A 72,089-nucleotide genomic window follows, 5' to 3' on the forward strand; every position below is an offset into this window, starting at 1 on the left:
TTTTTGTTTTCTGCTGGCAAATGCTAATTGGTTCCACCTGGAGTCAAACACTCCACACATTCGAGTTTTCTAGGAAGAAAGCTTCAGAAACCTGAGAAAACATGATATTTCTTTCTGTAACATGACATTGGATACATTTGCCGAACAGGAAGATTGTGCTTTTCTCCAAAACCACTTTCACGGTCATTTTTGGTTAAATTTCACCCGAAATCTACAACAATTCGTCCAGATACTCCTGGATGAAAACAAAACTATCTGGTGATTTGTAGCTATCTCAATCCCAGATCTTGCTACAGCCTGTGTGTGTTTGTGTTTTCTGGATATTCTCTATGGACTTTAAGGTTTTGAATGCATTTTAGGAGGACGCTTTTTGTTTTCTTCTGGCAAATGCTAATTGGTTCCACCTGGAGTCAAACACTCCACACATTCGTGTTTTCTAGGAAGAAAGCTTCAGAACCCTGAGAAAACATATTTCTTTCTGTAAACATGACATTGGATACATTTGCTGAACAGGAAGATTGTGCTTTTCTTCAAAACCACTTTCATGGTCCTTTTTTGGTTAAATTTCACCCGAAATCCACAACAATTTGTCCAGATACTCCTGGATGAAAACAAAACTATCTGGTGATTTGTAGCTATCTCAATCCCACATCTTGCTACAGCCTCTGTGTGTGTTTGTGTTTTCTGGATATTCTCTATGGGCTTTATGGTTTTCAATGCATTTTAGCAGGACCCTTTTTGTTTTCTGCTGGCAAACGCTAATTAGTTCCACTTGGAGTCCAATCCTCAACACATTCGAGTTTTCTAGGAAGAAAGCTTCAGAAACCTGAGAAAACATGATATTTCTTTCTGTGAACATGACATTGGATACATTTGCCGAACAGGAAGATTGTGCTTTTCTCCAAAACCACTTTCACGGTGATTTTTGGTTAAATTTCACCTGAAATCCACAACAATTCTTCCAGATAATCCTGGATGAAAACAAATCTATCTGGTGATTTGTAGCTATCTCAATCCCAGATCTTGCTACAGCCTCTGTGTGTGTTTGTGTTTTCTGGATATTCTCTATGGGCTTTATGGTTTTGAATGCATTTTAGTAGGACCCTTTTTGTTTTCTGCTGGCAAATGCTAATTGGTTCCACCTGGAGTCCAATCCTCCACACATTCGAGTTTTCTAGGATGAAAGCTTCAGAAACCTGAGAAAACATGATGTTTGTATTTGTAAACATGACATTGGATACATTTGCCGAACAGGAAGATTGTGCTTTTCTCCAAAACCACTTTCACGGTGATTTTTGGTTAAATTTCACCCGAAATGCACAACAATTCGTCCAGATACTCCTGGATGAAAACAAAACTATCTGGTGATTTGTAGCTATCTCAATCCCAGATCTTGCTACAGCCTCTGTGTGTGTTTTTGTTTTCTGGATATTCTCTATGGACGTTAAGGTTTTGAATGCATTTTAGCAGGACCCTTTTTGTTTTCTGCTGGCAAATGCTAATTGGTTCCACCTGGAGTCAAACACTCCACACATTCGAGTTTTCTAGGGAGAAAGCTTCAGAAACCTGAGAAAACATGATATTTCTTTCTGTAACATGACATTGGATACATTTGCCGAACAGGAAGATTGTGCTTTTCTCCAAAACCCCTTTCACGATGATTTTTGGTTAAATTTCACCCGAAATCTACAACAATTCGTCCAGATACTCCTGGATGAAAACAAAACTATCTGGTGATTTGTAGCTATCTCAATCCCAGATCATGCTACAGCCTCTGTGTGTGTTTGTGTTTTCTGGATATTCTCTATGGACTTTAAGGTTTGGAATGCATTTTAGCAGGACCCTTTTTGTTTTCTGCTGGCAAACGCTAACTGGTTCCACCTGGAGTCAAACACTCCACACATTCGAGTTTTCTAGGAAGAAAGCTTCAGAAACCTGAGAAAACATGATATTTCTTTCTGTTAACATGACATTGGATACATTTGCCGAACAGGAAGATTGTGCTTTTCTCCAAAACCACTTTCACGGTGATTTTTTGGTTAAATTTCACTTCAAAACTACAACAATTTGTCCAGATACTCCTGGATGAAAACAAAACTATCTGGTGATTTGTAGCTATCTCAATCCCAGATCTTGCTACTGCCTCTGTGTATGTTTGTGTTTTCTGGATATTCTCTATGCACTTTAAGGTTTTGAATGCATTTTAGCAGGACCCTTTTTGTTTTCTGCTGGCAAACGCTAATTGGTTCCACCTGGAGTCAAATACTCCACACATTCGAGTTTTCTAGGAAGAAAGCTTCAGAAACCTGAGAAAACATGATGTTTGTATTTGTTAACATGACATTGGATACATTTGCCGAACAGGAAGATTGTGCTTTTCTCCAAAACCACTTTCATGGTGATTTTTGGGTTAAATTTCACCCGAAATCCACAACAATTTGTCCAGATACTCCTGGAGGAAATCAAAACTATCTGGTGATTTGTAGCTATCTCAATCCCAGATCTTGCTACAGCCTCTGTGTGTGTTTGTGTTTTCTGGATATTCTCTATGGACTTTAATGTTTTGAAGGCATTTGAGCAGGACCCTTTTTGTTTTCTGCTGGCCAACGCTAATTGGTTCCACCTGGAGTCAAACACTCCACACATTCGAGTTTTCTAGGAAGAAAGCTTCAGAAACCTGAGAAAACATGATATTTCTTTCTGTAAACATGACATTGGATACATTTGCCGAACAGGAAGATTGTGCTTTTCTCCAAAACCACTTTCACGGTGATTTTTGGTTAAATTTCACCCGAATTCCACAACAATTTGTCCAGATACTCCTGGATGAAAACAAAACTATCTGGTGATTTGTAGCTATCTCAATCCCAGATCTTGCTACAGCCTCTGTGTGTGTTTGTGTTTTCTGGATATTCTCTATGGACTTTAAAGTTTTGAATGCATTTTAGCAGGACCCTTTTGTTTTCTGCTGGCAAACGCTAATTGGTTCCACCTGGAGTCAAACACTCCACACATTCGAGTTTGCTAGGAAGAAAGCTTCAGAAACCTGAGAAAACATGATATTTCTTTCTGTGAACATGACATTGGATACATTTGCCGAACAGGAAAATTGTGCTTTTCTCCAAAACCACTTTCACAATGATTTTTGGTTAAATTTCACCCGAAATCCACAATAATTTGTCCAGATACTCCTGGATGAAAACAAAACTATCTGGTGATTTGTAGCTATCTCAATCCCAGATCTTGCTACTGCCTCTGTGTGTGTTTGTGTTTTCTGGATATTCTCTATGGACTTTAAGGTTTTGAATGCATTTTAGCAGGACCCTTTTTGTTTTCTGCTGGCAAATGCTAATTGGTTCCACCTGGAGTCAAATCCTCCACACATTCGAGTTTTCTAGGAAGAAAGCTTCAGAAACCTGAGAAAACATGATATTTCTTTCTGTAAACATGACATTGGATACATTTGCCGAACAGGAAGATTGTGCTTTTCTCCAAAACCACTTTCACGATGATTTTTGGTTAAATTTCACCCGAAATCCCCAACAATTTGTCCAGATACTCCTGGATGAAAACAAAACTATCTGGTGATTTGTAGCTATCTCAATCCCAGATCTTGCTACAGCCTCTGTGTGTGTTTTTGTTTTCTGGATATTCTCTATGGACTTTAAGGTTTTGAATGCATTTGAGCAGGACCCTTTTTGTTTTCTGCTGGCAAACGCTAATTGGTTCCACCTGGAGTCCAATCCTCCACACATTCGAGTTTTCTAGGAAGAAAGCTTCAGAAACCTGAGAAAACATGATATTTCTTTCTGGAAACATGACATTGGATACATTTGCCGAACAGGAAGATTGTGCTTTTCTCCAAAACCACTTTCACGGTGATTTTTGGTTAAATTTCACCCGAAATCCACAACAATTTGTCCAGATACTCCTGGATGAAAACAAAACTATCTGGTGATTTGTAGCTATCTCAATCCCAGATCTTGCTACAGCCTGTGTGTGTTTGTGTTTTCTGGATATTCTCTATGGACTTTAAGGTTTTGAATGCATTTTAGGAGGACGCTTTTTGTTTTCTGCTGGCAAATGCTAATTGGTTCCACCTGGAGTCAAACACTCCACACATTCGAGTTTTCTAGGAAGAAAGCTTCAGAAACCTGAGAAAACATGATATTTCTTTCTGTAACATGACATTGGATACATTTGCTGAACAGGAAGATTGTGCTTTTCTTCAAAACCACTTTCACTGTCCTTTTTTGGTTAAATTTCACCCGAAATCCACAACAATTTGTCCAGATACTCCTGGATGAAAACAAAACTATCTGGTGATTTGTAGCTATCTCAATCCCAGATCTTGCTACAGCCTCTGTGTGTGTTTGTGTTTTCTGGATATTCTCTATGGACTTTAAGGTTTTGAATGCATTTTAGCAGGACCCTTTTTGTTTTCTGCTGGCAAACCCTAACTAGTTCCACTTGGAGTCAAATACTCCACACATTCGAGTTTAATAGGAAGAGAGCTTCAGAAACCTGAGAAAACATGATATTTCTTTCTGTAAACATGACATTGGATACATTTGTCGAACAGGAAGATTGTGATTTTCTCCAAAACCACTTTCACGGTGATTTTTGGTTAAATTTCACCCGAAATCCACAACAATTCTTCCAGATAATCCTGGATGAAAACAAATCTATCTGGTGATTTGTAGCTATCTCAATCCCAGATCTTGCTACAGCCTCTGTGTGTGTTTGTGTTTTCTGGATATTCTCTATGGGCTTTATGGTTTTGAATGCATTTTACGAGGACCCATTTTGTTTTCTGCAGGCAAATGCTAATTGGTTCCACCTGGAGTCAAACACTCCACACATTCGAGTTTTCTAGGAAGAAAGCTTCAGAACCCTGAGAAAACATGGTATTTCTTTCTGTAACATGACATTGGATACATTTGCCGAACATTAAGATTGTGCTTTTCTCCAAAACCACTTTCACGGTTATTTTTTGTTAAATTTCACCCGAAATCCACAACAATTCGTCCAGATACTCCTGGATGAAAACAAAACTATCTGGTGATTTGTAGCTATCTCAATCCCAGATCTTGCTACAGCCTCTGTGTGTGTTTTTGTTTTCTGGATATTCTCTATGGACTTTAAGGTTTTGAATGCATTTTAGCAGGACCCTTTTTGTTTTCTGCTGGCAAACGCTAATTGGTTCCACCTGGAGTCAAATACTCCACACATCCGAGTTTTCTAGGAAGAAAGCTTCAGAAACCTGAGAAAACATGATGTTTGTATTTGTAAACATGACATTGGATACATTTGCCGAACAGGAAGATTGTGCTTTTCTCTAAAAACTCTTCCACGGTGATTTTTGGTTAAATTTCACCCGAAATCCACAACAATTCATCCAGATACTCCTGGATGAAAACAAAACTATCTGGTGATTTGTAGCTATCTCAATCCCAGATCTTGCTACAGCCTCTGTGTGTGTTTGTGTTTTCTGGATATTCTCTATGGGCTTTATGGTTTTGAATGCATTTGAGCAGGACCCTTTTTGTTTTCTGCTGGCAAACGCTAATTCGTTCCACCTGGAGTCAAATCCTCCACACATTCGAGTTTTCTAGGAAGAAAGCTTCAGAACCCTGAGAAAACATGATATTTCTTTCTGTAAACATGACATTGGATACATTGGCCGAACAGGAAGATTGTGCTTTTCTCCAAAACCACTTTCACGGTGATTTTTTGATTAAATTTCACTTCAAAACTACAACAATTTGTCCAGATACTCCTGGATGAAAACAAAACTATCTGGTGATTTGTAGCTATCTCAATCCCAGATCTTGCTACTGCCTCTGTGTGTGTTTGTGTTTTCTGGATATTCTCTATGCACTTTAAGGTTTTGAATGCATTTTAGCAGGACCCTTTTTGTTTTCTGCTGGCAAACGCTAATTGGTTCCACCTGGAGTCAAATACTCCACACATTCGAGTTTTCTAGGAAGAAAGCTTCAGAAACCTGAGAAAACATGATATTTCTTTCTGTAAACATGACATTGGATACATTTGCCAAACAGGAAGATTGTGCTTTTCTCCAAAACCACTTTCACGGTGATTTTTGGGTAAATTTCACCCGAAATCCACAACAATTTGTGCAGATACTCCTGGATGAAAACAAAACTATCTGGTGATTTGTAGCTATCTCAATCCCAGATCTTGCTACAGCCTCTGTGTGTGTTTGTGTTTTCTGGATATTCTCTATGGACTTTAAGGTTTTGAATGCATTTTAGCAGGACCCTTTTTGTTTTCTGCTTGCAAACGCTAATTGGTTCCACCTGGAGTCAAACACTCCACACATTCGAGTTTTCTAGGAAGAAAGCTTCAGAACCCTGAGAAAACATGGTATTTCTTTCTGTAACATGACATTGGATACATTTGCCGAACATTAAGATTGTGCTTTTCTCCAAAACCACTTTCACGGTTATTTTTTGTTAAATTTCACCCGAAATCCACAACAATTCGTCCAGATACTCCTGGATGAAAACAAAACTATCTGGTGATTTGTAGCTATCTCAATCCCAGATCTTGCTACAGCCTCTGTGTGTGTTTGTGTTTTCTGGATATTCTCTATGGACTTTAAGGTTTTGAATGCATTTGAGCAGGACCCTTTTTGTTTTCTGCTGGCAAACGCTAATTGGTTCCACCTGGAGTCAAATACTCCACACATCCGAGTTTTCTAGGAAGAAAGCTTCAGAAACCTGAGAAAACATGAGGTTTGTATTTGTAAACATGACATTGGATACATTTGCCGAACAGGAAGATTGTGCTTTTCTCCAAAACCACTTTCATGGTGATTTTTGGGTTAAATTTCACCCGAAATCCACAACAATTTGTCCAGATACTCCTGGAGGAAAGCAAAACTATCTGGTGATTTGTAGCTATCTCAATCCCAGATCTTGCTACAGCCTCTGTGTGTGTTTTTGTTTTCTGGATATTCTCTATTGACTTTAAGGTTTTGAATTCATTTGAGCAGGACCCTTTGTGTTTTCTGCTGGCAAACGCTAATTGTTTCCACCTGGAGTCAAATGCTCCACACATTCGAGTTTTCTAGGAAGAAAGCTTCAGAAACCTGAGAAAACATGATATTTCTTTCTGTAAACATGACATTGGATACATTTGTCGAACAGGAAGATTGTGATTTTCTCCAAAACCACTTTCACGGTGATTTTTGGGTAAATTTCACCCGAAATCCACAACAATTCATCCAGATACTCCTGGATGAAAACAAAACTATCTGGTGATTTGTAGCTATCTCAATCCCAGATCTTGCTACAGCCTCTGTGTGTGTTTGTGTTTTCTGGATATTCTCTATGGGCTTTATGGTTTTGAATGCATTTGAGCAGGACCCTTTTTGTTTTCTGCTGGCAAACGCTAATTCGTTCCACCTGGAGTCAAATCCTCCACACATTCGAGTTTTCTAGGAAGAAAGCTTCAGAACCCTGAGAAAACATGATATTTCTTTCTGTAAACATGACATTGGATACATTGGCCGAACAGGAAGATTGTGCTTTTCTCCAAAACCACTTTCACGGTGATTTTTGGTTAAATTTCACCCGAAATCCACAACAATTTGTCCAGATACTCCTGGATGAAAACTAAACTATCTGGTGATTTGTAGCTATCTCAATCCCAGATCTTGCTACAGCCTCTGTGTGTGTTTGTGTTTTCTGGATATTCTCTATGGACTTTAAGGTTTTGAATGCATTTGAGCAGGACCCTTTTTGTTTTCTGCTGGCAAACGCTAATTGGTTCCACCTGGAGTCAAATACTCCACACATTCGACTTTTCTAGGAAGAAAGCTTCAGAAACCTGAGAAAAGATGATATTTCTTTCTGTAAACATGATATTGGATACATTTGCCGAACAGGAAGATTGTGCTTTTCTCCAAAACCACTTTCACGGTGATTTTTTGGTTAAATTTCACTTCAAAACTACAACAATTTGTCCAGATACTCCTGGATGAAAACAAAACTATCTGGTGATTTGTAGCTATCTCAATCCCAGATCTTGCTACTGCCTCTGTGTGTGTTTGTGTTTTCTGGATATTCTCTATGGACTTTAAGGTTTTGAATGCATTTTAGCAGGACCCTTTTTGTTTTCTGCTGGCAAACGCTAATTGGTTCCACCTGGAGTCAAATACTCCACACATTCGAGTTTTCTAGGAAGAAAGCTTCAGAAACCTGAGAAAACATGATGTTTGTTTTTGTAAACATGACATTGGATACATTTGCCGAACAGGAAGATTGTGCTTTTCTCCAAAACCACTTTCATGGTGATTTTTGGGTTAAATTTCACCCGAAATCCACAACAATTTGTCCAGATACTCCTGGAGGAAAGCAAAACTATCTGGTGATTTGTAGCTATCTCAATCCCAGATCTTGCTACAGCCTCTGTGTGTGTTTGTGTTTTCTGGATATTCTCTATGGACTTTAAGGTTTTGAATGCATTTGAGCAGGACCCTTTTTGTTTTCTGCTGGCAAACGCTAATTGGTTCCACCTGGAGTCAAACACTCCACACATTCGAGTTTTCTAGGAAGAAAGCTTCAGAAACCTGAGAAAACATGATATTTCTTTCTGTAAGCATAGACATTGGATACATTTGCCGAACAGGAAGATTGTGATTTTCTCCAAAACCACTTTCACGGTGATATTTGGTTAAATTTCACCCGAAATCCACAACAATTTGTCCAGATACTCCTGGATGAAAACAAAACTATCTGGTGATTTGTAGCTATCTCAATCCCAGATCTTGCTACAGCCTCTGTGTGTGTTTGTGTTTTCTGGATATTCTCTATGGGCTTTATGCTTTTGAATGCATTTTAGCAGGACCCTTTTTGTTTTCTGCTGGCAAACGCTAATTGGTTCCACCTGGAGTCAAACACTCCACACATTCGAGTTTTCTAGGAAGAGAGCTTCAGAACCCTGAGAAAACATGATATTTCTTTCTGTGAACATGACATTGGATACATTTGCCGAACAGGAAGATTGTGCTTTTCTCCAAAACCACTTTCACGGTGATTTTTGGTTAAATTTCACCTGAAATCCACAACAATTTGTCCAGATATTCCTGGATGAAAACAAAACTATCTGGTGATTTGTAGCTATCTCAATCCCAGATCTTGCTACAGCCTCTGTGTGTGTTTGAGTTTTCTGGATATTCTCTATGGACTTTAAGGTTTGGAATGCATTTTAGCAGGACCCTTTTGTTTTCTGCTGGCAAACGCTAATTGGTTCCACCTGGAGTCAAACACTCCACACATTCGAGTTTGCTAGGAAGAAAGCTTCAGAAACCTGAGAAAACATGATATTTCTTTCTGTGAACATGACATTGGATACATTTGCCGAACAGGAAGATTGTGCTTTTCTCCAAAACCACTTTCACAATGATTTTTGGTTAAATTTCACCCGAAATCCACAATAATTTGTCCAGATACTCCTGGATGAAAACAAAACTATCTGGTGATTTGTAGCTATCTCAATCCCAGATCTTGCTACTGCCTCTGTGTGTGTTTGTGTTTTCTGGATATTCTCTATGGACTTTAAGGTTTTGAATGCATTTTAGCAGGACCCTTTTTGTTTTCTGCTGGCAAATGCTAATTGGTTCCACCTGGAGTCAAATCCTCCACACATTCGAGTTTTCTAGGAAGAAAGCTTCAGAAACCTGAGAAAACATGATATTTCTTTCTGTAAACATGACATTGGATACATTTGACGAACAGGAAGATTGTGCTTTTCTCCAAAACCACTTTCACGGTGATTTTTGGTTAAATTTCACCCGAAATCCCCAACAATTTGTCCAGATACTCCTGGATGAAAACAAAACTATCTGGTGATTTGTAGCTATCTCAATCCCAGATCTTGCTACAGCCTCTGTGTGTGTTTTTGTTTTCTGGATATTCTCTATGGACTTTAAGGTTTTGAATGCATTTGAGCAGGACCCTTTTTGTTTTCTGCTGGCAAACGCTAATTGGTTCCACCTGGAGTCCAATCCTCCACACATTCGAGTTTTCTAGGAAGAAAGCTTCAGAAACCTGAGAAAACATGATATTTCTTTCTGGAAACATGACATTGGATACATTTGCCGAACAGGAAGATTGTGCTTTTCTCCAAAACCACTTTCACGGTGATTTTTGGTTAAATTTCACCCGAAATCCACAACAATTTGTCCAGATACTCCTGGATGAAAACAAAACTATCTGGTGATTTGTAGCTATCTCAATCCCAGATCTTGCTACAGCCTGTGTGTGTTTGTGTTTTCTGGATATTCTCTATGGACTTTAAGGTTTTGAATGCATTTTAGGAGGACGCTTTTTGTTTTCTGCTGGCAAATGCTAATTGGTTCCACCTGGAGTCAAACACTCCACACATTCGAGTTTTCTAGGAAGAAAGCTTCAGAAACCTGAGAAAACATGATATTTCTTTCTGTAACATGACATTGGATACATTTGCTGAACAGGAAGATTGTGCTTTTCTTCAAAACCACTTTCACTGTCCTTTTTTGGTTAAATTTCACCCGAAATCCACAACAATTTGTCCAGATACTCCTGGATGAAAACAAAACTATCTGGTGATTTGTAGCTATCTCAATCCCAGATCTTCTTACAGCCTCTGTGTGTGTTTGTGTTTTCTGGATATTCTCTATGGACTTTAAGGTTTTGAATGCATTTTAGCAGGACCCTGTTTGTTTTCTGCTGGCAAACCCTAACTAGTTCCACTTGGAGTCAAATACTCCACACATTCGAGTTTGCTAGGAAGAAAGCTTCAGAAACCTGAGAAAACATGATATTTCTTTCTGTAAACATGACATTGGATACATTTGTCGAACAGGAAGATTGTGATTTTCTCCAAAACCACTTTCACGGTGATTTTTGGTTAAATTTCACCCGAAATCCACAACAATTCTTCCAGATAATCCTGGATGAAAACAAATCTATCTGGTGATTTGTAGCTATCTCAATCCCAGATCTTGCTACAGCCTCTGTGTGTGTTTGTGTTTTCTGGATATTCTCTATGGGCTTTATGGTTTTGAATGCATTTCAGCAGGACCCATTTTGTTTTCTGCAGGCAAATGCTAATTGGTTCCACCTGGAGTCAAACACTCCACACATTCGAGTTTTCTAGGAAGAAAGCTTCAGAACCCTGAGAAAACATGGTATTTCTTTCTGTAAACATGACATTGGATACATTTGCCGAACATTAAGATTGTGCTTTTCTCCAAAACCACTTTCACGGTTATTTTTTGTTAAATTTCACCCGAAATCCACAACAATTCGTCCAGATACTCCTGGATGAAAACAAAACTATCTGGTGATTTGTAGCTATCTCAATCCCAGATCTTGCTACAGCCTCTGTGTGTGTTTTTGTTTTCTGGATATTCTCTATGGACTTTAAGGTTTTGAATGCATTTGAGCAGGACCCTTTTTGTTTTCTGCTGGCAAACGCTAATTGGTTCCACCTGGAGTCAAATACTCCACACATCCGAGTTTTCTAGGAAGAAAGCTTCAGAAACCTGAGAAAACATGATGTTTGTATTTGTAAACATGACATTGGATACATTTGCCGAACAGGAAGATTGTGCTTTTCTCCAAAACCACTTTCACGGTGATTTTTGGTTAAATTTCACCCGAAATCCACAACAATTCATCCAGATACTCCTGGATGAAAACAAAACTATCTGGTGATTTGTAGCTATCTCAATCCCAGATCTTGCTACAGCCTCTGTGTGTGTTTGTGTTTTCTGGATATTCTCTATGGGCTTTATGGTTTTGAATGCATTTGAGCAGGACCCTTTTTGTTTTCTGCTGGCAAACGCTAATTCGTTCCACCTGGAGTCAAATCCTCCACACATTCGAGTTTTCTAGGAAGAAAGCTTCAGAACCCTGAGAAAACATGATATTTCTTTCTGTAAACATGACATTGGATACATTGGCCGAACAGGAAGATTGTGCTTTTCTCCAAAACCACTTTCACGGTGATTTTTGGTTAAATTTCACCCGAAATCCACAACAATTTGTCCAGATACTCCTGGATGAAAACAAAACTATCTGGTGATTTGTAGCTATCTCAATCCCAGATCTTGCTACAGCCTCTGTGTGTGTTTGTGTTTTCTGGATATTCTCTATGGACTTTAAGATTTTGAATGCATTTGAGCAGGACCCTTTTTGTTTTCTGCTGGCAAACGCTAATTGGTTCCACCTGGAGTCAAATACTCCACACATTCGACTTTTCTAGGAAGAAAGCTTCAGAAACCTGAGAAAACATGATATTTCTTTCTGTAAACATGACATTGGATACATTTGCCGAACAGGAAGATTGTGCTTTTCTCCAAAACCACTTTCACGGTGATTTTTTGATTAAATTTCACTTCAAAACTACAACAATTTGTCCAGATACTCCTGGATGAAAACAAAACTATCTGGTGATTTGTAGCTATCTCAATCCCAGATCTTGCTACTGCCTCTGTGTGTGTTTGTGTTTTCTGGATATTCTCTATGGACTTTAAGGTTTTGAATGCATTTTAGCAGGACCCTTTTTGTTTTCTGCTGGCAAACGCTAATTGGTTCCACCTGGAGTCAAATACTCCACACATTCGAGTTTTCTAGGAAGAAAGCTTCAGAAACCTGAGAAAACATGATATTTCTTTCTGTAAACATGACATTGGATACATTTGCCAAACAGGAAGATTGTGCTTTTCTCCAAAACCACTTTCACGGTGATTTTTGGGTAAATTTCACCCGAAATCCACAACAATTTGTGCAGATACTCCTGGATGAAAACAAAACTATCTGGTGATTTGTAGCTATCTCAATCCCAGATCTTGCTACAGCCTCTGTGTGTGTTTGTGTTTTCTGGATATTCTCTATGGACTTTAAGGTTTTGAATGCATTTTAGCAGGACCCTTTTTGTTTTCTGCTTGCAAACGCTAATTGGTTCCATTTGGAGTCAAACACTCCACACATTCGAGTTTTCTAGGAAGAAAGCTTCAGAACCCTGAGAAAACATGGTATTTCTTTCTGTAACATGACATTGGATACATTTGCCGAACATTAAGATTGTGCTTTTCTCCAAAACCACTTTCACGGTTATTTTTTGTTAAATTTCACCCGAAATCCACAACAATTCGTCCAGATACTCCTGGATGAAAACAAAACTATCTGGTGATTTGTAGCTATCTCAATCCCAGATCTTGCTACAGCCTCTGTGTGTGTTTGTGTTTTCTGGATATTCTCTATGGACTTTAAGGTTTTGAATGCATTTGAGCAGGACCCTTTTTGTTTTCTGCTGGCAAACGCTAATTGGTTCCACCTGGAGTCAAATACTCCACACATCCGAGTTTTCTAGGAAGAAAGCTTCAGAAACCTGAGAAAACATGATGTTTGTATTTGTAAAGATGACATTGGATACATTTGCCGAACAGGAAGATTGTGCTTTTCTGCAAAACCACTTTCATGGTGATTTTTGGTTAAATTTCACCCGAAATCCACAACAATTTGTCCAGATACTCCTGGAGGAAAGCAAAACTATCTGGTGATTTGTAGCTATCTCAATCCCAGATCTTGCTACAGCCTCTGTGTGTGTTTTTGTTTTCTGGATATTCTCTATGGACTTTAAGGTTTTGAATGCATTTGAGCAGGACCCTTTGTGTTTTCTGCTGGCAAACGCTAATTGTTTCCACCTGGAGTCAAATGCTCCACACATTCGAGTTTTCTAGGAAGAAAGCTTCAGAAACCTGAGAAAACATGATATTTCTTTCTGTAAACATGACATTGGATACATTTGCCGAACAGGAAGATTGTGCTTTTCTCCAAAACCACTTTCACGGTGATTTTTGGGTAAATTTCACCCGAAATCCACAACAATTCATCCAGATACTCCTGGATGAAAACAAAACTATCTGGTGATTTGTAGCTATCTCAATCCCAGATCTTGCTACAGCCTCTGTGTGTGTTTGTGTTTTCTGGATATTCTCTATGGGCTTTATGGTTTTGAATGCATTTGAGCAGGACCCTTTTTGTTTTCTGCTGGCAAACGCTAATTGGTTCCACCTGGAGTCAAATCCTCCACACATTCGAGTTTTCTAGGAAGAAAGCTTCAGAACCCTGAGAAAACATGATATTTCTTTCTGTAAACATGACATTGGATACATTGGCCGAACAGGAAGATTGTGCTTTTCTCCAAAACCACTTTCACGGTGATTTTTGGTTAAATTTCACCCGAAATCCACAACAATTTGTCCAGATACTCCTGGATGAAAACTAAACTATCTGGTGATTTGTAGCTATCTCAATCCCAGATCTTGCTACAGCCTCTGTGTGTGTTTGTGTTTTCTGGATATTCTCTATGGACTTTAAGGTTTTGAATGCATTTGAGCAGGACCCTTTTTGTTTTCTGCTGGCAAACGCTAATTGGTTCCACCTGGAGTCAAATACTCCACACATTCGACTTTTCTAGGAAGAAAGCTTCAGAAACCTGAGAAAAGATGATATTTCTTTCTGTAAACATGATATTGGATACATTTGCCGAACAGGAAGATTGTGCTTTTCTCCAAAACCACTTTCACGGTGATTTTTTGGTTAAATTTCACTTCAAAACTACAACAATTTGTCCAGATACTCCTGGATGAAAACAAAACTATCTGGTGATTTGTAGCTATCTCAATCCCAGATCTTGCTACTGCCTCTGTGTGTGTTTGTGTTTTCTGGATATTCTCTATGGACTTTAAGGTTTTGAATGCATTTTAGCAGGACCCTTTTGGTTTTCTGCTGGCAAACGCTAATTGGTTCCACCTGGAGTCAAATACTCCACACATTCGAGTTTTCTAGGAAGAAAGCTTCAGAAACCTGAGAAAACATGATGTTTGTTTTTGTAAACATGACATTGGATACATTTGCCGAACAGGAAGATTGTGCTTTTCTCCAAAACCACTTTCATGGTGATTTTTGGGTTAAATTTCACCCGAAATCCACAACAATTTGTCCAGATACTCCTGGAGGAAAGCAAAACTATCTGGTGATTTGTAGCTATCTCAATCCCAGATCTTGCTACAGCCTCTGTGTGTGTTTGTGTTTTCTGGATATTCTCTATGGACTTTAAGGTTTTGAATGCATTTGAGCAGGACCCTTTTTGTTTTCTGCTGGCAAACGCTAATTGGTTCCACCTGGAGTCAAACACTCCACACATTCGAGTTTTCTAGGAAGAAAGCTTCAGAAACCTGAGAAAACATGATATTTCTTTCTGTAAGCATAGACATTGGATACATTTGCCGAACAGGAAGATTGTAATTTTCTCCAAAACCACTTTCACGGTGATTTTTGGTTAAATTTCACCCGAAATCCACAACAATTTGTCCAGATACTCCTGGATGAAAACTAAACTATCTGGTGATTTGTAGCTATCTCAATCCCAGATCTTGCTACTGCCTCTGGGTGTGTTTGTGTTTTCTGGATATTCTCTATGGACTTTAAGGTTTTGAATGCATTTTAGCAGGACCCTTTTTGTTTTCTGCTGGCAAACGCTAATTGGTTCCACCTGGAGTCAAATACTCCACACATTCGAGTTTTCTAGGAAGAAAGCTTCAGAAACCTGAGAAAACATGATATTTCTTTCTGTAAACATGACATTGGATACATTTGCCAAACAGGAAGATTGTGCTTTTCTCCAAAACCACTTTCACGGTGATTTTTGGGTAAATTTCACCCGAAATCCACAACAATTTGTGCAGATACTCCTGGATGAAAACAAAACTATCTGGTGATTTGTAGCTATCTCAATCCCAGATCTTGCTACAGCCTCTGTGTGTGTTTGTGTTTTCTGGATATTCTCTATGGACTTTAAGGTTTTGAATGCATTTTAGCAGGACCCTTTTTGTTTTCTGCTTGCAAACGCTAATTGGTTCCATTTGGAGTCAAACACTCCACACATTCGAGTTTTCTAGGAAGAAAGCTTCAGAACCCTGAGAAAACATGGTATTTCTTTCTGTAACATGACATTGGATACATTTGCCGAACATTAAGATTGTGCTTTTCTCCAAAACCACTTTCACGGTTATTTTTTGTTAAATTTCACCCGAAATCCACAACAATTCGTCCAGATACTCCTGGATGAAAACAAAACTATCTGGTGATTTGTAGCTATCTCAATCCCAGATCTTGCTACAGCCTCTGTGTGTGTTTGTGTTTTCTGGATATTCTCTATGGACTTTAAGGTTTTGAATGCATTTGAGCAGGACCCTTTTTGTTTTCTGCTGGCAAACGCTAATTGGTTCCACCTGGAGTCAAATACTCCACACATCCGAGTTTTCTAGGAAGAAAGCTTCAGAAACCTGAGAAAACATGATGTTTGTATTTGTAAAGATGACATTGGATACATTTGCCGAACAGGAAGATTGTGCTTTTCTGCAAAACCACTTTCATGGTGATTTTTGGTTAAATTTCACCCGAAATCCACAACAATTTGTCCAGATACTCCTGGAGGAAAGCAAAACTATCTGGTGATTTGTAGCTATCTCAATCCCAGATCTTGCTACAGCCTCTGTGTGTGTTTTTGTTTTCTGGATATTCTCTATGGACTTTAAGGTTTTGAATGCATTTGAGCAGGACCCTTTGTGTTTTCTGCTGGCAAACGCTAATTGTTTCCACCTGGAGTCAAATGCTCCACACATTCGAGTTTTCTAGGAAGAAAGCTTCAGAAACCTGAGAAAACATGATATTTCTTTCTGTAAACATGACATTGGATACATTTGCCGAACAGGAAGATTGTGCTTTTCTCCAAAACCACTTTCACGGTGATTTTTGGGTAAATTTCACCCGAAATCCACAACAATTCATCCAGATACTCCTGGAGGAAAGCAAAACTATCTGGTGATTTGTAGCTATCTCAATCCCAGATCTTGCTACAGCCTCTGTGTGTGTTTGTGTTTTCTGGATATTCTCTATGGACTTTAAGGTTTTGAATGCATTTGAGCAGGACCCTTTTTGTTTTCTGCTGGCAAACGCTAATTGGTTCCACCTGGAGTCAAACACTCCACACATTCGAGTTTTCTAGGAAGAAAGCTTCAGAAACCTGAGAAAACATGATATTTCTTTCTGTAAGCATAGACATTGGATACATTTGCCGAACAGGAAGATTGTAATTTTCTCCAAAACCACTTTCACGGTGATTTTTGGTTAAATTTCACCCGAAATCCACAACAATTTGTCCAGATACTCCTGGATGAAAACAAAACTATCTGGTGATTTGTAGCTATCTCAATCCCAGATCTTGCTACAGCCTCTGTGTGTGTTTGTGTTTTCTGGATATTCTCTATGGACTTTAAGGTTTTGAATGCATTTTAGCAGGACCCTTTTTGTTTTCTGCTTGCAAACGCTAATTGGTTCCATTTGGAGTCAAATACTCCACACATTCGAGTTTTCTATGAAGAAAGCTTCAGAAACCTGAGAAAACATGATATTTCTTTCTGTGAACATGACATTGGATACATTTGCCGAACAGGAAGATTGTGCTTTTCTCCAAAACCACTTTCATGGTGATTTTTGGTTAAATTTCACCCGAAATCCACAACAATTTGTGCAGATAATCCTGGATGAAAACAAATCTATCTGGTGATTTGTAGCTATCTCAATCCCAGATCTTGCTACAGCCTCTGTGTGTGTTTGTGTTTTCTGGATATTCTCTATGGGCTTTATGGTTTTGAATGCATTTGAGCAGGACCCTTTTTGTTTTCTGCTGGCAAACGCTAATTGGTTCCACCTGGAGTCAAACACTCCACACATTCGAGTTTTCTAGGAAGAAAGCTTCAGAACCCTGAGAAAACATGATATTTCTTTCTGTAAACATGACATTGGATACATTTGCCGAACAGGAAGATTGTGCTTTTCTCCAAAACCACTTTCACGGTCCTTTTTTGGTTAAATTTCACCCGAAATCCACAACAATTTCTCCAGATACTCCTGGATGAAAACAAAACTATCTGGTGATTTGTAGCTATCTCAATCCCAGATCTTGCTACAGCCTCTGTGTGTGTTTGTGTTTTCTGGATATTCTCTATGGGCTTTATGCTTTTGAATGCATTTTAGCAGGACCCTTTTTGTTTTCTGCTGGCAAACGCTAATTGGTTCCACCTGGAGTCAAATACTCCACACATTCGAGTTTTCTAGGAAGAGAGCTTCAGAACCCTGAGAAAACATGATATTTCTTTCTGTGAACATGACATTGGATACATTTGCCAAACAGGAAGATTGTGCTTTTCTCCAAAACCACTTTCACGGTGATTTTTGGTTAAATTTCACCCGAAATCCACAACAATTCGTCCAGATAATCCTGGATGAAAACAAAACTATCTGGTGATTTGTAGCTATCTCAATCCCAGATCTTGCTTTAGCCTCTGTGTGTGTTTGTGTTTTCTGGATATTCTCTATGGGCTTTATGGTTTTCAATGCATTTTAGCAGGACCCTTTTTGTTTTCTGCTGGCAAACGCTAATTGGTTCCACCTGGAGTCAAATCCTCCACACATTCGAGTTTTCTAGGAAGAAAGCTTCAGAAACCTGAGAAAACATGATATTTCTTTCTGTAAACATGACATTGGATACATTTGCCGAACAGGAAGATTCTGCTTTTCTCCAAAACCACTTTCACGGTGATTTTTGGTTAAATTTCACCCGAAATCCACAACAATTTGTCCAGATACTCCTGGATGAAAACAAAACTATCTGGTGATTTGTAGCTATCTCAATCCCAGATCTTGCTACAGCCTCTGTGTGTGTTTGTGTTTTCTGGATATTCTCTATGGACTTTAAGGTTTTGAATGCATTTGAGCAGGACCCTTTTTGTTTTCTGCTGGCAAACGCTAATTGGTTCCACCTGGAGTCAAATACTCCACACATTCGAGTTTTCTAGGAAGAAAGCTTCAGAAACCTGAGAAAACATGATATTTCTTTCTGTAAACATGACATTGGATAGATTTGCCGAACAGGAAGATTGTGCTTTTCTCCAAAACCACTTTCACGGTGATTTTTGGTTAAATTTCACCTGAAATCCACAACAATTTGTCCACATAATCCTGGATGAAAACAAAACTATCTGGTGATTTGTAGCTATCTCAATCCCAGATCTTGCTACAGCCTCTGTGTGTGTTTGTGTTTTCTGGATATTCTCTATGGACTTTAAGGTTTTGAATGCATTTGAGCAGGACCCTTTTTGTTTTCTGCTGGCAAACGCTAATTGGTTCCACCTGGAGTCAAATACTCCACACATTCGAGTTTTCTAGGAAGAAAGCTTCAGAAACCTGAGAAAACATGATATTTCTTTCTGTAAACATGATATTGGATACATTTGCCGAACAGGAAGATTGTGCTTTTCTCCAAAACCACTTTCACGGTGATTTTTTGATTAAATTTCACTTCAAAACTACAACAATTTGTCCAGATAATCCTGGATGAAAGCAAAACTATCTGGTGATTTGTAGCTATCTCAATCCCAGATCTTGCTACAGCCTCTGTGTGTGTTTGTGTTTTCTGGATATTCTCTATGGACTTTAAGGTTTTGAATGCATTTTAGCAGGACCCTTTTTGTTTTCTGCTGGCAAACGCTAATTGGTTCCACCTGGAGTCAAATACTCCACACATTCGAGTTTTCTAGGAAGAAAGCTTCAGAAACCTGAGAAAACATGATGTTTGTTTTTGCAAACATGACATTGGATACATTTGCCGAACAGGAAGATTGTGCTTTTCTCCAAAACCACTTTCATGGTGATTTTTGGGTTAAATTTCACCCGAAATCCACAACAATTTGTCCAGATACTCCTGGAGGAAAGCAAAACTATGTGGTGATTTGTAGCTATCTCAATCCCAGATCTTGCTACAGCCTCTGTGTGTGTTTGTGTTTTCTGGATATTCTCTATGGACTTTAAGGTTTTGAATGCATTTGAGCAGGACCCTTTTTGTTTTCTGCTGGCAAACGCTAATTGGTTCCACATGGAGTCAAACACTCCACACATTCGAGTTTTCTAGGAAGAAAGCTTCAGAACCCTGAGAAAACATGATATTTCTTTCTGTAAGCATAGACATTGGATACATTTGCCGAACAGGAAGATTGTGCTTTTCTCCAAAACCACTTTCACGGTGATTTTTGGTTAAATTTCACCCGAAATCTACAACAATTTGTCCAGATACTCCTGGATGAAAACAAAACTATCTGGTGATTTGTAGCTATCTCAATCCCAGATCTTGCTACAGCCTCTGTGTGTGTTTGTGTTTTCTGGATATTCTCTATGGGCTTTATGCTTTTGAATGCATTTTAGCAGGACCCTTTTTGTTTTCTGCTGGCAAACGCTAATTGGTTCCACCTGGAGTCAAACACTCCACACATTCGAGTTTTCTAGGAAGAGAGCTTCAGAACCCTGAGAAAACATGATATTTCTTTCTGTGAACATGACATTGGATACATTTGCCGAACAGGAAGATTGTGCTTTTCTCCAAAACCACTTTCACGGTGATTTTTGGGTAAATTTCACCCGAAATCCACAACAATTTGTGCAGATACTCCTGGATGAAAACAAAACTATCTGGTGATTTGTAGCTATCTCAATCCCAGATCTTGCTACAGCCTCTGTGTGTGTTTGTGTTTTCTGGATATTCTCTATGGACTTTAAGGTTTTGAATGCATTTTAGCAGGACCCTTTTTGTTTTCTGCTTGCAAACGCTAATTGGTTCCATTTGGAGTCAAATACTCCACACATTCGAGTTTTCTATGAGGAAAGCTTCAGAAACCTGAGAAAACATGATATTTCTTTCTGTGAACATGACATTGGATACATTTGCCGAACAGGAAGATTGTGCTTTTCTCCAAAACCACTTTCATGGTGATTTTTGGTTAAATTTCACCCGAAATCCACAACAATTTGTGCAGATACTCCTGGATGAAAACAAATCTATCTGGTGATTTGTAGCTATCTCAATCCCAGATCTTGCTACAGCCTCTGTGTGTGTTTGTGTTTTCTGGATATTCTCTATGGGCTTTATGGTTTTGAATGCATTTTAGCAGGACCCTTTTTGTTTTCTGCTGGCAAACGCTAATTCGTTCCACCTGGAGTCAAATCCTCCACACATTCGAGTTTTCTAGGAAGAAAGCTTCAGAAACCTGAGAAAACATGATATTTCTTTCTGTAAACATGACATTGGATACATTTGCCGAACAGGAAGATTGTGCTTTTCTCCAAAACCACTTTCACGGTGATTTTTTGATTAAATTTCACTTCAAAACTACAACAATTTGTCCAGATACTCCTGGATGAAAACAAAACTATCTGGTGATTTGTAGCTATCTCATTCCTAGATCTTGCTACTGCCTCTGTGTGTGTTTGTGTTTTCTGGATATTCTCTATGCACTTTAAGGTTTTGAATGCATTTTAGCAGGACCCTTTTTGTTTTCTGCTGGCAAACGCTAATTGGTTCCACCTGGAGTCAAACACTCCACACATTCGAGTTTTCTAGGAAGAAAGCTTCAGAACCCTGAGAAAACATGATGTTTGTATTTGTAAACATGACATTGGATACATTTGCCGAACAGGAAGATTGTGCTTTTCTCCAAAACCACTTTCACCGTGATTTTTGGTTAAATTTCACCCGAAATCCACAACAATTTGTCCAGATACTCCTGGATGAAAACAAAACTATCTGGTGATTTGTAGCTATCTCAATCCCAGATCTTGCTACAGCCTCTGTGTGTGTTTGTGTTTTCTGGATATTCTCTATGGACTTTAAGGTTTTGAATGCATTTGAGCAGGACCCTTTTTGTTTTCTGCTGGCAAACGCTAATTGGTTCCACCTGGAGTCAAACACTCCACACATTCGAGTTTTCTAGGAAGAAAGCTTCAGAACCCTGAGAAAACATGATATTTCTTTCTGTAAACATGACATTGGATACATTTGCCGAACAGGAAGATTGTGCTTTTCTCCAAAACCACTTTCACGGTCCTTTTTTGGTTAAATTTCACCCGAAATCCACAACAATTTCTCCAGATACTCCTGGATGAAAACAAAACTATCTGGTGATTTGTAGCTATCTCAATCCCAGATCTTGCTACAGCCTCTGTGTGTGTTTGTGTTTTCTGGATATTCTCTATGGGCTTTATGCTTTTGAATGCATTTTAGCAGGACCCTTTTTGTTTTCTGCTGGCAAACGCTAATTGGTTCCACCTGGAGTCAAATACTCCACACATTCGAGTTTTCTAGGAAGAAAGCTTCAGAAACCTGAGAAAACATGATATTTCTTTCTGTAAACATGACATTGGATGCATTTGCCGAACAGGAAGATTGTGCTTTTCTCCAAAACCACTTTCACGGTGAGTTTTTGATTAAATTTCACTTCAAAACTACAACAATTTGTCCAGATACTCCTGGATGAAAACAAAACTATCTGGTGATTTGTAGCTATCTCAATCCCAGATCTTGCTACAGCCTCTGTGTGTGTTTGTGTTTTCTGGATATTCTCTATGGACTTTAAGGTTTTGAATGCATTTGAGCAGGACCCTTTTTGTTTTCTGCTGGCAAACGCTAACTGGTTCCACCTGTAGTCAAATCCTCCACACATTCGAGTTTTCTAGGAAGAAAGCTTCAGAAACCTGAGAAAACATCATATTTCTTTCTGTAAACATGACATTGGATGCATTTGCTGAACAGGAAGATTGTGCTTTTCTCCAAAACCACTTTCACGGTGATTTATGGTTAAATTTCACCCGAAATCCACAACAATTCGTCCAGATACTCCTGGATGAAAACAAAACTGTCTGGTGATTTGTAGCTATCTCAATCCCAGATCTTGCTACAGCCTCTGTGTGTGTGTTTCTGTTTTCTGGATATTCTCTATGGACTTTATGGTTTTGAATGCATTTTAGGAGGACCCTTTTTGTTTTCTGCTGGCAAACGCTAATTGGTTCCACCTGGAGTCAAACACTCCACACATTCGAGTTTTCTAGGAAGAAAGCTTCAGAAACCTGAGAAAACATCATGTTTCTTTCTGTAACATGACATTGGATACATTTGCCGAACAGGAAGATTGTGCTTTTCTCCAAAACCACTTTCACTGTGATTTTTGGTTAAATTTCACCTGAAATCCACAACAATTTGTCCAGATACTCCTGGAGGAAAACAAAACTATCTAGTGATTTGTAGCTATCTCAATCCCAGATTTTGCTACAGCCTCTGTGTGTGTTTGTGTTTTCTGGATATTCTCTATGGACTTTAAGGTTTGGAATGCATTTTAGCAGGACCCTTTTTGTTTTCTGCTGGCAAACGCTAATTGGTTCCACCTGGAGTCAAATACTCCACACATTCGAGTTTTCTAGGAAGAAAGCTTCAGAAACCTGAGAAAACATGATATTTCTTTCTGTAAACATGACATTGGATGCATTTGCCGAACAGGAAGATTGTGCTTTTCTCCAAAACCACTTTCACGGTGAGTTTTTGATTAAATTTCACTTCAAAACTACAACAATTTGTCCAGATACTCCTGGATGAAAACAAAACTATCTGGTGATTTGTAGCTATCTCAATCCCAGATCTTGCTACAGCCTCTGTGTGTGTTTGTGTTTTCTGGATATTCTCTATGGACTTTAAGGTTTTGAATGCATTTTAGCAGGACCCTTTTTGTTTTCTGCTGGCAAACGCTAATTGGTTCCACCTGGAGTCAAATACTCCACACATTCGAGTTTTCTAGGAAGAAAGCTTCAGAAACCTGAGAAAACATGATATTTCTTTCTGTAAACATGACATTGGATAGATTTGCCGAACAGGAAGATTGTGCTTTTCTCCAAAACCACTTTCACGGTGATTTTTGGTTAAATTTCACCTGAAATCCACAACAATTTGTCCACATAATCCTGGATGAAAACAAAACTATCTGGTGATTTGTAGCTATCTCAATCCCAGATCTTGCTACAGCCTCTGTGTGTGTTTGTGTTTTCTGGATATTCTCTATGGACTTTAAGGTTTTGAATGCATTTGAGCAGGACCCTTTTTGTTTTCTGCTGGCAAACGCTAATTGGTTCCACCTGGAGTCAAATACTCCACACATTCGAGTTTTCTAGGAAGAGAGCTTCAGAACCCTGAGAAAACATGATATTTCTTTCTGTGAACATGACATTGGATACATTTGCCGAACAGGAAGATTGTGCTTTTCTCCAAAACCACTTTCACGGTGATTTTTGGTTAAATTTCACCCGAAATCCACAACAATTCGTCCAGATAATCCTGGATGAAAACAAAACTATCTGGTGATTTGTAGCTATCTCAATCCCAGATCTTGCTACAGCCTCTGTGTGTGTTTGTGTTTTCTGGATATTCTCTATGGGCTTTATGGTTTTCAATGCATTTTAGCAGGACCCTTTTTGTTTTCTGCTGGCAAACGCTAATTGGTTCCACCTGGAGTCAAATCCTCCACACATTCGAGTTTTCTAGGAAGAAAGCTTCAGAACCCTGAGAAAACATGATATTTCTTTCTGTGAACATGACATTGGATACATTTGCCGAACAGGAAGATTCTGCTTTTCTCCAAAACCACTTTCACGGTGATTTTTGGTTAAATTTCACCCGAAATCCACAACAATTTGTCCAGATACTCCTGGATGAAAACAAAACTATCTGGTGATTTGTAGCTATCTCAATCCCAGATCTTGCTACAGCCTCTGTGTGTGTTTGTGTTTTCTGGATATTCTCTATGGACTTTAAGGTTTTGAATGCATTTGAGCAGGACCCTTTTTGTTTTCTGCTGGCAAACGCTAATTGGTTCCACCTGGAGTCAAATCCTCCACACATTCGAGTTTTCTAGGAAGAAAGCTTCAGAAACCTGAGAAAACATGATATTTCTTTCTGTAAACATGACATTGGATAGATTTGCCGAACAGGAAGATTGTGCTTTTCTCCAAAACCACTTTCACGGTGATTTTTGGGTAAATTTCACCCGAAATCCACAACAATTTGTGCAGATACTCCTGGATGAAAACAAAACTATCTGGTGATTTGTAGCTATCTCAATCCCAGATCTTGCTACAGCCTCTGTGTGTGTTTGTGTTTTCTGGATATTCTCTATGGACTTTAAGGTTTTGAATGCATTTGAGCAGGACCCTTTTTGTTTTCTGCTGGCAAACGCTAATTGGTTCCACCTGGAGTCAAATACTCCACACATTCGACTTTTCTAGGAAGAAAGCTTCAGAAACCTGAGAAAACATGATATTTCTTTCTGTAAACATGATATTGGATACATTTGCCGAACAGGAAGATTGTGCTTTTCTCCAAAACCACTTTCACGGTGATTTTTTGATTAAATTTCCCTTCAAAACTACAACAATTTGTCCAGATAATCCTGGATGAAAGCAAAACTATCTGGTGATTTGTAGCTATCTCAATCCCAGATCTTGCTACAGCCTCTGTGTGTGTTTGTGTTTTCTGGATATTCTCTATGGGCTTTATGGTTTTGAATGCATTTTAGCAGGACCCTTTTTGTTTTCTGCTGGCAAACGCTAATTCGTTCCACCTGGAGTCAAATCCTCCACACATTCGAGTTTTCTAGGAAGAAAGCTTCAGAAACCTGAGAAAACATGATATTTCTTTCTGTAAACATGACATTGGATACATTTGCCGAACAGGAAGATTGTGCTTTTCTCCAAAACCACTTTCACGGTGATTTTTTGATTAAATTTCACTTCAAAACTACAACAATTTGTCCAGATACTCCTGGATGAAAACAAAACTATCTGGTGATTTGTAGCTATCTCAATCCTAGATCTTGCTACTGCCTCTGTGTGTGTTTGTGTTTTCTGGATATTCTCTATGCACTTTAAGTTTTTGAATGCATTTGAGCAGGACCCTTTTTGTTTTCTGCTGGCAAACGCTAATTGGTTCCACCTGGAGTCAAACACTCCACACATTCGAGTTTTCTAGGAAGAAAGCTTCAGAACCCTGAGAAAACATGATGTTTGTATTTGTAAACATGACATTGGATACATTTGCTGAACAGGAAGATTGTGCTTTTCTCCAAAACCACTTTCACCGTGATTTTTGATTAAATTTCACCCGAAATCCACAACAATTTGTCCAGATACTCCTGGATGAAAACAAAACTATCTGGTGATTTGTAGCTATCTCAATCCCAGATCTTGCTACAGCCTCTGTGTGTGTTTGTGTTTTCTGGATATTGTCCATGGGCTTTATGCTTTTGAATGCATTTTAGCAGGACCCTTTTTGTTTTCTGCTGGCAAACGCTAATTGGTTCCACCTGGAGTCAAATACTCCACACATTCGAGTTTTCTAGGAAGAGAGCTTCAGAACCCTGAGAAAACATGATATTTCTTTCTGTGAACATGACATTGGATACATTTGCTGAACAGGAAGATTGTGCTTTTCTCCAAAACCACTTTCACGGTGATTTTTGGTTAAATTTCACCCGAAATCCACAACAATTCGTCCAGATAATCCTGGATGAAAACAAAACTATCTGGTGATTTGTAGCTATCTCAATCCCAGATCTTGCTATAGCCTCTGTGTGTGTTTGTGTTTTCTGGATATTCTCTATGGGCTTTATGGTTTTCAATGCATTTTAGCAGGACCCTTTTTGTTTTCTGCTGGCAAACGCTAATTGGTTCCACCTGGAGTCAAATCCTCCACACATTCGAGTTTTCTAGGAAGAAAGCTTCAGAACCCTGAGAAAACATGATATTTCTTTCTGTAAACATGACATTGGATACATTTGCCGAACAGGAAGATTCTGCTTTTCTCCAAAACCACTTTCACGGTGATTTTTGGTTAAATTTCACCCGAAATCCACAACAATTTGTCCAGATACTCCTGGATGAAAACAAACCCATCTGGTGATTTGTAGCTATCTCAATCCCAGATCTTGCTACAGCCTCTGTGTGTGTTTGTGTTTTCTGGATATTCTCTATGGACTTTAAGGTTTTGAATGCATTTGAGCAGGACCCTTTTTGTTTTCTGCTGGCAAATGCTAATTGGTTCCACCTGGAGTCAAATACTCCACACATTCGAGTTTTCTAGGAAGAAAGCTTCAGAAACCTGAGAAAACATAATATTTCTTTCTGTAAACATGACATTGGATAGATTTGCCGAACAGGAAGATTGTGCTTTTCTCCAAAACCACTTTCACGGTGATTTTTGGTTAAATTTCACCTGAAATCCACAACAATTTGTCCAGATATTCCTGGATGAAAACAAAACTATCTGGTGATTTGTAGCTATCTCAATCCCAGATCTTGCTACAGCCTCTGTGTGTGTTTGTGTTTTCTGGATATTCTCTATGGACTTTAAGGTTTTGAATGCATTTTAGCAGGACCCTTTTTGTTTTCTGCTGGCAAACGCTAATTGGTTCCACCTGGAGTCAAACACTCCACACATTCGAGTTTTCTAGGAAGAAAGCTTCAGAACCCTGAGAAAACATGATATTTCTTTCTGTAAACATGACATTGGATACATTTGCCGAACAGGAAGATTGTGCTTTTCTCCAAAACCACTTTCACGGTGATTTTTGGTTAAATTTCACCCGAAATCCACAACAATTTGTCCAGATACTCCTGGATGAAAACAAAACTATCTGGTGATTTGTAGCTATCTCAATCCCAGATCTTGCTACAGCCTCTGTGTGTGTTTGTGTTTTCTGGATATTCTCTATGGACTTTAAGGTTTTGAATGCATTTTAGCAGGACCCTTTTTGTTTTCTGCTGGCAAACGCTAATTGGTTCCACCTGGAGTCAAATCCTCCACACATTCGAGTTTTCTAGGAAGAAAGCTTCAGAAACCTGAGAAAACATGATATTTCTTTCTGTAAACATGACATTGGATAGATTTGCCGAACAGGAAGATTGTGCTTTTCTCCGAAAACCACTTTCACGGTCATTTTTGGTTAAATTTCACCCGAAATCCACAACAATTTGTCCAGATACTCCTGGATGAAAACAAAACTATCTGGTGATTTGTAGCTGTCTCAATCCCAGATCTTGCTACAGCCTCTGTGTGTGTTTGTGTTTTCTGGATATTCTCTATGGACTTTAAGGTTTTGAATGCATTTTAGCAGGACCCTTTTTGTTTTCTGCTGGCAAACGCTAATTGGTTCCACCTGGAGTCAAACACTCCACACATTCGAGTTTGCTAGGAAGAAAGCTTCAGAAACCTGAGAAAACATGATATTTCTTTCTGTAAACATGACATTGGATACATTTGCCGAACAGGAAGATTGTGCTTTTCTCCAAAACCACTTTCACGGTGATTTTTGGTTAAATTTCACCCGAAATCCACAACAATTTGTCCAGATACTCCTGGATGAAAACAAACCCATCTGGTGATTTGTAGCTATCTCAATCCCAGATCTTGCTACAGCCTCTGTGTGTGTTTGTGTTTTCTGGATATTCTCTATGGACTTTAAGGTTTTGAATGCATTTTAGCAGGACCCTTTTTGTTTTCTGCTGGCAAACGCTAATTGGTTCCACCTGGAGTCAAATACTCCACACATTCGAGTTTTCTAGGAAGAAAGCTTCAGAAACCTGAGAAAACATGATATTTCTTTCTGTAAACATGACATTGGATAGATTTGCCGAACAGGAAGATTGTGCTTTTCTCCGAAAACCACTTTCACGGTCATTTTTGGTTAAATTTCACCCGAAATCCACAACAATTTGTCCAGATACTCCTGGATGAAAACAAAACTATCTGGTGATTTGTAGCTATCTCAATCCCAGATCTTGCTACAGCCTCTGTGTGTGTTTGTGTTTTCTGGATATTCTCTATGGACTTTAAGGTTTTGAATGCATTTTAGCAGGACCCTTTTTGTTTTCTGCTGGCAAACGCTAATTGGTTCCACCTGGAGTCAAATACTACACACATTCGAGTTTGCTAGGAAGAAAGCTTCAGAAACCTGAGAAAACATGATATTTCTTTCTGTAAACATGACATTGGATACATTTGACGAACAGGAAGATTGTGCTTTACTCCAAAACCACTTTCACGGTGATTTTTTGGTTAATTTCACTTCAAAACTACAACAATTTGTCCAGATACTCCTGGATGAAAACAAAACTATCTGGTGATTTGTAGCTATCTCAATCCCAGATCTTGCTACAGCCTCTGTGTGTGTTTGTGTTTTCTGGATATTCTCTATGGACTTTAAGGTTTTGAATACATTTTAGCAGGACCCTTTTTGTTTTCTGCTGGCAAACGCTAATTGGTTCCACCTGGAGTCAAACACTCCACACATTCGAGTTTTCTAGGAAGAAAGCTCCAGAAACCTGAGAAAACATGATATTTCTTTCTGTAAACATGACATTGAATTCATTTGCTGAACAGAAAGATTGTGCTTTTCTCCAAAACCACTTTCACGGTGATTTTTGGTTAAATTTCACCCGAAATCCACAACAATTTGTCCAGATACTCCTGGATGAAAACAAAACTATCTGGTGATTTGTAGCTATCTCAATCCCAGATCTTGCTACAGCCTCTGTGTGTGTTTGTGTTTTCTGGATATTCTCTAAGGACTTTAAGGTTTTGAATGCATTTTAGCAGGACCCTTTTTGTTTTCTGCTGGCAAACTCTAATTGGTTCCACCTGGAGTCAAATCCTCCACACATTCGAGTTTTCTAGGAAGAAAGCTTCAGAAACCTGAGAAAACATCATATTTCTTTCTGTAAACATGACATTGGATACATTTGCCAAACAGGAAGATTGTGCTTTTCTCCAAAACCTCTTTCATGGTGATTTTTGGGTTAAATTTCACCCGAAATCCACAACAATTTCTCCAGATACTCCTGGATGAAAACAAAACTATCTGGTGATTTGTAGCTATCTCAATCCCAGATCTTGCTACAGCCTCTGTGTGTGTTTGTGTTTTCTGGATATTCTCTATGGACTTTAAGGTTTTGAATGCATTTGAGCAGGACCCTTTTTGTTTTCTGCTGGCAAACGCTAATTGGTTCCACCTGGAGTCAAACACTCCACACATTCGAGTTTTCTAGGAAGAAAGCTTCAGAAACCTGAGAAAACATGATATTTCTTTCTGTAAACATGACATTGGATACATTTGACGAACAGGAAGATTGTGCTTTTCTCCAAAACCACTTTCACGGTCATTTTTGCTTAAATTTCACCCGAAATCCACAACAATTTCTCCAGATACTCCTGGATGAAAACAAAACTATCTGGTGATTTGTAGCTATCTCAATCCCAGATCTTGCTACAGCCTCTGTGTGTGTTTGTGTTTTCTGGATATTGTCCATGGGCTTTATGCTTTTGAATGCATTTTAGCAGCACCCTTTTTGTTTTCTGCTGGCAAACGCTAATTGGTTCCACCTGGAGTCAAATACTCCACACATTCGAGTTTTCTAGGAAGAGAGCTTCAGAACCCTGAGAAAACATGATATTTCTTTCTTTAAACATGACATTGGATACATTTGCCGAAAAGGAAGATTGTGCTTTTCTCCAAAACCACTTTCACGGTGATTTTTGGTTAAATTTCACCTGAAATCCACAACAATTTGTCCAGATATTCCTGGATGAAAACAAAAATATCTGGTGATTTGTAGCTATCTCAATCACAGATCTTGCTACAGCCTCTGGGTGTGTTTGAGTTTTCTGGATATTCTCTATGGACTTTAAGGTTTTGAATGCATTTGAGCAGGACCCTTTTTGTTTTCTGCTGGCAAACGCTAATTGGTTCCACCTGGAGTCAAATACTCCACACATTCGAGTTTTCTAGGAAGAAAACTTCAGAAACCTGAGAAAACATGATATTTCTTTCAGTAAACATGACATTGGATACATTTGCCGAACAGGAAGATTGTGCTTTTCTCCAAAACCACTTTCACGGTGATTTTTGGTTAAATTTCACCCGAAATCCACAACAATTCGTCCAGATAATCCTGGATGAAAACAAAACTATCTGGTGATTTGTAGCTATCTCAATCCCAGATCTTGCTATAGCCTCTGTGTGTGTTTGTCTTTTCTGGATATTCTCTATGGGCTTTATGGTTTTCAATGCATTTTAGCAGGACCCTTTTTGTTTTCTGCTGGAAAACGCTAATTGGTCCCACCTGGAGTCAAATCCTCCACACATTCGAGTTTTCTAGGAAGAAAGCTTCAGAACCCTGAGAAAACATGATATTTCTTTCTGTAAACATGACATTGGATACATTTGCCGAACAGGAAGATTCTGCTTTTCTCCAAAACCACTTTCACGGTGATTTTTTGGTTAATTTCACTTCAAAACTACAAAATTTGTCCAGATACTCCTGGATGAAAACAAAACTATCTGGTGATTTGTAGCTATCTCAATCCCAGATCTTGCTACAGCCTCTGTGTGTGTTTGTGTTTTCTGGATATTCTCTATGGACTTTAAGGTTTTGAATGCATTTTAGCAGGACCCTTTTTGTTTTCTGCTGGCAAACGCTAATTCGTTCCACCTGGAGTCAAATCCTCCACACATTCGAGTTTTCTAGGAAGAAAGCTTCAGAAACCTGAGAAAACATGATATTTCTTTCTGTAAACATGACATTGGATGCATTTGCCGAACAGTAACATTGTGCTTTTCTCCAAAACCACTTTCACGGTGATTTTTGGTTAAATTTCACTTCAAAACTACAACAATTTGTCCAGATACTCCTGGATGAAAACAAAACTATCTGGTGATTTGTAGCTTTCTCAATCCCAGATCTTGCTACAGCCTCTGTGTGTGTTTGTGTTTTCTGGATATTCTCTATGGACTTTAAGGTTTTGAATTCATTTGAGCAGGACCCTTTTGGTTTTCTGCTGGCAAAGGCTAATTGGTTCCACCTGGAGTCAAATACTACACACTTTCGAGTTTTCTAGGAAGAAAGCTTCAGAAACCTGAGAAAACATGATATTTCTTTCTGTAAAAATCACATTGGATACATTTGCCAAACAGGAAGATTGTGCTTTTCTCCAAAACCTCTTTCACGGTGATTTTTGGTTAAATTTCATCCGAAATCCACAACAATTTGTCCAGATACTCCTGGATGAAAACAAAACTATCTGGTGATTTGTAGCTATCTCAATCCCAGATCTTGCTACAGCCTCTGTGTGTGTTTGTGTTTTCTGGATATTCTCTATGGACTTTAAGGTTTTAAATGCATTTGAACAGGACCCGTTTTGTTTTCTGCTGGCAAACGCTAATTGGTTCCACCTGGAGTCAAATCCTCCACACATTCGAGTTTTCTAGGAAGAAAGCTCCAGAAACCTGGGAAAATATGATATTAGTATTGGTAAACATGACCTTGGATTCATTTGCTGAACAGAAAGATTGTGCTTTTCTCCAAAACCACTTTCACGGTGATTTTTTGGTTAAATTTCACTTCAAAACTACAACAATTTGGCCAGATACTCCTGGATGAAAACAAAACTATCTGGTGATTTTTAGCTATCTCAATCCCAGATCTTGCTACAGCCTCTGTGTGCGTTTGTGTTTACTGGATATTCTCTGTGGACTTTAATGTTTTGAATGCATTTTAGTAGGACCCTTTTTGTTTTCTGCTGGCAAACGCTAATTGGTTCCACCTGGAGTCAAATGCTCCACACATTCGAGTTTTCTAGGAAGAAAGCTTCAGAAACCTGGGAAAACATAATATTTCTTTCTGTAAACATGACATTGGATACATTTGCAGAACAGGAAGATTGTGCTTTTCTCCAAAACCACTTTCACGGTGATTTTTGGTTAAATTTCACCCGAAATCCACAACAATTTCTCCAGAAACTCCTGGATGAAAACAAAACTATCTGGTGATTTGTAGCTTTCTCAATCCCAGATCTTGCTACAGCCTCTGTGTGTGTTTGTGTTTTCTGGTTATTCTCTATGGACTTTAAGGTTTTGAATGCATTTCAGGAGGACCCTTTTTGTTTTCTGCTGGCAAACGCTAATTGGTTCCACCTGGAGTCAAACACTCCACACATTCAAGTTTTCTAGGAAGAGAGCTTCAGAAACCTGAGCAAACATGATATTTCTTTCTGTAAACATGACATTGGATACATTTGCCGAACAGGAAGATTGTGCTTTTCTCCAAAACCACTTTCACGGTGATTTTTTGGTTAAATTTTACTTCAAAACTACAACAATTTGTCCAGATACTCCTGGATGAAAACAAAAGTATCTGGTGATTTGTAGCTATCTCAATCCCAGATCTTGCTACAGCCTCTGTGTGTGTTTGTGTTTTCTGGATATTCTCTATGGACTTTAAGGTTTTGAATGCATTTTAGCAGGACCCTTTTTGTTTTCTGCTGGCAAACGCTAATTGGTTCCACCTGGAGTCAAATCCTCCACACATTCGAGTTTGCTAGGAAGAAAGCTTCAGAAACCTGAGAAAACATGATATTTCTTTCTGTAAACATGACATTGGATACATTTGCTGAACAGGAAGATTGTGCTTTTCTCCAAAACCACTTTCACGGTCATTTTTTGATTTAATTTCACTTCAAAACTAAAATATTTGTCCAGATACTCCTGGATGAAAACAAAACTATCTGGTGATTTGTAGCTTTCTCAATCCCAGATCTTGCTACAGCCTCTGTGTGCGTTTGTGTTTTCTGGATATTCTCTATGGACTTTAAGGTTTTGAATGCATTTCAGCAGGACCCTTTTTGTTTTCTGCTGGCAAACGCTAATTGGTTCCACCTGGAGTCAAATCCTCCACACATTCGAGTTTTCTAGGAAGAAAGCTCCAGAAACCTGAGAAAACATGATATTTGTATTTGTAGACATGACATTGGATCATTTGCGGAACAGAAAGATTGTGCTTTTCTCCAAAACCACTTTCACGGTCATTTTTGCTTAAATTTCACCCGAAATCCACAACAATTTGGCCAGATACTCCTGGATGAAAACAAAACTATCTGGTGATTTGTAGCTATCTCAATCCCAGATCTTGCTACAGCCTCTGTGTGTGTTTGTGTTTTCTGGATATTCTCTATGGGCTTTATGGTTTTCAATGCATTTTAGCAGGACCCTTTTTGTTTTCTGCTGGCAAACGCTAATTGGTTCCACCTGGAGTCCAATCCTCCACACATTCGAGTTTTCTAGGAAGAAAGCTTCAGAAACCTGAGAAAACATGAAATTTGTATTTGTAAACATGACATTGCATCATTTTCTGAACAGAAAGATTGTGCTTTTCTCCAAAACCACTTTCACGGTCATTTTTTGTTAAATTTCACCTGATATCCACAACAATTTGTCCAGATACTCCTGGATGAACACAAAACTATCTGGTGATTTGTAGCTATCTCAATCCCAGATCTTGCTACAGCCTCTGTGTGTGTTTGTGTTTTCTGGATCTTCTCTATGGACTTTAAGGTTTTGAATGCATTTGAGCAGAACCCTTTTTGTTTTCTGCTGGCAAAAGCTAATTGGTTCCACCTGGAGTCCAATCCTCCACACATTCGAGTTTTCTAGGAAGAAAGCTTCAGAAACCTGAGAAAACATGATATTTGTATTTGTAGACATGACATTGGATCATTTGCGGAACAGAAAGATTGTGCTTTTCTCCAAAACCACTTTCACGGTGATTTTTGCTTAAATTTCACCCGAAATCCACAACAATTTGTCCAGATACTCCTGGATGAAAACAAAACTATCTGGTGATTTGTAGCTATCTGAATCCCAGATCTTGTTACAGCCTCTGTGTGTGTTTGTGTTTTCTGGATATTCTCTATGGACTTTAAGTTTTTGAATGCATTTGAGCAGGACCCTTTTTGTTTTCTGCTGGCAAACGCTAATTGGTTCCACCTGGAGTCAAATCCTCCACACATTCGAGTTTTCTAGGAAGAAAGCTCCAGAAACCTGAGAAAACATGATATTTGTATTTGTAAACATTACCTAGGATTCATTTGTTGAACAGAAAGATTGTGCTTTTCTCCAAAACCACCTTCACGGTGATTTTTGGTTAAATTTCACCCGAAATCCACAACAATTTGTCCAGATACTCCTGGATGAAAACAAACCCATCTGGTGATTTGTAGCTATCTCAATCCCAGATCTTGCTACAGCCTCTGTGTGTGTTTGTGTTTTCTGGATATTCTCTATGGACTTTAAGGTTTTGAATGCATTTTAGCAGGACCCTTATTGTTTTCTGCTGGCAAACGCTAATTGGTTCCACCTGGAGTCAAATCCTCCACACATTCGAGTTTTCTAGGAAGAAAGCTTCAGAAACCTGAGAAAACATGATATTTCTTTCTGTAAACATGACATTGGATGCATTTGCCGAACAGTAACATTGTGCTTTTCTCCAAAACCACTTTCACGGTGATTTTTGGTTAAATTTCACTTCAAAACTACAACAATTTGTCCAGATACTCCTGGATGAAAACAAAACTATCTGGTGATTTGTAGCTATCTCAATCCCAGATCTTGCTACAGCCTCTGTGTGTGTTTGTGCTTTCTGGATATTCTCTATGGACTTTAAGGTTTTGAATGCATTTGAGCAGGACCCTTTTGGTTTTCTGCTGGCAAACGCTAATTGGTTCCACCTGGAGTCAAATACTACACACATTCGAGTTTTCTAGGAAGAAAGCTTCAGAAACCTGAGAAAACATGATATTTCTTTCTGTAAAAATCACATTGGATACATTTGCCAAACAGGAAGATTGTGCTTTTCTCCAAAACCTCTTTCACGGTGATTTTTGGTTAAATTTCATCCGAAATCCACAACAATTTGTCCAGATACTCCTGGATGAAAACAAAACTATCTGGTGATTTGTAGCTATCTCAATCCCAGATCTTGCTACAGCCTCTGTGTGTGTTTGTGTTTTCTGGATATTCTCTATGGACCCTAAGGTTTTGAAAGCATTTTAGCAGGACGCTTTTTGTTTTCTGCTGGCAAACGCTAATTGGTTCCACCTGGAGTCCAATCCTCCACACATTCGAGTTTTCTAGGAAGAAAGCTTCAGAAACCTGAGAAAACATGAAATTTGTATTTGTAAACATGACATTGCATCATTTGCTGAACAGAAAGATTGTGCTTTTCTCCAAAACCACTTTCACGGTGATTTTTTGGTGAAATTTCACTTCAAAACTACAACAATTTGGACAGATACTCCTGGATGAAAACAAAACTATCTGGTGATTTGTAGCTATCTCAATCCCAGATCTTGCTACAGCCTCTGTGTGTGTTTGTGTTTTCTGGATATTCTCTATGGACCCTAAGGTTTTGAAAGCATTTTAGCAGGACGCTTTTTGTTTTCTGCTGGCAAACGCTAATTGGTTCCACCTGGAGTCCAATCCTCCACACATTCGAGTTTTCTAGGAAGAAAGCTTCAGAAACCTGAGAAAACATGAAATTTGTATTTGTAAACATGACATTGCATCATTTGCTGAACAGAAAGATTGTGCTTTTCTCCAAAACCACTTTCATGGTGATTTTTTGTTAAATTTCACCTGATATCCACAACAATTTGTCCAGATACTCCTGGATGAACACAAAACTATCTGGTGATTTGTAGCTATCTCAAACCCAGATCTTGCTGCAGCTTCTGTGTGTGTTTGTGTTTTCTGGATATTCTCTATGGACTTTAAGTTTTTGAATGCATTTGAGCAGGACCCTTTTTGTTTTCTGCTGGCAAACGCTAATTGGTTCCACCTGGAGTCAAATCCTCCACACATTCGAGTTTTCTAGGAAGAAAGCTCCAGAAACCTGAGAAAACATGATATTTGTATTGGTAAACATGACCTTGGATTCATTTGCTGAACAGAAAGATTGTGCTTTTCTCCAAAACCACTTCCACGGTGATTTTTGGTTAAATTTCACCCGAAATCCACAACAATTTGTCCAGAGATTCCTGGATGAAAACAAAACTATCTGGTGATTTGTAGCTATCTCAATCCCAGATCTTGCTACAGCCTCTGTGTGTGTTTGTGTTTTCTGGATCTTCTCTATGGACTTTAAGGTTTTGAATGCATTTGAGCAGAACCCTTTTTGTTTTCTGCTGGCAAAAGCTAATTGGTTCCACCTGGAGTCCAATCCTCCACACATTCGAGTTTTCTAGGAAGAAAGCTCCAGAAACCTGAGAAAACATGATATTTGTATTTGTAGACATGACATTGGATCATTTGCGGAACAGAAAGATTGTGCTTTTCTCCAAAACCACTTTCACGGTGATTTTTGCTTAAATTTCACCCGAAATCCACAACAATTTGTCCAGATACTCCTGGATGAAAACAAAACTATCTGGTGATTTGTAGCTATCTGAATCCCAGATCTTGCTACAGCCTCTGTGTGTGTTTGTGTTTTCTGGATATTCTCTATGGACTTTAAGTTTTTGAATGCGTTTGAGCAGGACCCTTTTTGTTTTCTGCTGGCAAACGCTAATTGGTTCCACCTGGAGTCAAATCCTCCACACATTCGAGTTTTCTAGGAAGAAAGCTCCAGAAACCTGAAAAAACATGATATTTCTTTCTGTAAACATGACCTTGGATTCATTTGCTGAACAGAAAGATTGTGCTTTTCTCCAAAACCACTTTCACGGTCATTTTTGCTTAAATTTCACCCGAAATCCACAACAATTTGGCCAGATACACCTGGATGAAAACAAAACTATCTGGTGATTTGTAGCTATCTCAATCCCAGATCTTGCTACAGCCTCTGTGTGTGTTTGTGTTTTCTGGATATTCTCTATGGACCCTAAGGTTTTGAAAGCATTTTAGCAGGACCCTTTTTGTTTTCTGCTGGCAAACGCTAATTGGTTCCACCTGGAGTCCAATCCTCCACACATTCGAGTTTTCTAGGAAGAAAGCTTCAGAAACCTGAGAAAACATGATATTTGTATTTGTAAACATGACATTGCATCATTTGCTGAACAGAAAGATTGTGCTTTTCTCCAAAACCACTTTCATGTGATTTTTTGTTAAATTTCACCTGATATCCACAACAATTTGTCCAGATACTCCTGGATGAACACAAAACTATCTGGTGATTTGTAGCTATCTCAAACCCAGATCTTGCTGCAGCTTCTGTGTGTGTTTGTGTTTTCTGGATATTCTCTATGGACTTTAAGTTTTTGAATGCATTTGAGCAGGACCCTTTTTGTTTTCTGCTGACAAACGCTAATTGGTTCCACCTGGAGTCAAATGCTCCACACATTCGAGTTTTCAAGGAAGAAAGCTCCAGAAACCTGAGAAAACATGATATTTGTATTTGTAAACATTACCTAGGATTCATTTGTTGAACAGAAAGATTGTGCTTTTCTCCAAAACCACCTTCACGGTGATTTTTGGTTAAATTTCACCCGAAATCCACAACAATTTGTCCAGATACTCCTGGATGAAAACAAACCCATCTGGTGATTTGTAGCTATCTCAATCCCAGATCTTGCTACAGCCTCCGTGTGTGTTTGTGTTTTCTGGATATTCTCTATGGACTTTAAGGTTTTGAATGCATTTTAGCAGGATCCTTATTGTTTTCTGCTGGCAAACGCTAATTGGTTCCACCTGGAGTCAAATCCTCCACACATTCGAGTTTTCTAGGAAGAAAGCTCCAGAAACCTGAGAAAACATGATATTTCTTTCTGTAAACATGACCTTGGATTCATTTGCTGAACAGAAAGATTGTGCTTTTCTCCAAAACCACTTTCACGGTCATTTTTGCTTAAATTTCACCCGAAATCCACAACAATTTGGCCAGATACTCCTGGATGAAAACAAACCCATCTGGTGATTTGTAGCTATCTCAATCCCAGATCTTGCTACAGCCTCTGTGTGTGTTTGTGTTTTCTGGATATTCTCTATGGACTTTAAGGTTTTGAATGCATTTTAGCAGGACCCTTATTGTTTTCTGCTGGCAAACGCTAATTGGTTCCACCTGGAGTCAAATCCTCCACACATTCGAGTTTTCTAGGAAGAAAGCTTCAGAAACCTGAGAAAACATGATATTTCTTTCTGTAAACATGACATTGGATGCATTTGCCGAACAGTAACATTGTGCTTTTCTCCAAAACCACTTTCACGGTGATTTTTGGTTAAATTTCACTTCAAAACTACAACAATTTGTCCAGATACTCCTGGATGAAAACAAAACTATCTGGTGATTTGTAGCTATCTCAATCCCAGATCTTGCTACAGCCTCTGTGTGTGTTTGTGCTTTCTGGATATTCTCTATGGACTTTAAGGTTTTGAATGCATTTGAGCAGGACCCTTTTGGTTTTCTGCTGGCAAACGCTAATTGGTTCCACCTGGAGTCAAATACTACACACATTCGAGTTTTCTAGGAAGAAAGCTTCAGAAACCTGAGAAAACATGATATTTCTTTCTGTAAAAATCACATTGGATACATTTGCCAAACAGGAAGATTGTGCTTTTCTCCAAAACCTCTTTCACGGTGATTTTTGGTTAAATTTCATCCGAAATCCACAACAATTTGTCCAGATACTCCTGGATGAAAACAAAACTATCTGGTGATTTGTAGCTATCTCAATCCCAGATCTTGCTACAGCCTCTGTGTGTGTTTGTGTTTTCTGGATATTCTCTATGGACCCTAAGGTTTTGAAAGCATTTTAGCAGGACGCTTTTTGTTTTCTGCTGGCAAACGCTAATTGGTTCCACCTGGAGTCCAATCCTCCACACATTCGAGTTTTCTAGGAAGAAAGCTTCAGAAACCTGAGAAAACATGAAATTTGTATTTGTAAACATGACATTGCATCATTTGCTGAACAGAAAGATTGTGCTTTTCTCCAAAACCACTTTCACGGTGATTTTTTGGTGAAATTTCACTTCAAAACTACAACAATTTGGACAGATACTCCTGGATGAAAACAAAACTATCTGGTGATTTGTAGCTATCTCAATCCCAGATCTTGCTACAGCCTCTGTGTGTGTTTGTGTTTTCTGGATATTCTCTATGGACCCTAAGGTTTTGAAAGCATTTTAGCAGGACGCTTTTTGTTTTCTGCTGGCAAACGCTAATTGGTTCCACCTGGAGTCCAATCCTCCACACATTCGAGTTTTCTAGGAAGAAAGCTTCAGAAACCTGAGAAAACATGAAATTTGTATTTGTAAACATGACATTGCATCATTTGCTGAACAGAAAGATTGTGCTTTTCTCCAAAACCACTTTCATGGTGATTTTTTGTTAAATTTCACCTGATATCCACAACAATTTGTCCAGATACTCCTGGATGAACACAAAACTATCTGGTGATTTGTAGCTATCTCAAACCCAGATCTTGCTGCAGCTTCTGTGTGTGTTTGTGTTTTCTGGATATTCTCTATGGACTTTAAGTTTTTGAATGCATTTGAGCAGGACCCTTTTTGTTTTCTGCTGGCAAACGCTAATTGGTTCCACCTGGAGTCAAATCCTCCACACATTCGAGTTTTCTAGGAAGAAAGCTCCAGAAACCTGAGAAAACATGATATTTGTATTGGTAAACATGACCTTGGATTCATTTGCTGAACAGAAAGATTGTGCTTTTCTCCAAAACCACTTCCACGGTGATTTTTGGTTAAATTTCACCCGAAATCCACAACAATTTGTCCAGAGATTCCTGGATGAAAACAAAACTATCTGGTGATTTGTAGCTATCTCAATCCCAGATCTTGCTACAGCCTCTGTGTGTGTTTGTGTTTTCTGGATCTTCTCTATGGACTTTAAGGTTTTGAATGCATTTGAGCAGAACCCTTTTTGTTTTCTGCTGGCAAAAGCTAATTGGTTCCACCTGGAGTCCAATCCTCCACACATTCGAGTTTTCTAGGAAGAAAGCTCCAGAAACCTGAGAAAACATGATATTTGTATTTGTAGACATGACATTGGATCATTTGCGGAACAGAAAGATTGTGCTTTTCTCCAAAACCACTTTCACGGTGATTTTTGCTTAAATTTCACCCGAAATCCACAACAATTTGTCCAGATACTCCTGGATGAAAACAAAACTATCTGGTGATTTGTAGCTATCTGAATCCCAGATCTTGCTACAGCCTCTGTGTGTGTTTGTGTTTTCTGGATATTCTCTATGGACTTTAAGTTTTTGAATGCGTTTGAGCAGGACCCTTTTTGTTTTCTGCTGGCAAACGCTAATTGGTTCCACCTGGAGTCAAATCCTCCACACATTCGAGTTTTCTAGGAAGAAAGCTCCAGAAACCTGAAAAAACATGATATTTCTTTCTGTAAACATGACCTTGGATTCATTTGCTGAACAGAAAGATTGTGCTTTTCTCCAAAACCACTTTCACGGTCATTTTTGCTTAAATTTCACCCGAAATCCACAACAATTTGGCCAGATACACCTGGATGAAAACAAAACTATCTGGTGATTTGTAGCTATCTCAATCCCAGATCTTGCTACAGCCTCTGTGTGTGTTTGTGTTTTCTGGATATTCTCTATGGACCCTAAGGTTTTGAAAGCATTTTAGCAGGACCCTTTTTGTTTTCTGCTGGCAAACGCTAATTGGTTCCACCTGGAGTCCAATCCTCCACACATTCGAGTTTTCTAGGAAGAAAGCTTCAGAAACCTGAGAAAACATGATATTTGTATTTGTAAACATGACATTGCATCATTTGCTGAACAGAAAGATTGTGCTTTTCTCCAAAACCACTTTCATGTGATTTTTTGTTAAATTTCACCTGATATCCACAACAATTTGTCCAGATACTCCTGGATGAACACAAAACTATCTGGTGATTTGTAGCTATCTCAAACCCAGATCTTGCTGCAGCTTCTGTGTGTGTTTGTGTTTTCTGGATATTCTCTATGGACTTTAAGTTTTTGAATGCATTTGAGCAGGACCCTTTTTGTTTTCTGCTGACAAACGCTAATTGGTTCCACCTGGAGTCAAATGCTCCACACATTCGAGTTTTCAAGGAAGAAAGCTCCAGAAACCTGAGAAAACATGATATTTGTATTTGTAAACATTACCTAGGATTCATTTGTTGAACAGAAAGATTGTGCTTTTCTCCAAAACCACCTTCACGGTGATTTTTGGTTAAATTTCACCCGAAATCCACAACAATTTGTCCAGATACTCCTGGATGAAAACAAACCCATCTGGTGATTTGTAGCTATCTCAATCCCAGATCTTGCTACAGCCTCTGTGTGTGTTTGTGTTTTCTGGATATTCTCTATGGACTTTAAGGTTTTGAATGCATTTTAGCAGGATCCTTATTGTTTTCTGCTGGCAAACGCTAATTGGTTCCACCTGGAGTCAAATCCTCCACACATTCGAGTTTTCTAGGAAGAAAGCTCCAGAAACCTGAGAAAACATGATATTTCTTTCTGTAAACATGACCTTGGATTCATTTGCTGAACAGAAAGATTGTGCTTTTCTCCAAAACCACTTTCACGGTCATTTTTGCTTAAATTTCACCCGAAATCCACAACAATTTGGCCAGATACTCCTGGATGAAAACAAAACTATCTGGTGATTTGTAGCTATCTCAATCCCAGATCTTGCTACAGCCTCTGTGTGTGTTCGTGTTTTCTGGATATTCTCTATGGACCCTAAGGTTTTGAAAGCATTTTAGCAGGACCCTTTTTGTTTTCTGCTGGCAAACGCTAATTGGTTCCACCTGGAGTCCAATCCTCCACACATTCGAGTTTTCTAGGAAGAAAGCTTCAGAAACCTGAGAAAACATGATATTTGTATTTGTAAACATGACATTGGATCATTTGCTGAACAGAAAGATTGTGCTTTTCTCCAAAATCACTTTCATGGTGATTTTTTGTTAAATTTCACCTGATATCCACAACAATTTGTCCAGATACTCCTGGATGAACACAAAACTATCTGGTGATTTGTAGCTATCTCAAACCCAGATCTTGCTGCAGCTTCTGGGTGTGTTTGTGTTTTCTGGATATTCTCTATGGACTTTAAGTTTTTGAATGCATTTGAGCAGGACCCTTTTTGTTTTCTGCTGGCAAACGCTAATTGGTTCCACCTGGAGTCAAATCCTCCACACATTCGAGTTTTCTAGGAAGAAAGCTCCAGAAACCTGAGAAAACATGATATTTGTATTTGTAAACATTACCTAGGATTCATTTGTTGAACAGAAAGATTGTGCTTTTCTCCAAAACCACCTTCACGGTGATTTTTGGTTAAATTTCACCCGAAATCCACAACAATTTGTCCAGATACTCCTGGATGAAAACAAACCCATCTGGTGATTTGTAGCTATCTCAATCCCAGATCTTGCTACAGCCTCTGTGTGTGTTTGTGTTTTCTGGATATTCTCTATGGACTTTAAGGTTTTGAATGCATTTTAGCAGGACCCTTTTGGTTTTCTGCTGGCAAATGCTAATTGGCTCCACCTGGAGTCAAATCCTCCACACATTCGAGTTTTCTAGGAAGAAAGCTTCAGAAACCTGAGAAAACATGATATTTCTTTCTGTAAACATGATCTTGGATACATTTGCCGAACAGGAAGATAGTGCTTTTCTCCAAAACCACTTTCACGGTGATTTTTGGTTAAATTTCACCCGAAATCCACAACAATTGGTCCAGATACTCCTGGATGAAAACAAAACTATCTGGTGATTTGTAGCTATCTCAATCCCAGATCTTGCTACAGCCTCTGTGTGTGTTTGTGTTTTCTGGATATTCTCTATGGACTTTAAGGTTTTGAATGCATTTTAGCAGGATCCTTATTGTTTTCTGCTGGCAAACGCTAATTGGTTCCACCTGGAGTCCAATCCTCCACACATTCGAGTTTTCTAGGAAGAAAACTCCAGAAACCTGAGAAAACATGATATTTGTATTTGTAAACATTACCTAGGATTCATTTGTTGAACAGAAAGATTGTGCTTTTCTCCAAAACCACCTTCACGGTGATTTTTGGTTAAATTTCACCCGAAATCCACAACAATTTGTCCAGATACTCCTGGATGAAAACAAACCCATCTGGTGATTTGTAGCTATCTCAATCCCAGATCTTGCTACAGCCTCTGTGTGTGTTTGTGTTTTCTGGATATTCTCTATGGACTTTAAGGTTTTGAATGCATTTTAGCAGGATCCTTATTGTTTTCTGCTGGCAAACGCTAATTGGTTCCACCTGGAGTCAAATCCTCCACACATTCGAGTTTTCTAGGAAGAAAGCTCCAGAAACCTGAGAAAACATGATATTTCTTTCTGTAAACATGACCTTGGATTCATTTGCTGAACAGAAAGATTGTGCTTTTCTCCAAAACCACTTTCACGGTCATTTTTGCTTAAATTTCACCCGAAATCCACAACAATTTGGCCAGATACTCCTGGATGAAAACAAAACTATCTGGTGATTTGTAGCTATCTCAATCCCAGATCTTGCTACAGCCTCTGTGTGTGTTCGTGTTTTCTGGATATTCTCTATGGACCCTAAGGTTTTGAAAGCATTTTAGCAGGACCCTTTTTGTTTTCTGCTGGCAAACGCTAATTGGTTCCACCTGGAGTCCAATCCTCCACACATTCGAGTTTTCTAGGAAGAAAGCTTCAGAAACCTGAGAAAACATGATATTTGTATTTGTAAACATGACATTGGATCATTTGCTGAACAGAAAGATTGTGCTTTTCTCCAAAATCACTTTCATGGTGATTTTTTGTTAAATTTCACCTGATATCCACAACAATTTGTCCAGATACTCCTGGATGAACACAAAACTATCTGGTGATTTGTAGCTATCTCAAACCCAGATCTTGCTGCAGCTTCTGGGTGTGTTTGTGTTTTCTGGATATTCTCTATGGACTTTAAGTTTTTGAATGCATTTGAGCAGGACCCTTTTTGTTTTCTGCTGGCAAACGCTAATTGGTTCCACCTGGAGTCAAATCCTCCACACATTCGAGTTTTCTAGGAAGAAAGCTCCAGAAACCTGAGAAAACATGATATTTGTATTTGTAAACATTACCTAGGATTCATTTGTTGAACAGAAAGATTGTGCTTTTCTCCAAAACCACCTTCACGGTGATTTTTGGTTAAATTTCACCCGAAATCCACAACAATTTGTCCAGATACTCCTGGATGAAAACAAACCCATCTGGTGATTTGTAGCTATCTCAATCCCAGATCTTGCTACAGCCTCTGTGTGTGTTTGTGTTTTCTGGATATTCTCTATGGACTTTAAGGTTTTGAATGCATTTTAGCAGGACCCTTTTGGTTTTCTGCTGGCAAATGCTAATTGGCTCCACCTGGAGTCAAATCCTCCACACATTCGAGTTTTCTAGGAAGAAAGCTTCAGAAACCTGAGAAAACATGATATTTCTTTCTGTAAATATGATCTTGGATACATTTGCCGAACAGGAAGATAGTGCTTTTCTCCAAAACCACTTTCACGGTGATTTTTGGTTAAATTTCACCCGAAATCCACAACAATTGGTCCAGATACTCCTGGATGAAAACAAAACTATCTGGTGATTTGTAGCTATCTCAATCCCAGATCTTGCTACAGCCTCTGTGTGTGTTTGTGTTTTCTGGATATTCTCTATGGACTTTAAGGTTTTGAATGCATTTTAGCAGGATCCTTATTGTTTTCTGCTGGCAAACGCTAATTGGTTCCACCTGGAGTCCAATCCTCCACACATTCGAGTTTTCTAGGAAGAAAACTCCAGAAACCTGAGAAAACATGATATTTGTATTTGTAAACATGACCTTGGATTCATTTGTGGAACAGAAAAATTGTGCTTTTCTCCAAAGCCACTTTCACGGTGATTTTTGGTTAAATTTCACTTCAAAACTACAACAATTTGTCCAGATACTCCTGGATGAAAACAAAACTATCTGGTGATTTGTAGCTATCTCAATCCCAGATCGTGCTACCCTCTGTGTGTGTTTGTGTTTTATGGATATTCTCTATGGACTTTAAAGTTTTGAATGCATTTTAGCAGGACCCTTTTTGTTTTCTGCTGGCAAATGCTAATTGGTTCCACCTGAAGTCAAGTCCTCCACACATTCGAGTTTTCTAGGAAGAATGCTCCAGAAACCTGAGAAAACATGATATTTGTATTTGTAAATATTACCTTGAATTCATTGCTGAACAGAAAGATTGTGCTTTTCTCCAAAACCACTTTCACGGTGATTTTTTGGTTAAATTTCACTTCAAAACTACAACAATTTGTCCAGATACTCCTGGATGAAAACAAAACTATCTGGTAATTTGTAGCTATCTCAATCCCAGATCTTGCTACAGCCTCTGTGTGTGTTTGTGTTTTCTGGATATTCTCTATGGACTTTAAGGTTTTGAATGCATTTGAGCAGAACCCATTTTGTTTTCTGCTGGCAAAAGCTAATTGGTTCCACCTGGAGTCAAATCCTCCACACATTCGAGTTTTCTAGGAAGAAAGGTCCAGAAACCTGAGAAAACATGATATTTGTATTTGTTGACATGACATTGGATCATTTGCGGAACAGAAAGATTGTGCTTTTCTCCAAAACCACTTTCACGGAGATTTTTGCTTAAATTTCACCCGATATCCACAACAATTTATCCAGATACTCCTGGATGAACACAAAACTATCTGGTGATTTGTAGCTATCTCAAACCCAGATCTTGCTGCAGCTTCTGTGTGTGTTTGTGTTTTCTGGATATTCTCTATGGACTTTAAGTTTTTGAATGCATTTTAGCAGGACCCTTTTTGTTTTCTGCTGGAAAACGCTAATTGGTCCCACCTGGAGTCAAATCCTCCACACATTCGAGTTTTCTAGGAAGAAAGCTTCAGAACCCTGAGAAAACATGATATTTCTTTCTGTAAACATGACCTTGGATTCATTTGTTGAACAGTAAGATTGTGCTTTTCTCCAAAAGCACTTTCACGGTGATTTTTGGTTAAATTTCACTTCAAAACTACAACAGTTTGTCCAGATACTCCTGGATGAAAACAAAACTATCTGGTGATTTGTAGCTATCTCAATCCCAGATCATGCTACAGCCTCTGTGTGTGTTTGTGTTTTCTGGATATTCTCTATGGACTTTAAGGTTTTGAATGCATTTGAGCAGGACCCTTTTTGTTTTCTGCTGGCAAAAGCTAATTGGTTCCACCTGGAGTCAAATCCTCCACACATTCGAGTTTTCTAGGAAGAAAGCTTCAGAAACCTGAGAAAACATGATATTTCTTTCTGTAAACATGATCTTGGATACATTTGCCGAACAGGAAGATTGTGCTTTTCTCCAAAACCACTTTCACGGTGATTTTTGGTTAAATTTCACCCGAAATCCACAACAATTTGTCCAGATACTCCTGGATGAAAACAAAACTATCTGGTGATTTGTAGCTATCTCAATCCCAGATCTTGCTACAGCCTCTGTGTGTGTTTGTGTTTTATGGATATTCTCTATGGACTTTAAGGTTTTGAATGCATTTGAGCAGGACCCTTTTTGTTTTCTGCTGGCAAACGCTAATTGGTTCCACCTGGAGTCAAATCCTCCACACATTCGAGTTTTCTAGGAAGAAACTCCAGAAACCTGAGAAAACATGATATTTCTTTCTGTAAACATGACCTTGGATTCATTTGCTGAACAGAAAGATTGTGCTTTTCTCCAAAACCACTTTCACGGTGATTTTTTGGTTAAATTTCACTTCAAAACTACAACAATTTGTCCAGAGACGCCTGGATGAAAAAAATACTTTCTGGTGATTTGTAGCTATCTCAATCCCAGATCTTGCTACAGCCTCTGTGTGTGTTTGTGTTTTCTGGATATTCTCTATGGACTTTAAGGTTTTGAATGCATTTGAGCAGGACCCTTTTTGTTTTCTGCTGGCAAACGCTAATTGGTTCCACCTGGAGTCAAATCCTCCACACATTCGAGTTTTCTAGGAAGAAAGCTCCAGAAACCTGAGAAAACATGATATTTGTATTTGTAAACATGACATTGGATCATTTGCTGAACAGAAAGATTGTGCTTTTCTCCAAAACCACTTTCACGGTGATTTTTGGTTAAATTTCACCCGAAATCCACAACAATTTGTCCAGATACTCCTGGATGAACACAAAACTATCTGGTGATTTGTAGCTATCTCAAACCCAGATCTTGCTGCAGCTTCTGTGTGTGTTTGTGTTTTCTGGATATTCTCTATAGACTTTAAAGTTTTGAATGCATTTTAGCAGGACCCTTTTTGCTTTCTGCTGGCAAACGCTAATTGTTTCCACCTGGAGTCAAATACTCCACACATTCGAGTTTGCTAGGAAGAAAGCTTCAGAAACCTGAGAAAACATGATATTTGTTTCTGTAAACATGACATTGGATGCATTTTCCGAACAGGAAGATTGTGCTTTTCTCCAAAACCACTTTCACGGTGATTTTTGGTTAAATTTCACCCGAAATCCACAACAATTCGTCCAGATAATCCTGGATGAAAACAAAATTATCTGGTTATTTGTAGCTATCTCAATCCCAGATCTTGCTACAGCCTCTGTGTGTCTTTGTGTTTTCTGGATATTCTCTATGGACTTTAAGGTTTTGAATGCATTTGAGCAGGACCCTTTTTGTTTTCTGCTGGCAAATGCTAATTGGTTCCACCTGGAGTCAAATCCTCCACACATTCGAGTTTTCTAGGAAGAAAGCTTCAGAAAACTGAGAAAACATGATATTTCTTTCTGGAAACATGACATTGGATACATTTGCCAAACAGGAAGATTGTGCTTTTCTCCAAAACCACTTTCACGGTGATTTTTGCTTAAATTTCACCCGAAATCCACAACAATTTGTCCAGATACTCCTGGATGAAAACAAAACTATCTGGTGATTTGTAGCTATCTCAATCCCAGATCTTGCTACAGCCTCTGTGTGTGTTTGTGTTTTCTGGATATTCTCTATGGACTTTAAGGTTTTGAATGCATTTGAACAGGACCCTTTTTGTTTTCTGCTGGCAAACGCTAATTGGTTCCACCTGGAGTCAAATCCTCCACACATTTGAGTTTTCTAGGAAGAAAGCTCCAGAAACCTGAGAAAACATGATATTTGTATTTGTAAACATAACCTTGGATTCATTTGCTGTACAGGAAGATTGTGCTTTTCTCCAAAACCACTTTCACGGTGATTTTTTTGTTAAATTTTACTTCAAAACTACAACAATTTGTCCAGATACTCCTGGGTGAAAACAAAACTATCTGGTGATTTGTAGCTATCTCAATCCCAGATCTTGCTACAGCCTCTGTGTGTGTTTGTGTTTTCTGGATATTCTCTATGGACTTTAAGGTTTTGAATGCATTTGAGCAGAACCCTTTTTGTTTTCTGCTGGCAAAAGCTAATTGGTTCCACCTGGAGTCAAATCCTCCACACATTCGAGTTTTCTAGGAAGAAAGCTCCAGAAACCTGAGAAAACATGATATTTGTATTTGTAGACATGACATTGGATCATTTGCTGAACAGAAAGATTGTGCTTTTCTCCAAAACCACTTTCACGGTGATTTTTGGTTAAATTTCACCCGAAATCCACAACAATTTGTCCAGATACTCCTGGATGAAAACAAAACTATCTGGTGATTTGTAGCTATCTCAATCCCAGATCTTGCTACAGCCTCTGTGTGTGTTTGTGTTTTATGGATATTCTCTATGGACTTTAAGGTTTTGAATGCATTTGAGCAGGACCCTTTTTGTTTTCTGCTGGCAAACGCTAATTGGTTCCACCTGGAGTCAAATCCTCCACACATTCGAGTTTTCTAGGAAGAAACTCCAGAAACCTGAGAAAACATGATATTTCTTTCTGTAAACATGACCTTGGATTCATTTGCTGAACAGAAAGATTGTGCTTTTCTCCAAAACCACTTTCACGGTGATTTTTTGGTTAAATTTCACTTCAAAACTACAACAATTTGTCCAGAGACGCCTGGATGAAAAAAATACTTTCTGGTGATTTGTAGCTATCTCAATCCCAGATCTTGCTACAGCCTCTGTGTGTGTTTGTGTTTTCTGGATATTCTCTATGGACTTTAAGGTTTTGAATGCATTTGAGCAGGACCCTTTTTGTTTTCTGCTGGCAAACGCTAATTGGTTCCACCTGGAGTCAAATCCTCCACACATTCGAGTTTTCTAGGAAGAAAGCTCCAGAAACCTGAGAAAACATGATATTTGTATTTGTAAACATGACATTGGATCATTTGCTGAACAGAAAGATTGTGCTTTTCTCCAAAACCACTTTCACGGTGATTTTTGGTTAAATTTCACCCGAAATCCACAACAATTTGTCCAGATACTCCTGGATGAACACAAAACTATCTGGTGATTTGTAGCTATCTCAAACCCAGATCTTGCTGCAGCTTCTGTGTGTGTTTGTGTTTTCTGGATATTCTCTATAGACTTTAAAGTTTTGAATGCATTTTAGCAGGACCCTTTTTGTTTTCTGCTGGCAAACGCTAATTGGTTCCACCTGGAGTCAAATCCTCCACACATTCAAGATTTCTAGGAAGAAAGCTCCAGAAACCTGAGAAAACATGATATTTGTATTTGTAAACATGACCTTGGATTCATTTGCTGAACAGAAAGATTGTGCTTTTCTCCAAAACCACTTTCACAGTGATTTTTTGGTTAAATTTCACTTCAAAACTAGAACAATTTGTCCAGATACTCCTGGATGAAAACAAAACTATCTGGTGATTTGTAGCTATCTCAATCCCAGATCTTGCTACATCCTCTGTGTGTGTTTGTGTTTTCTGGATATTCTCTATGGACTTTAAGGTTTTGAATGCATTTTAGCAGGACCTTTTCTGTTTTTGCTGGCAAACGCTAATTGGTTCCACCTGGAGTCAAATCCTCCAACATTTGAGTTTTCTAGGAAGAAAGCTTCAGAAACCTGAGAAAACATGATATTTGTATTTGTAAACATTACCTAGGATTCATTTGCTGAACAGAAAGATTGTGCTTTTCTCCAAAACCACTTTCACGGTGATTTTTGGTTAAATTTCACCCGAAATCCACAACAATTTGTCCAGATATTCCTGGATGAAAACAAACCCATCTGGTGATTTGTAGCTATCTCAATCCCAGATCTTGCTACAGCCTCTGTGTGTGTTTGTGTTTTCTGGATATTATCTATGGACTTTAAGGTTTTGAATGCATTTTAGCAGGACCCTTTTTGTTTTCTGCTGGCAAACGCTAATTGGTTCCACCTGGAGTCAAATACTCCACACATTCGAGTTTGCTAGGAAGAAAGCTCCAGAAACCTGAGAAAACATGATATTTGTTTCTGTAAACATGACATTGGATGCATTTGCCGAACAGGAAGATTGTGCTTTTCTCCAAAACCACTTTCACGGTGATTTTTGGTTAAATTTCACCCGAAATCCACAACAATTTGTCCAGATACTGCTGCATGAAAACAAAACTATCTGGTGATTTGTAGCTATCTCAATCCCAGATCTTGCTACAGCCTCTGTGTGTGTTTGTGTTTTCTGGATATTCTCTATGGACTTTAAGGTTTTGAATGCATTTGAGCAGGACCCTTTTTGTTTTCTGCTGGCAAACGCTAATTGATTCCACCTGGAGTCAAATCCTCCACACACTCGAGTTTTCTAGGAAGAAAGCCTCAGAAACCTGAGAAAACATGATATTTCTTTCTGGAAACATGACATTAGATGCATTTGCCTTACAGGAAGATTGTGCTTTTCTCCAAAACCACTTTCACGGTGATTTTTGTTTAAATTTCACCCGAAATCCACAACAATTGGTCCAGATACTCCTGGATGAAAACAAAACTATCTGGTGATTTGTAGCTATCTCAATCCCAGATCTTGCTACAGCCTCTGTGTGTGTTTGTGTTTTCTGGATATTCTCTATGGGCTTTAAGGTTTTGAATGCATTTGAGCAGGACCCTTTTTGTTTTCTGCTGGCAAACGCTAATTTGTTCCACCTGGAGTCAAATACTCCACACATTCGAGATTTCTAGGAAGAAAGCTCCAGAAACCTGAGAAAACATGATATTTGTATTTGTAAACATTACCTAGGATTCATTTGCTGAACAGAAAGATTGTGCTTTTCTCCAAAACCACTTTCACGGTGATTTTTTGGTTAAATTTCACTTCAAAACTACAATAATTTGTCCAGATACTCCTGGATGAAAACAAAACTATCTGGTAATTTGTAGCTATTTCAATCCCAGATCTTGCTACAGCCTCTGTGTGTGTTTGTGTTTTCTGGATATTCTCTATGGACTTTAAGGTTTTGAATGCATTTGAGCAGAACACTTTTTGTTTTCTGCTGGCAAAAGCTAATTGGTTCCACCTGGAGTCAAATCCTCCACACATTCGAGTTTTCTAGGAAGAAAGGTCCAGAAACCTGAGAAAACATGATATTTGTATTTGTAGACATGACATTGGATCATTTGCGGAACAGAAAGATTGTGCTTTTCTCCAAAACCACTTTCACGGAGATTTTTGCTTAAATTTCACCCGATATCCACAACAATTTGTCCAGATACTCCTGGATGAAAACAAAACTATCTGGTGATTTGTAGCTATCTCAATCCCAGATCTTGCTACCCTCTGTGTGTGTTTGTGTTTTATGGATATTCTCTATGGACTTTAAGTTTTTGAATGCATTTTAGCAGGACCCTTTTTGTTTTCTGCTGGCAAACGCTAATTGGTTCCACCTGGAGTCAAATCCTCCACACATTCGAGTTTTCTAGGAAGAAAGCTTCAGAAACCTGAGAAAACATGATATTTCTTTCTGTAAACATGACCTTGGATTCATTTGTTGAACAGTAAGATTGTGCTTTTCTCCAAAAGCACTTTCACGGTGATTTTTGGTTAAATTTCACTTCAAAACTACAACAGTTTGTCCAGATACTCCTGGATGAAAACAAAACTATCTGGTGATTTGTAGCTATCTCAATCCCAGATCATGCTACAGCCTCTCTGTGTGTTTGTGTTTTCTGGATATTCTCTATGGACTTTAAGGTTTTGAATGCATTTTAGCAGGACCCTTTTTGTTTTCTGCTGGCAAATGCTAATTGGCTCCACCTGGAGTCAAATCCTCCACACATTCGAGTTTTCTAGGAAGAAAGCTTCAGAAACCTGAGAAAACATGATATTTCTTTCTGTAAACGTGACATTGGATAGATTTGCCGAACAGGAAGATAGTGCTTTTCTCCAAAACCACATTCACGGTGATTTTTGTTAAATTTCACCCGAATTCCACAACAATTGGTCCAGATACTCCTGGATGAAAACAAAACTATCTGGTGATTTGTAGCTATCTCAATCCCAGATCTTGCTACAGCCTCTGTGTGTGTTTGTGTTTTCTGGATATTCTCTATGGACTTTAAGGTTTTGAATGCATTTGAGCAGGACCCTTTTTGTTTTCTGCTGGCAAACGCTAATTGGTTCCACCTGGAGTCCAATCCTCCACACATTCGAGTTTTCTAGGAAGAAAGCTTCAGAAACCTGACAAAACATGATATTTCTTTCTGTAAACATGACCTTGGATACATTTGTTGAACAGTAAGATTGTGCTTTCTCCAAAAGCACTTTCACGGTGAATTTTGGTTAAATTTCACCTGATATCCACAACAATTTGTCCAGATACTCCTGGATGAAAACAAACCCATCTGGTGATTTGTAGCTATCTCAAACCCAGATGTTGCTGCAGCTTCTGTGTGTGTTTGTGTTTTCTGGATATTCTCTATAGACTTTAAAGTTTTGAATGCATTTTAGGAGGACCCTTTTTGTTTTCTGCTGGCAAACGCTAATTGGTTCCACCTGGAGTCAAATCCTCCACACATTCGAGTTTTCTAGGAAGAAAGCTCCAGAAACCTGAGAAAACATGATATTTGTATTTGTAAACATTACCTAGGATTCATTTGCTTAACAGAAAGATTGTGCTTTTCTCCAAAACCACTTTCACGGTGATTTTTGGTTAAATTTCACCCGAAATCCACAACAATTTGTCCAGATACTCCTGGATGAAAACAAACCCATCTGGTGATTTGTAGCTATCTCAATCCCAGATCTTGCTACAGCCTGTGTGTGTTTGTGTTTCTGGATATTCTCTATGGACTTTAAGGTTTTGAATGCATTTTAGCAGGACCCTTTTTGCTTTCTGCTGGCAAACGCTAATTGTTTCCACCTGGAGTCAAATACTCCACACATTCGAGTTTGCTAGGAAGAAAGCTTCAGAAACCTGAGAAAACATGATATTTGTTTCTGTAAACATGACATTGGATGCATTTTACGAACAGTAAGATTGTGCTTTTCTCCAAAACCACTTTCACGGTGATTTTTGGTTAAATTTCACCCGAAATCCACAACAATTTGTCCAGATACTGCTGCATGAAAACAAAATTATCTGGTGAATTGTAGCTATCTCAATCCCAGATCTTGCTACAGCCTCTGTGTGTGTTTGTGTTTTCTGGATGTTCTCTATGGACTTTAAGCTTTTGAATGCATTTGAGCAGGACCCTTTTTGTTTTCTGCTGGCAAACGCTAATTGGTTCCACCTGGAGTCAAATCCTCCACACATTCGAGTTTTCTAGGAAGAAAGCTCCAGAAACCTGAGAAAACATGATATTTGTATTTGTAAACATGACATTGGATCATTTGCTGAACAGAAAGATTGTGCTTTTCTCCAAAACCACTTTCACGGTGATTTTTGGTTAAATTTCACCCGAAATCCACAACAATTTGTCCAGATACTCCTGGATGAACACAAAACTATCTGGTGATTTGTAGCTATCTCAAACCCAGATCTTGCTGCAGCTTCTGTGTGTGTTTGTGTTTTCTGGATATTCTCTATAGACTTTAAAGTTTTGAATGCATTTTAGCAGGACCCTTTTTGTTTTCTGCTGGCAAACGCTAATTGGTTCCACCTGGAGTCAAATCCTCCACACATTCGAGTTTTCTAGGAAGAAAGCTTCAGAAACCTGAGAGAACATGATATTTCTTTCTGTAAACATGACATTGGATAGATTTGCCGAACAGGAAGATTGTGCTTTTCTCCAAAACCACTTTCACGGTGAGGTTTGTTTAAATTTCACCCGAAATCCAGAACAATTGGTCCAGATACTCCTGGATGAAAACAAAACTATCTGGTGATTTGTAGCTATCTCAATCCCAGATCTTGCTACAGCCTCTGTGTGTGTTTGTGTTTTCTGGATATTCTCTATGGGCTTTAAGGTTTTGAATGCATTTGAGCAGGACCCTTTTTGTTTTCTGCTGGCAAACGCTAATTGGTTCCGCCTGGAGTCAAATACTCCACACATTCAAGATTTCTAGGAAGAAAGCTCCAGAAACCTGAGAAAACATGATATTTGTATTTGTAAACATGACCTTGGATTCATTTGCTGAACAGAAAGATTGTGCTTTTCTCCAAAACCACTTTCACAGTGATTTTTTGGTTAAATTTCACTTCAAAACTAGAACAATTTGTCCAGATACTCCTGGATGAAAACAAAACTATCTGGTGATTTGTAGCTATCTCAATCCCAGATCTTGCTACATCCTCTGTGTGTGTTTGTGTTTTCTGGATATTCTCTATGGACTTTAAGGTTTTGAATGCATTTTAGCAGGACCTTTTCTGTTTTTGCTGGCAAACGCTAATTGATTCCACCTGGATTCAAATCCTCCAACATTCGAGTTTTCTAGGAAGAAAGCTTCAGAAACCTGAGAAAACATGATATTTGTATTTGTAAACATTACCTAGGATTCATTTGCTGAACAGAAAGATTGTGCTTTTCTCCAAAACCACTTTCACGGTGATTTTTGGTTAAATTTCACCCGAAATCCACAACAATTTGTCCAGATATTCCTGGATGAAAACAAACCCATCTGGTGATTTGTAGCTATCTCAATCCCAGATCTTGCTACAGCCTCTGTGTGTGTTTGTGTTTTCTGGATATTCTCTATGGACTTTAAGGTTTTGAATGCATTTTAGCAGGACCCTTTTTGTTTTCTGCTGGCAAACGCTAATTGGTTCCACCTGGAGTCAAATACTCCACACATTCGAGTTTTCTAGGAAGAAAGCTTCAGAAACCTGAGAAAACATGATATTTGTTTCTGTAAACATGACATTAGATGCATTTGCCGAACAGGAAGATTGTGCTTTTCTCCAAAACCACTTTCACGGTGATTTTTGGTTAAATTTCACCCGAAATCCACAACAATTTGTCCAGATACTGCTGCATGAAAACAAAACTATCTGGTGATTTGTAGCTATCTCAATCCCAGATCTTGCTACAGCCTCTGTGTGTGTTTGTGTTTTCTGGATATTCTCTATGGACTTTAAGGTTTTGAATGCATTTGAGCAGGACCCTTTTTGTTTTCTGCTGGCAAACGCTAATTGGTTCCACCTGGAGTCAAATCCTCCACACACTCGAGTTTTCTAGGAAGAAAGCCTCAGAAACCTGAGAAAACATGATATTTCTTTCTGGAAACATGACATTAGATGCATTTGCCTTACAGGAAAATTGTGCTTTTCTCCAAAACCACTTTCACGGTGATTTTTGGTTAAATTTCACCCGAAATCCACAACAATTTGTCCAGATACTCCTGGATGAAAACAAACCCATCTGGTGATTTGTAGCTATCTCAATCCCAGATCTTGCTACAGCCTCTGTGTGTGTTTGTGTTTTCTGGATATTCTCTATGGACTTTAAGCTTTTGAATGCATTTGAGCAGGACCCTTTTTGTTTTCTGCTGGCAAACGCTAATTGGTTCCAACTGGAGTCAAATCCTCCACACATTCGAGTTTTCTAGGAAGAAAGCTCCAGAAACCTGAGAAAACATGATATTTGTATTTGTAAACATGACATTGGATCATTTGCTGAACAGAAAGATTGTGCTTTTCTCCAAAACCACTTTCACGATGATTTTTGGTTAAATTTCACCCGAAATCCACAACAATTTGTCCAGATACTCCTGGATGAACACAAAACTATCTGGTGATTTGTAGCTATCTCAATCCCAGATCTTGCTGCAGCTTCTGTGTGTGTTTGTGTTTTCTGGATATTCTCTATAGACTTTAAAGTTTTGAATGCATTTTAGCAGGACCCTTTTTGTTTTCTGCTGGCAAACGCTAATTGGTTCCACCTGGAGTCAAATTCTCCACACATTCGAGTTTTCTAGGAAGAAAGCTCCAGAAACCTGAGAGAACATGATATTTCTTTCTGTAAACATGACATTGGATAGATTTGCCGAACAGGAAAATTGTGCTTTTCTCCAAAACCACTTTCACGGTGAGTTTTGTTTAAATTTCACCTGAAATCCACAACAATTTGTCCAGATACTCCTGGATGAAAACAAAACTATCTGGTGATTTGTAGCTATCTCAATCCCAGATCTTGCTACAGCCTCTGTGTGTGTTTGTGTTTTCTGGATATTCTCTATGGGCTTTAAGGTTTTGAATGCATTTTAGCAGGACCCTTTTTGTTTTCTGCTGGCAAACGCTAATTGGTTCCACCTGGAGTCAAATACTCCACACATTCGAGATTTCTAGGAAGAAAGCTTCAGAAACCTGAGAAAACATGATATTTGTATTTGTAAACATGACCTTGGATTCATTTGCTGAACAGAAAGATTGTGCTTTTCTCCAAAACCACTTTCACAGTGATTTTTTGGTTAAATTTCACTTCAAAACTAGAACAATTTGTCCAGATACTCCTGGATGAAAACAAAACTATCTGGTGATTTGTAGCTATCTCAATCCCAGATCTTGCTACAGCCTCTGTGTGTGTTTGTGTTTTCTGGATATTCTCTATGGACTTTAAGGTTTTGAATGCATTTTAGCAGGACATTTTCTGTTTTTGCTGGCAAACGCTAATTGGTTCCACCTGGAGTCAAATCCTCCAACATTCGAGTTTTCTAGGAAAAAAGCTTCAGAAACCTGAGAAAACATGATATTTGTATTTGTAAACATTACCTAGGATTCATTTGCTGAACAGAAAGATTGTGCTTTTCTCCAAAACCACTTTCACGGTGATTTTTGGTTAAATTTCACCCGAAATCCACAACAATTTGTCCAGATATTCCTGGATGAAAACAAACCCATCTGGTGATTTGTAGCTATCTCAATCCCAGATCTTGCTACAGCCTCTGTGTGTGTTTGTGTTTTCTGGATATTCTCTATGGACTTTAAGGTTTTGAATGCATTTTAGCAGGACCCTTTTTGTTTTCTGCTGGCAAACGCTAATTGGTTCCACCTGGAGTCAAATACTCCACACATTCGAGTTTTCTAGGAAGAAAGCTTCAGAAACCTGAGAAAACATGATATTTGTTTCTGTAAACATGACATTGGATGCATTTTCCGAACAGGAAGATTGTGCTTTTCTCCAAAACCACTTTCACGGTGATTTTTGGTTAAATTTCACCCGAAATCCACAACAATTTGTCCAGATACTGCTGCATGAACACAAAACTATCTGGTGATTTGTAGCTATCTCAAACCCAGATCTTGCTGCAGCTTCTGTGTGTGTTTGTGTTTTCTGGATATTCTCTATAGACTTTAAAGTTTTGAATGCATTTTAGCAGGACCCTTTTTGTTTTCTGCTGGCAAACGCTAATTGGTTCCACCTGGAGTCAAATTCTCCACACATTCGAGTTTTCTAGGAAGAAAGCTCCAGAAACCTGAGAGAACATGATATTTCTTTCTGTAAACATGACATTGGATACATTTGCCGAACAGGAAGATTGTGCTTTTCTCCAAAACCACTTTCACGGTGAGTTTTGTTTAAATTTCACCCGAAATCCACAACAATTGGTCCAGATACTCCTGGATGAAAACAAAACTATCTGGTGATTTGTAGCTATCTCAATCCCAGATCTTGCTACAGCCTCTGTGTGTGTTTGTGTTTTCTGGATATTCTCTATGGGCTTTAAGGTTTTGAATGCATTTGAGCAGGACCCTTTTTGTTTTCTGCTGGCAAACGCTAATTGGTTCCACCTGGAGTCAAATACTCCACACATTCGAGATTTCTAGGAAGAAAGCTCCAGAAACCTGAGAAAACATGATATTTGTATTTGTAAACATGACCTTGGATTCATTTGCTGAACAGAAAGATTGTGCTTTTCTCCAAAACCACTTTCACAGTGATTTTTTGGTTAAATTTCACTTCAAAACTAGAACAATTTGTCCAGATACTCCTGGATGACAACAAAACTATCTGGTGATTTGTAGCTATCTCAATCCCAGATCTTGCTACATCCTCTGTGTGTGTTTGTGTTTTCTGGATATTCTCTATGGACTTTAAGGTTTTGAATGCATTTTAGCAGGACCTTTTCTGTTTTTGCTGGCAAACGCTAATTGGTTCCACCTGGAGTCAAATCCTCCAACATTCGAGTTTTCTAGGAAGAAAGCTTCAGAAACCTGAGAAAACATGATATTTGTATTTGTAAACATTACCTAGGATTCATTTGCTGAACAGAAAGATTGTGCTTTTCTCCAAAACCACTTTCACGGTGATTTTTGGTTAAATTTCACCCGAAATCCACAACAATTTGTCCAGATATTCCTGGATGAAAACAAACCCATCTGGTGATTTGTAGCTATCTCAATCCCAGATCTTGCTACAGCCTCTGTGTGTGTTTGTGTTTTCTGGATATTCTCTATAGACTTTAAGGTTTTGAATGCATTTTAGCAGGACCCTTTTTGTTTTCTGCTGGCAAACGCTAATTGGTTCCACCTGGAGTCAAATCCTCCACACATTCGAGTTTTCTAGGAAGAAAGCTTCAGAAACCTGAGAAAACATGATATTTGTTTCTGTAAACATGACATTGGATGCATTTGCCGAACAGGAAGATTGTGCTTTTCTCCAAAACCACTTTCACGGTGATTTTTGGTTAAATTTCACCCGAAATCCACAACAATTTGTCCAGATACTGCTGCATGAAAACAAAACTATCTGGTGATTTGTAGCTATCTCAATCCCAGATCTTTCTACAGCCTCTGTGTGTGTTTGTGTTTTCTGGATATTCTCTATGGACTTTAAGGTTTTGAATGCATTTGAGCAGGACCCTTTTTGTTTTCTGCTGGCAAACGCTAATTGGTTCCACCTGGAGTCAAATCCTCCACACACTCGAGTTTTCTAGGAAGAAAGCTTCAGAAACCTGAGAAAACATGATATTTCTTTCTGTAAACATGACATTAGATGCATTTGCCGAACAGGAAGATTGTGCTTTTCTCCAAAACCACTTTCACGGTGATTTTTGGTTAAATTTCACCCGAAATCCACAACAATTTGTCCAGATACTCCTGGATGAAAACAAACCCATCTGGTGATTTGTAGCTATCTCAATCCCAGATCTTGCTACAGCCTCTGTGTGTGTTTGTGTTTTCTGGATATTCTCTATGGACTTTAAGGTTTTGAATGCATTTTAGCAGGACCCTTTTTGCTTTCTGCTGGCAAACGCTAATTGTTTCCACCTGGAGTCAAATCCTCCACACATTCGAGTTTTCTAGGAAGAAAGCTTCAGAAACCTGAGAAAACATGATATTTGTTTCTTTAAACATGACATTGGATACATTTTCCGAACAGGAAGATTGTGCTTTTCTCCAAAACCACTTTCACGGTGATTTTTTGGTTAAATTTCACTTCAAAACTACAACAATTTGTCCAGAGATGCCTGGATGAAAAAAAAACTATCTGGTGATTTGTAGCTATCTCAATCCCAGATCTTGCTACAGCCTCTGTGTGTGTTTGTGTTTTCTGGATATTCTCTATGGACTTTAAGGTTTTGAATGCATTTGAGCAGGACCCTTTTTGTTTTCTGCTGGCAAACGCTAATTGGTTCCACCTGGAGTCAAATCCTCCACACATTTGAGTTTTCTAGGAAGAAAGCTCCAGAAACCTGAGAAAACATGATATTTGTATTTGTAAACATGACATTGGATCATTTGCTGAACAGAAAGATTGTGCTTTTCTTCAAAACCGCTTTCACGGTGATTTTTGGTTAAATTTCACCTGATATCCACAACAATTTGTCCAGATACTCCTGGATGAACACAAAACTATCTGGTGATTTGTAGCTATCTCAAACCCATATCTTGCTGCAGCTTCTGTGTGTGTTTGTGTTTTCTGGATATTCTCTATAGACTTTAAAGTTTTGAATGCATTTTAGCAGGACCTTTTTTTTTCTGCTGGCAAACGCTAATTGGTTCCACCTGGAGTCAAATCCTCCACACATTCGAGTTTTCTAGGAAGAAAGCTTCAGAAACCTGAGAAAACATGATATTTCTTTCTGTAAACATGACCTTGGATTCATTTGCGGAACAGAAGATTGTGCTTTTCTCCAAAACCACTTTCACGGTGATTTTTGGTTAAATTTCACCTGATATCCACAACAATTTGTCCAGATACTCCTGGATGAACACAAAACTATCTGGTGATTTGTAGCTATCTCAAACCCAGATCTTGCTACAGCCTCTGTGTGTGTTTGTTTTTTCTGGATATTCTCTATGGACTTTAAGGTTTTGAATGCATTTGAGCAGGACCCTTTTTGTTTTCTGCTGGCAAATGCTAATTGGTTCCACCTGGAGTCCAATCCTCCACACATTCGAGTTTTCTAGGAAGAAAGCTCCAGAAACCTGAGAAAACATGATATTTGTATTGGTAAACATTATCTTGGATTCATTTGCTGAACAGAAAGATTGTGCTTTTCTCCAAAACCACTTTCACGGTGATTTTTTGGTTAAATTTCACTTCAAAACTACAACAATTTGTCCAGATACTCCTGGATGAAAACAAAACTATCTGGTGATTTGTAGCTATCTCGATCCCAGATATTGCTACAGCCTCTGTGTGTGTTTGTGTTTTCTGGATATTCTCTATGGACTTTAAGGTTTGGAATGCATTTTAGCAGGACCCTTTTTGCTTTCTGCTGGCAAACGCTAATTGTTTCCACCTGGAGTCAAATCCTCCACACATTCGAGTTTTCTAGGAAGAAAGCTCCAGAAACCTGACAAAACATGATATTTGTATTGGTAAACATGACCTTGGATTCATTTGCTGAACAGAAAGATTGTGCTTTTCTCCAAAACCACTTTCACGGTCATTTTTGCTTAAATTTCACCCGAAATCCACAACAATTTGGCCAGATACTCCTGGATGAACACAAAACTATCTGGTGATTTGTAGCTATCTCAATCCCAGATCTTGCTACAGCCTCTGTGTGTGTTTGTGTTTTCTGGATATTCTCTATGGACTTTAAGGTTTTGAATGCATTTGAGCAGGACCCTTTTTGTTTTCTGCTGGCAAACGCTAATTGGTTCCACCTGGAGTCCAATCCTCCACACATTCGAGTTTTCTAGGAAGAAAGCTCCAGAAACCTGAGAAAACATGATATTTGTATTTGTAAACATGACCTTGGATTCATTTGCTGAACAGAAAGATTGTGCTTTTCTCCAAAACCACTTTCACGGTGATTTTTTGGTTAAATTTCACTTCAAAACTACAACAATTTGTCCAGATACTCCTGGATGAAAACAAAACTATCTGGTGATTTGTAGCTATCTCAATCCCAGATCTTGCTACAGCCTCTGTGTGTGTTTGTGTTTTCTGGATATTCTCTATGGACTTTAAGGTTTTGAATGCATTTGAGCAGGACCCTTTTTGTTTTCTGCTGGCAAACGCTAATTGGTTCCACCTGGAGGCAAACACTCCACACATTCGAGTTTTCTAGGAAGAAAGCTTCAGAAACCTGAGAAAACATGATATTTCTTTCTGTAAACATGACATTGGATACATTTGCCGAACAGGAAGATTGTGCTTTTCTCCAAAAGCACTTTCACGGTGATTTTTGGTTAAATTTCACCCGAAATCCACAACAATTTGTCCAGATACTCCTGGATGAAAACAAAACTATCTGGTGATTTGTAGCTATCTCAATCCCAGATCTTGCTACAGCCTCTGTGTGTGTTTGTGTTTTCTGGATATTCTCTATGGACCCTAAGGTTTTGAAAGCATTTTAGCAGGACCCTTTTTGTTTTCTGCTGGCAAACGCTAATTGGTTCCACCTGGAGTCAAATCCTCCACATATTCGAGTTTTCTAGGAAGAAAGCTTCAGAAACCTGAGAAAACATGATATTTGTATTTGTAAACATTACCTAGGATTCATTTGCTGAACAGAAAGATTGTGCTTTTCTCCAAAACCACTTTCACGGTGATTTTTGGTTAAATTTCACCCGAAATCCACAACAATTTGTCCAGATACTCCTGGATGAAAACAAACCCATCTGGTGATTTGTAGCTATCTCAATCCCAGATCTTGCTACAGCCTCTGTGTGTGTTTGTGTTTTCTGGATATTCTCTATGGACTTTAAGGTTTTGAATGCATTTGAGCAGGACCCTTTTTGTTTTCTGCTGGCAAACGCTAATTGGTTCCACCTGGAGTCAAATACGCCACACATTCGAGTTTTCTAGGAAGAAAGCTTCAGAAACCTGAGAAAACATGATATTTGTTTCTGTAAACATGACATTGGATGCATTTTCCGAACAGGAAGATTGTGCTTTTCTCCAAAACCACTTTCACGGTGATTTTTGGTTAAATTTCACCCGAAATCCACAACAATGTGTCCAGATACTGCTGCATGAAAACAAAACTATCTGGTGATTTGTAGCTATCTCAATCCCAGATCTTGCTACAGCCTCTGTGTGTGTTTGTGTTTTCTGGATATTCTCTATGGACTTTAAGGTTTTGAATGCATTTTAGCAGGACCCTTTTTGTTTTCTGCTGGCAAACGCTAATTGGTTCCACCTGGAGTCAAATCCTCCACACACTCGAGTTTTCTAGGAAGAAAGCTTCAGAAACCTGAGAAAACATGATATTTCTTTCTGGAAACATGACATTAGATGCATTTGCCGAACAGGAAGATTGTGCTTTTCTCCAAAACCATTTTCACGGTGATTTTTGGTTAAATTTCACCTGAAATCCACAACAATTTGTCCAGATACTCCTGGATGAAAACAAACCCATCTGGTGATTTGTAGCTATCTCAATCCCAGATCTTGCTACAGCCTCTGTGTGTGTTTGTGTTTTCTGGATATTCTCTATGGACTTTAAGGTTTTGAATGCATTTTAGCAGGACCCTTTTTGTTTTCTGCTGGCAAACGCTAATTGGTTCCACCTGGAGTCAAATCCTCCACACATTTGAGTTTTCAAGGAAGAAAGCTCCAGAAACCTGAGAAAACATGATATTTGTATTTGTAAACATTACCTTGGATTCATTTGCTGAACAGAAAGATTGTGCTTTTCTCCAAAACCACTTTCACGGTCATTTTTTGGTTAAATTTCACTTCAAAACTACAACAATTTGTCCAGATACTCCTGGATGAAAACAAAACTATCTGGTGATTTGTAGCTATCTCAATCCCAGATCTTGCTACAGCCTCTGTGTGTGTTTGTGTTTTCTGGATATTCTCTATGGACTTTAAGGTTTTGAATGCATTTGAACAGAACCCTTTTTGTTTTCTGCTGGCAAAAGCTAATTGGTTCCACCTAGAGTCAAATACTCCACACATTCGAGTTTTCTAGGAAGAAAGCTTCAGAAACCTGAGAAAACATGATATTTGTATTTGTAGACATGACATTGGATCATTTGCGGAACAGAAAGATTGTGCTTTTCTCCAAAACCACTTTCACGGTGATTTTTGGTTAAATTTCACCTGAAATCCACAACAATTTGTCCAGATACTCCTGGATGAAAACAAAACTATGTGGTGATTTGTAGCTATCTCAATCCCAGATCTTGCTACAGCCTCTGTGTGTGTTTGTGTTTTCTGGATATTCTCTATGGACTTTAAGGTTTTGAATGCATTTGAGCAGGACCCTTTTTGTTTTCTGCTGGCAAACGCTAATTGGTTCCACCTGGAGTCAAATCCTCCACACATTCGAGTTTTCTAGGAAGAAACTCCAGAAAACTGAGAAAACATGATATTTGTTTCTGTAAACATGACCTTGGATTCATTTGCTGAACAGAAAGATTGTGCTTTTCTCCAAAACCACTTTCACGGTGATTTTTTGGTTAAATTTCACTTCAAAACTACAACAATTTGGCCAGAGACGCCTGGATGAAAAAAATACTCTCTGGTGATTTGTAGCTATCTCAATCCCAGATCTTGCTACAGCCTCTGTGTGTGTTTGTGTTTTCTGGATATTCTCTATGGACTTTAAGGTTTTGAATGCATTTTAGCAGGACCCTTTTTGTTTTCTGCTGGCAAACGCTAATTGGTTCCACCTGGAGTCAAATCCTCCACACATTCGAGTTTGCTAGGAAGAAAGCTCCAGAAACCTGAGAAAACATGATATTTGTATTTGTAGACATGACATTGGATCATTTGCGGAACAGAAAGTTTGTGCTTTTCTCCAAAACCACTTTCACGGTGATTTTTGGTTAAATTTCACCCGAAATCCACAACAATTTGTCCAGATACTGCTGCATGAAAACAAAACTATCTGGTGATTTGTAGCTATCTCAAACCCAGATCTTGCTGCAGCTTCTGTGTGTGTTTGTGTTTTCTGGATATTCTCTATAGACTTTAAAGTTTTGAATGCATTTTAGCAGGACCCTTTTTGTTTTCTGCTGGAAAACGCTAATTGGTTCCACCTGGAGTTAAATTCTCCACACATTCGAGTTTTCTAGGAAGAAAGCTTCAGAAACCTGAGAGAACATGATATTTCTTTCTGTAAACATGACATTGGATACATTTGCCGAACAGGAAGATTGTGCTTTTCTCCAAAACCACTTTCACGGTGAGTTTTGTTTAAATTTCACCCGAAATCCACAACAACTGGTCCAGATACTCCTGGATGAAAAGAAAACTATCTGGTGATTTGTAGCTATCTCAATCCCAGATCTTGCTACAGCCTCTGTGTGTGTTTGTGTTTTCTGGATATTCTCTATGGGCTTTAAGGTTTTGAATGCATTTTAGCAGGACCCTTTTTGTTTTCTTCTGGCAAACACTAATTGGTTCCACCTGGAGTCAAATCCTCCACACATTCGAGATTTCTAGGAAGAAAGCTCCAGAAACCTGAGAAAACATGATATTTGTATTTGTAAACATTACCTTGGATTCAGTTGCTGAACAGAAAGATTGTGCTTTTCTCCAAAACCACTTTCACAGTGATTTTCTGGTTAAATTTCACTTCAAAAGTACAACAATTTGTCCAGATACTCCTGGATGAAAACAAAACTATCTGGTGATTTGTAGCTATCTCAATCCCAGATCTTGCTACAGCCTCTGTGTGTGTTTGTGTTTTCTGGATATTCTCTATGGACTTTAAGGTTTTGAATGCATTTTAGCAGGACCTTTTCTGTTTTCTGCTGGCAAACGCTAATTGGTTCCACCTGGAGTCAAATCCTCCAACATTCGAGTTTTCTAGGAAGAAAGCTTCAGAAACCTGAGAAAACATGATATTTGTATTTGTAAACATTACCTAGGATTCATTTGCTGAACAGAAAGATTGTGCTTTTCTCCAAAACCACTTTCACGGTGATTTTTGGTTAAATTTCACCCGAAATCCACAACAATTTGTCCAGATACTCCTGGATGAAAACAAACCCATCTGGTGATTTGTAGCTATCTCAATCCCAGATCTTGCTACAGCCTCTGTGTGTGTTTGTGTTTTCTGGATATTCTCTATGGACTTTAAGGTTTTGAATACATTTTAGCAGGACCCTTTTTGTTTTCTGCTGGCAAACGCTAATTGGTTCCACCTGGAGTCAAATCCTCCACACAGTTGAGTTTTCTAGGAAGAAAGCTCTAGAAACCTGAGAAAACATGATATTTCTTTCTGTAAAAATCACATTGGATGCATTTGCCGAACAGGAAGATTGTGCTTTTCTCCAAAACCACTTTCACGGTGATTTTTGGTTAAATTTCACCCGAAATCCACAACAATTTGTCCAGATACTGCTGCATGAAAACAAAACTATCTGGTGATTTGTAGCTATCTCAATCCCAGATCTTGCTACAGCCTCTGTGTGCGTGTTTGTGTTTTCTGGATATTCTCTATGGACTTTAAGGTTTTGAATGCATTTTAGCAGGACCCTTTTTGTTTTCTGCTGGCAAACGCTAATTGGTTCCACCTGGGGTCAAATCCTCCAACATTCGAGTTTTCTAGGAAGAAAGCTTCAGAAACCTGAGAAAACATGATATTTCTTTCTGGAAACATGACATTAGATGCATTTGCCGAACAGGAAGATTGTGCTTTTCTCCAAAACCACTTTCACGGTGATTTTTGGTTAAATTTCACCCGAAATCCACAACAATTTGTCCAGATACTCCTGGATGAAAACAAACCCATCTGGTGATTTGTAGCTATCTCAATCCCAGATCTTGCTACAGCCTCTGTGTGTGTTTGTGTTTTCTGGATATTCTCTGTGGACTTTAAGGTTTTGAATGCATTTTAGCAGGACCCTTTTTGTTTTCTGCTGGCAAACGCTAATTGGTTCCACCTGGAGTCAAATACTCCACACATTTGAGTTTTCTAGGAAGAAAGCTCCAGAAACCTGAGAAAACATGATATTTGTATTTGTAAACATTACCTTGGATTCAATTGCTGAACAGGAAGATTGTGCTTTTCTCCAAAACCACTTTCACGGTGATTTTTGGTTAAATTTCACCCGAAATCCACAACAATTTGTCCAGATACTCCTGGATGAAAACAAAACTATCTGGTGATTTGTAGCTATCTGAATCCCAGATCTTGCTACAGCCTCTGTGTGTGTTTGTGTTTTCTGGATATTCTCTATGGGCTTTAAGGTTTTGAATGCATTTGAGCAGGACCCTTTTTGTTTTCTGCTGGCAAACGCTAATTGGTTCCACCTGGAGTCAAACACTCCACACATTCGAGTTTTCTAGGAAGAAAGCTTCAGAAACCTGAGAAAACATGATATTTCTTTCTGCAAACATTACATTGGATACATTTGCCGAACAGGAAGATTGTGCTTTTCACCAAAACCACTTTCACGGTCATTTTTTGGTTAAATTTCACTGCAAAACTACAACAATTTGTCCAGATACTCCTGGATGAAAACAAAACTATCTGGTGATTTGTAGCTATCTCAATCCCAGATCTTGCTACAGCCTCTGTGTGTGTGTGTGTTTTCTGGATATTCTCTATGGACTTTAAGGTTTTGAATGCATTTTAGCAGGACCCTTTTTGTTTTCTGCTGGCAAACGCTAATTTGTTCCACCTGGAGTCAAATACTCCACACATTCGAGTTTTCTAGGAAGAAAGCTCCAGAAAACGGAGAAAACATGATATTTGTATTGGTAAACATGACCTTGGATTCATTTGCTGAACAGAAAGATTGTGCTTTTCTCCAAAACCACTTTCACGGTGATTTTTTGATTAAATTTCACTTCAAAAGTACAACAATTTGTCCAAATACTCCGGGATGAAAACAAAACTATCTGGTGATTTGCAGCTATCTCAATCCCAGATCTTGCTACAGCCTCTGTGTGTGTTTGTGTTTTCTGGATATTCTCTATGGACTTTAAGGTTTTGAATGCATTTTAGCATGACCCTTTTTGCTTTCTGCTGGCAAACGCTAATTGGTTCCACCTGGAGTCAAATCCTCCACACATTCGAGTTTTCTAGGAAGAAAGCTCCAGAAACCTGAGAAAACATGATATTTGTATTGGTAAACATGACCTTGGATTCATTTCCTGAACAGAAAGATTGTGCTTTTCTCCAAAACCACTTTCACGGTCCTTTTTTGGTTAAATTTCACCCGAAATCCACAACAATTTCTCCAGATACTCCTGGATGAAAACAAAACTATCTGGTGATTTGTAGCTATCTCAATCCCAGATCTTGCTACAGCCTCTGTGTGTGTTTGTGTTTTCTGGATATTCTCTGTGGACTTTAAGGTTTTGAATGCATTTTAGCAGGACCCTTTTTGTTTTCTGCTGGCAAACGCTAATTGGTTCCACCTGGAGTCAAATACTCCACACATTTGAGTTTTCTAGGAAGAAAGCTCCAGAAACCTGAGAAAACATGATATTTGTATTTGTAAACATTACCTTGGATTCAGTTGCTGAACAGGAAGATTGTGCTTTTCTCCAAAACCACTTTCACGGTGATTTTTGGTTAAATTTCACCCGATATCCACAACAATTTGTCCAGATACTCCTGGATGAACACAAAACTATCTGGTGATTTGTAGCTATCTCAAACCCAGATCTTGCTGCAGCTTCTGTGTGTGTTTGTGTTTTCTGGATATTCTCTATGGACTTTAAGTTTTTGAATGCATTTTAGCAGGACCCTTTTTGTTTTCTGCTGGCAAACGCTAATTGGTTCCACCTGGAGTCAAATCCTCCACACATTCGAGTTTTCTAGGAAGAAAGCTTCAGAAACCTGAGAAAACATGATATTTCTTTCTGTAAACATGACCTTGGATTCATTTGTTGAACAGTAAGATTGTGCTTTTCTCCAAAAGCACTTTCACGGTGATTTTTGGTTAAATTTCACTTCAAAACTACAACAGATTGTCCAGATACTCCTGGATGAAAACAAAACTATCTGGTGATTTGTAGCTATCTCAATCCCAGATCTTGCTACAGCCTCTGTGTGTGTTTGTGTTTTCTGGATATTCTCTATGGACTTTAAGGTTTTGAATGCATTTTAGCAGGACCCTTTTTGTTTTCTGCTGGCAAACGCTAATTGGTTCCACCTGGAGTCAAACACTCCACACATTCGAGTTTTCTAGCAAGAAAGCTTCAGAAACCTGAGTAAACATGATATTTCTTTCTGTAAACATAACATTGGATACATTTCCCGAACAAGAAGATTGTGCTTTTCTCCAAAACCACTTTCACGGTGATTTTTGGTTAAATTTCACCCGAAATCCACAACAATTTGTCCAGAGACGCCTGGATGAAAACAAAACTATCTGGTGATTTGTAGCTATCGCAATCCCAGATCTTGCTGTAGCTTCTGTGTGTGTTTGTGTTTTCTGGATATTCTCTATGGACTTTAAGGTTTTGAATGCATTTTAGCAGGACCCTTTTTGTTTTCTGCTGGCAAACGCTAATTGATTCCACCTGGTGTCAAATCCTCCACACATTCGAGTTTTCTAGGAAGAAAGCTTCAGAAACCTGAGAAAACATGATATTTCTTTCTGAAAACATGACATTGGATACATTACCTGAACAGAAAGATTGTGCTTTTCTCCAAAACCACTTTCACGGTGATTTTTGGTTAAATTTCACCCGAAATCCACAACAATTTGTCCAGAGACTCCTGGATGAAAACAAAACTATGTGGTGATTTGTAGCTATCTCAATCCCAGATCTTGCTACAGCCTCTGTGTGTGTTTGTGTTTTCTGGATATTCTCTATGGACTTTAAGGTTTTGAATGCATTTTAGCAGGACCCTTTTTGTTTTCTGCTGGCAAACGCTAATTGGTTCCACCTGGACTCAAATCCTCCACACATTCGAGTTTTCTAGGAAGAAAGCTTCAGAAACCTGAGAAAACATGATATTTGTATTTGTAAAAATGACATTGGATCATTTGCTGAACAGAAAGATTGTGCTTTTCTCCAAAACCACTTTCACGGTGATTTTTTGATAAAATTTCACCTGATATCCACAAAAATTTGTCCAGATACTCCTGGATGAACACAAAACTATCTGGTGATTTGTAGCTATCTCAATCCCAGATCTTGCTACAGCCTCTGTGTGTGTTTGTGTTTTCTGGATATTCTCTATAGACTTTAAAGTTTTCAATGCATTTTAGCAGGACCCTTTTTGTTTTCTGCTGGCAAACGCTAATTGGTTCCACCTGGAGTGAAATCCTCCACATATTCGAGTTTTCTAGGAAGAAAGCTCCAGAAACCTGAGAAAACATGATATTTGTATTTGTAAACATGACCTAGGATTCATTTGCTGAACAGAAAGATTGTGCTTTTCTCCAAAACCACTTTCACGGTGATTTTTGGTTAAATTTCACCCGAAATCCACAACAATTTGTCCAGATACTCCTGGATGAAAACAAACCCATCTGGTGATTTGTAGCTATCTCAATCCCAGATCTTGCTACAGCCTCTGTGTGTGTTTGTGTTTTCTGGATATTCTCTATGGACTTTAAGGTTTTGAATGCATTTTAGCAGGACCCTTTTTGTTTTCTGCTGGCAAACGCTAATTGGTTCCACCTGGAGTCAAATCCTCCACACATTCGAGTTTTCTAGGAAGAAAGCTTCAGAAACCTGAGAAAACATGATATTTGTTTCTGTAAACATGACATTGGATGCATTTTCCGAACAGGAAGATTGTGCTTTTCTCCAAAAGAACTTTCACGGTGATTTTTGGTTAAATTTCACTTCAAAACTACAACAATTTGTCCAGAGACTCCTGGATGAAAACAAAACTATCTGGTGATTTGTAGCTATCTCAATCCCAGATCTTGCTACAGCCTCTGTGTGTGTTTGTGTTTTCTGGATATTCTCTATGGACTTTAAGGTTTTGAATGCATTTTAGCAGGACCCTTTTTGTTTTCTGCTGGCAAACGCTAATTGGTTCCACCTGGAGTCAAATCCTCCACACATTCGAGTTTTCTAGGAAGAAAGCTTCAGAAACCTGAGAAAACATGATATTTCTTTCTGTAAACATGACCTTGGATACATTTTCCGAACAGGAAGATTGTGCTTTTCTCCAAAACCACTTTCACGGTGATTTTTGGTTAAATTTCACCCGAATTCCACAACAATTGGTCCAGATACTCCTGGATGAAAACAAAACTATCTGGTGATTTGTAGCTATCTCAATCCCAGATCTTGCTACAGCCTCTGTGTGTGTTTGTGTTTTCTGGTTATTCTCTATGGACTTTAACGTTTTGAATGCATTTGAGCAGGACCCTTTTTGTTTTCTGCTGGCAAACGCTAATTGGTTCCACCTGGAGTCAAATCCTCCACACATTCGAGTTTTCTTGGAAGAAAGCTTCAGAAACCTGAGAAAACATGATATTTCTTTCTGTAAACATGACATTGGATGCATTTGCCGAACAGGAAGATTGTGCTTTTCTCAAAAGCCACTTTCACGGTGATTTTTGGTTAAATTTCACCCGAATTCCACAAAATTGGTCCAGATACTCCTGGATGAAAACAAAACTATCTGGTGATTTGTAGCTATCTCAATCCCAGATCTTGCTACAGCCTCTGTGTGTGTTTGTGTTTTCTGGATATT

Source organism: Oryctolagus cuniculus, chromosome 18, assembly GCF_051225735.1.
Source record: "Oryctolagus cuniculus isolate XC-2025 breed Fujian yellow rabbit chromosome 18, ASM5122573v1, whole genome shotgun sequence".
Lineage (NCBI taxonomy): Eukaryota > Metazoa > Chordata > Mammalia > Lagomorpha > Leporidae > Oryctolagus > Oryctolagus cuniculus.